The 72,089-nt window shown below is 44.1% G+C and overlaps 1 protein-coding gene across 3 annotated transcripts; it reads right to left on the bottom strand.

The window, feature by feature from the left end:
- Positions 1-26,048: 26,048 nt before the first annotated feature.
- On the bottom strand, positions 26,049-61,084 carry LOC142652397 (fibrous sheath-interacting protein 2-like). Of its 3 annotated transcripts, none has more exons than XM_075828029.1 (9): positions 61,037-61,084; positions 58,862-58,940; positions 49,626-49,787; positions 49,194-49,283; positions 47,766-47,803; positions 46,108-46,177; positions 44,752-44,817; positions 43,168-43,213; positions 26,049-26,783 (listed from the first exon to the last, which is right to left on the bottom strand). In XM_075828029.1, exons 2-8 carry the CDS (start codon positions 58,928-58,930, stop codon positions 43,172-43,174), a joined length of 537 nt encoding a protein of 178 aa, XP_075684144.1. In that variant the 5' UTR covers positions 58,931-58,940; positions 61,037-61,084; the 3' UTR covers positions 26,049-26,783; positions 43,168-43,171. The 3 variants fall into 3 exon arrangements, with proteins under 3 accessions (XP_075684144.1, XP_075684143.1, XP_075684146.1); XM_075828028.1 differs by lacking the exon at positions 26,049-26,783 and adding an exon at positions 33,535-33,615; XM_075828031.1 differs by lacking the exons at positions 26,049-26,783; positions 49,626-49,787 and adding an exon at positions 33,535-33,615.
- Between the last annotated feature and the right edge of the window lie 11,005 nt (positions 61,085-72,089).

Here is a 72,089-nt window from a genome sequence, read left to right as displayed (position 1 = left end):
TCAATGAAGAACGGCTCAAATTACGTTGCAAAGAAGTGCCCTGCACTTCTTTGCCGAGGCAGTCAATTTACGCGTCGTCGTTTGACAGCTGTCAAACGACGACGCGTAAATGACAGGTCGTCTGCACAGTACGTCGGCAAACCCATTCAAATGAATGGGCAGATGTTTGCCGACGTATTGTAGCCCTATTTTCAGGCGTAAAACGAGGCATAATACGCCTCGTTTACGCCTGAAAATAGGTAGTGTGAACCCAGCCTTAATCCAGCTCTAATTTTTAATAGTTCGTTTGAAAAATGAAATCAGCTTCACTTTTCTGTTGCACCATTTTAAATACAATATTTGGTTACAAGTATGTAGACCTCTAAACATCACACCTATATGAGCTTGTTGGACATCCCATAATCATGGGCATTAATATGGAGTTGGACCCCCTTTTGCAGCTAGAACATCCTCCACACTTCTGGGAAGGCTTTCTACGAGATTTTGGAGTGTGTCTGTGGGAATTTCAGCTCATTCAGCCAAATGATTATTTGTGAGGTTAGACACTGATGTTGGGGAGTGGGCCTGGCTCACAATCTCTATTCTCGTTTATCCCAAAGGTGTTGAATGGGGTTTAGGTCAGGGCTCTGTGTGGCCATTCAAGTTCTTCCACACCAAACTCCCCAACTATGTCTTTATGGACCATGCTTTATAGAAAGGGGCAAAGGAATAGAAAAGGGCATTCCCCAAACTGTTCCCACAAAGTTGGAAGCTACAATTGTCTCAAATGTCTTTATATGCTGAAGCATTAACATTACCCTTCACTGGAAATAAGGGGCCCATACCCTGAAAAACAGCCCCAGAGCATAATCCCCTCCGCCACCAAACTTTACAGTAGGACCCAAGCATTGCGGTAAGTAACATTCTGCTCCAAAAATTGCCACCAGATCTCCAGTAAAATATTGGCTTTATTCAATCAACGATTTCACATGCAGTGAAGGTGAAGGTTTCGGCAATACATTGATCTTTCTCAAGCCCATATCATTTTATGGCCGAAATGCTTCAGGGTTCAGAATTGTCAAACAATGGATTTTACTCTCTCAAATTTAACTGTTGTCGTCAATGAATGTCAAGAAATAGGATCAGATGTTGTAGAGGTAACTGGATGTGTTCCATTCACGCCATGTAGGTATTTAAATCGGCCAATGAAGAAAAGGCCACGCATAAAAAATGTCTAAATCTAGCCTGGTTCCTCCTTATGAAGATGATATTTTACAAAGTTTTGCTCCACTATCTTCAGTTGAGGATAATTCTATTTCAGTGATGGAACTAACAGAAAATAACTGAGGAAAACACGGAGGAAACCAATATATAATATAAAAAATGTATATACATGAACATGCAGTTTACATTTTGATCACTGTATAAGCCCACTTGACATTTTACGTCAATGTCTTTTAAGTGGGTCACCACTTTATAAGGTGCAGTATCGCATGGCAACCAATGCCGCTGCAATATAGTACCCACAGAGGGAGCAACCCAGGAGACCAACTGCACTCCTGCTGCCAGGCTCAGCCACCTTGGCTCTGGGTCACATTCTACCACAGGCACCTCACCACAACAACAGATGTTTTATTGTTTTGCCTTGGTACCAGCACTTTACTTATTTGGCTCAGGAGTTTTTAACTAGTAGGAGACTGTATAATGGTATGTTCAATGCAGAGTCAAAAACGTCTCAAAATACGGAGCTGTTTTCAAGAGAAAACAGCTCCTGATTTTCAGACGTTTTTGTGCCACTCGCATTTTTCGCAGCGTTTTTTACGGCTGTTTTTAAGGAGCTTTTTTCAATAGTCTATGGGAAACGGCTCCAAAAACGTCCCAAGAAGCGTCCTGCACTTCTTTTTCGCGGCCGTTTTTTTACGCATAAAAAAACGCTGTGAAAAAACGCTTCGTCGGAACAGAACACCGTTTTCCCATTGAAATCAATGGGCAGATGTTTGGAGTAGTTCTGCTTCCGATTTTTCTGCCGTTTTTGGCCCGAAAAGCGGCCAAAAATAGGTGTGAACATACCCTAAGGGTTTCTACCTATTTGCTCTTAGTTCGTCCACTGAGAACACATGGAGAGGTAAGCTTTTTTGATCTGTTCACTTGGTTGTGGTGTTGTGTGGCAATCTTTGTTGATGTGGTGCTATGCTTGTGGGGGGACGTAGCCTAGAGCCAAGGTGGCATAGCCTGGCAGCAGGGGTCCTGTTGGGCCCCTGAATTACTCCCTCTGCAGGTGCTGGGTTGCAGCAGCATTGGTTGCCATGCGATTCTGCACAGGGGCGTAGCTAAAGGCTCATGGACCCTGGTGCAAGAATTCAGCTTGAGTCTCCTACCCTTCCCCAACACCACCAGACCCCAGCGCACACTTCTGCCCAGCCGCTTTGCCTAACAGCCGTCATGGATGCCCCCACAGTATAATGCCCCCCATAGCTGCCTCCACAGTATAATGGCCCCACACAGTATAATGCTCCCCATAGCTGCCTCCCACACAGCATAATGCCCCCCAGAGCTGCCCCCCAAACAGTGTCTCCAATAGCTGCCCCCACACAATATAATGTCCCCCATAGTGCCCCCCACACAGTATAATGCCTCCATAGCTGCCCCCACACAGTATAATGCCCCCAAAGCTGCCCCACAGTATAATGCCCCCATAGCTGCCCCCACACAGTTTAATGCCCCCCATAGCTGCCCCCCAAACAGTATGTCTCCCATAGCTGCCCCCACACAGTACAATGTCCCCCATAGCTGCCCCCACACAGTATAATGCCCCCCATAGCTGCCCCCACACAGTATAATGCCCCACAAAGCTGCCCACAGTATAATGCTCCCCATAGCTGCCCCCACAGTATAATGCCCCTCATAGCTGCCCCATATTATATTGCCACCTATAGCTGCCCCCACAGTATAATGCCCCCATAGCTTCCCCCACAGTATAATGCCGCTCATAGCTGCCCCATAGTATATTGCCACACATAGCTGCCCCCACAGTATAATGCCACCACACAGTATAATGCCCCCCATAGCTGCTCCATACAGTATAATGCTCTCCATAGCTGCCCAACACAGTATAATGCCCCCCATAGTTGCCCTCAAACATTATAATGCCCCCATAGCTAGCCCCACCGTATAATGCTCCCCATAGCTGCCCCCACAGTATATTGCCCCCATAGCTGCCCCATACAATATAATGGCCCATACAGTATAATGCCCCCATAGCTGTCCCATACAGCATAATGCCCCCCTTAGCTGCCCCATACAGTATAATACCTCCCATACAGTATGATGCCCCCCATACAGTATAATGCCCCCATACAGTATAATGCTCCCTCAGCAGCCTCTATATCAGCCCCCTCTCATACCCATTATAATGCCCCCATATGTGCCTTATAGAAAAATAATAACATAATTACTTGCCTATCCCCGTTCTCACAACGGGTGGAGGAGATCCCTCTCCTCCTCTGTAGTGTGCTATCAGTGACTCGGCGCAGACAGGCGCGATGACGTCACTGCATTGTGCCTGCCTGCCCCGAGCCGCTCGCGGTACAGTGAATGCAAGAGCAAGACTCCAGCATTGAATTCAACTGTATCTGCGTCCCGAGGACGCAGATTAAGTTGGAAGCGGGACCAGCGCGCTCAGCGCTGTGTGGCAACGGGGGCCCTCAGGGCCCCCCAGGCTTAGGGACCCGGTCACAATTGCGACCATTGCGACTCCTGTAGCTACGCTACTGATTCTGCACCTTACAGAATAGGAGTCCACTAAAAAGAGGTCACCATGAAGAGGCAAGTGGAGTTACGTAGTTTGATCAAAATGTTAACAAAGAACCTCATGTTTATAAATTTTGCTATGCAACAATAGATGAATGTATAAAAAGTTGATGTGTGGTCCATGGGGAGAACTTACCAACCTTTTTACGCCTAACATCCGTCATGGATGCATAACTTATTGGTTTACTTTGGAAGTATGTATCTATTCATTAACACATCAGAACCAACCTTTCACATTAAAGAATTCAGGTATTGCCCCAATAAGATTCATTGATGCCATCCTCAGCCTCTATAAATTGTTCTAATTGCTCCTAGCGACCCCTCAAATCAACATCCAACATTAAACAAACCACCAAATATAACAGTGTATCATGCCAATTAAAGCACTATGTTTAGCTTTACTACTCGTATTTCATGTATACTTACCTTCTTCTTTCGGCAAACACGTTCTCTTTTCATCTCTCATTGTTCCTGCTGCATAGCCCAGCGACCCTCGGCGTTTTGCGGGTCATCGTGCGTTCCATCTTGTTTTGGACCACGTCAGCCACCGTAGTATAGGTGGTCTCCTTGGCAACAAGCGACAAGTCATAACAGTACAACCCTTACACGTAATCACTTATGTACCAAACATACAAACATTTTACGTCCCAAACAAATAAATAAAAATAAATAAAATTAGACACCACTTGTTCAACACTTGTTCCTTCCCGTCGATCAAGCAACAAAATGTTGCCGTCTCCCATACATAACTCTTTTAGCTACCCCTCTACATTGCCACAAAAAAGGAGTGTTTTATCGTGACAATTCATATTTGACTGATTTTACTGTGTTCACACGTTTTATTGATTAAATACTATTAAATGTCATTGCAATAGACTGTACCCTTTGAACTTTGACCCGCCCGAGTTTTTGGCGGTTTTTTAGCCTAATTAATCATTCTGAACTGGCCCGAACCAGATGACCTCTTTTCTGTATATATACATGTCTTTTTTTCTGTGTTCACCATGCCTGACGAAAACGCCAGTCCGGCGTTGAAACGCGTTGCAAATTAGCAATAAAAACACTTTACGATTACCTGGCTTCTGGATCTGAATCCCCTCTACACCACGCAGCAGCGCCAATATAGATCCCAATTATTTTCACTTGCGTTCATCAGTTATTTTATTGGGATGGAATTATCCTTAATTGGAGACAGTGGAGCAAATCCTTGGGGGAAAAAAAGCATCTTCATAAGGCAGAACCAGGCTACATTTTATCATTTTTTTTATTTGTGGTCTTTTCTTCATTGTCGATTTAAAATGGTTGTATTGAACTGCATTGTTGTGCACCGTTGGATCTCAAGGAGTAGACGAGCTGTATTTGTTGATACCTACATGGCGTGAATGGAACACATCCAGTTACCTCTACAACATCTGATCCTATTTCTTGTCTTTCATTGAAGACAACAGTTAAATTTGAGAGAGTAAAATCCATTGTTTGACAATTCTGAACCCTGAAGCGGTTCTTCTTCTGCCGACATTTGTTCATTCCTGGAGATGGACAGAGCATATGGACCAAAGAGCATTTTCCGTTCTTTCTTTAGCCTTTCTTCTATTACACATCCTTCTTTAATAATAGGAAAAATTGAAAGTATGGAATCAGCTTTCAAAGATCTACCTTCGATGCTGACATTGTATGATTCGGGAATGAAGTGGTACGTAGGAGCACAGACAATATCTGTTATGTTTGTTTTTATCAAACATATTCTGTTCAAAACTGTGTATCTTCAAGGACTTCACCCATCTGTTGCAGCCATCATTTAATTCTAGAGGCATGCTTAGGAAAAGGTTGTAAAAATATGTTTAGACTGTGGCCCTTTCTTTCAGTTTTGCTAACACAGTTATTAACTGTACCACCAGGCGTAGTTAAAGAACAAATATTTTCAAATTGACCTTTATTAGATTGTATTGGCTGATAATATAAGAAAATGAGAATTCTTCAAAAATCTGTCTGCAGGTTTTGTATGATATTGCCGGTACCTCCACCGATCTTGATATTGAAAGGGCAGCAGCCCTGGCTACTTCAATATCAGGATCACTGGGGGTCCCGACAATAGCACACAAAATTAGAAAACTGTTGTCCCCGTCAAAGTTTTTTCCTGCACAGCGGCACTCCTGGACACCGGCTGTGCAGGGACTGCAGCACGACCTCGTTCACTGGAATGGAGATGTGCCGCGGCCTCCTGTGGCCGGGAGTGTTACGAGGGGTGTAGCTATAGGGGATGCAGAGGTAGCAGTCACACCCGGGCACTGGATCCTAAGATGGCCCAAAAGCTTCGTAGCCGCGTAACAAGACACAAGTATTATAAATGATACATGGTAAGTGGGGACCAGGAAAAACAGTAAAGGAGATGCAACTCTAAAGCAATGCTGCAGAACCTTTACTCTCACGGTCACCACTAAACTAGCACTGTGGCCCCTTTATTCTAAAAATCACTGGGGTCCCATCAGTCAAACCCCACTGATCAGTACGTGAGGTCATTTAAAATAATATACTATGGCGAAAGCCTATGAGACATTTTTCTGTGTGTTCTTTTTCTAACATTATTTGTTTTCGGTTGTCTCCTTCCTAATAAAATGACAACTGAACTGACATCTTAGGGTATGTTCACACGTAGTTAACAAAAACGTCTGAAAATCCAGAGCTGTTTTCAAGGAAAAACAGACCCTGCTTTTCAGACGTTTTTTTACCAACTCGCATTTTTCGCTGCGTTTTCACGCCGTTTTCGCGGCGTTTTTTACGTCCGTTTTTGGAGCTGTTTTCATTGGAGTCTATGAGAAAACAGCTCCAAAAACGTCCAAAGAAGTGTCCTGCACTTCTTTTGACGAGGCTGTATTTTTACGCGTCGTCGTTTGACAGCTGTCAAACGACGACGCGTAAATAACAGGTCGTCTGCACAGTACGTCGGCAAACCCATTCAAATGAATGGGCAGATGTTTGCCGACGTATTGTAGCCCTATTTTCAGACGTAAAACGAGGCAAAATACGCCTCATATACGTCTGAAATTTGGCCGTGTGAACATACCCTTAGTCTACGTGACTGAAGTCCAATGAATCTTTAGATAAATAGATTTTAAATGGCAGACACTATATCCAGTGCCCACAGTATCAGCGACTATTTCTATGGTTTTCCTTTTTTGTAAAACAGGCAAAGCAAATAAAAAGAAGAACTCAGATTACTACAAGGCCTAGTGTACATGTGACAACAATGAAATGCCAATATATAGGAGCAGTGAGTGTTTTCATGGGAACACAGACTGACCAAATAAAATAACATACATTACAGACCATGTATTCTACATAAAATAATAAGAGACTTAAAACAAATTAACTTTTAATTGTGGGTGACTCGGGGTCGGCCAAAGATATTTATGAACATATAAAATTGTTTAACATAAAACATACCAAATAACCTCAGTCTTTAAGTACCCGTATGGCGAGCATTTCTTTGCGGAGCATGTAGGTAGACTGTTTATTATATAACCCACCAACTGTGACAAGTGAAACATACAGGAAGAAATATATACAACATGAAGCAAAATTTCTGGAAGCAAGTGAGACCTTTAAACAGGGGCGTAACTAGGAAAGACTGGGCCCCATAGCAAACTTTTGACTGGGGCCCCCCTCCCCTGGGTGTCACACAACCCCCCCCCCTTGTAGATAGTGCCTTTTGTACAGCCCCCCCCCTGTAGATAACGCTATACAGCCCCCCCTCTGTAGATAGCGCCATACATCCCCCTGTAGAGAACGCCATACAGCCCCCTGTAGATTACCCCATACAGCCCCCTGCAGAGAACGCCATACAGCCCCCCCTGTAGAGAACGCCATACAGCCCCCCTGTAGGGAACGCCATACAGCTCCCCCCCTGTAGGGAACGCCATACAGCCACCCCCCCCTGTAGGGAACGCCATACAGCCACCCCCCTGTAGGGAACGCCATACAGCGTTCCCCCCCCCCTGTAGGGAACGCCATACAGCGTCCCCCCTCCCAAAAAAATGCGACCTACAGTGTGTCCTACAAAATACATGTATCCCCTCTCCACAGGATCTCCACAGGATAGGGGATACATGTGTGATCGCTGGCAGTGATAGGGAGAACGGAGGACTGAAAGTCCCCCTGAACTTCTCCATGACAAACCTCTGACTTCCGGCGTCTGCGCAGCTCAATAAAAATGAAAGGAGCGCTGGTCACGCATGTGCACAAGCACGACCGGCGCTCCATTCATTTCTCCGGAGCTGCCGACACAGACCCCGGAAGTCCAAGGTTTGTGATGGAGAAGTTCAGGGGAGTTTCAGTCCCCCGTTCTCCCTATCGCTGCCAGCGATCACACATGTATCCCCTATCCTGTGGAGATCCTGTGGAGAGGGGATACATGTCCTGTGGAGATCCTGTGGAGAGGGGATACATGTCCTGTGGAGAGGGGATACATGTCCTGTGGAGAGGGGGCGGGGGGATACATGTCCTGTGGAGAGGGGGCGGGGGGATACATGTCCTGTGGAGAGGGGGCGGGGGGATACATGTCCTGTGGAGATCCTGTGGAGAGGGGATACATGTCCTGTGGAGAGGGGGGGGGGGGGATACATGTCCTGTGGAGAGGGGGGGGGGGGATACATGTCTTTTGCTCTATTTTGCGCCTTCAGGACCAGACACCGTTTAGCCATTTTTAGCACGTGTTAGTTAAATGGCTATAACTTTTTTATTTGTTGGGCTAACGATGTGATTTTTGCAACGTTTTTTTCCGTAGACAATGCAGGTTTCTTTTTTTATCGTTTTTATACACATCCTTTTTTGCTATTTTAGAATTTTTATTCATAAAGTTTGAAAATAATAGTAAAAAAATAAGCTTTTTTTACTTTTCAGCTATTTTTTTTGGTAATAACATAGTTTTACCCTAAAATAGACCTTTTATTTGTGATCTTCATTGTCTACCGTAAATTTTTATATATTACATGTCTATATTAGGGTAATTGGGTCAGCGCTAGCGTTACAACAATGATTGGCGGGGGGGAACGTTTTTTTCTGGGGTGGGTATTTTATGTGTATTTATTATTTACATTTTTTTTTCACTTTACTTTATTATTTTTTTATTACTATGGTCTGTCCCCCAAAGGTCAAAAAAGACCTTTGGGGAACTTTATATTTTTTTTTTCTTTCTTTTACACCATGTTTTTCCACTGTAACTGGAGCTGCACAGCAGCCCCAGTTACAGTGGAAATCAGCCCTCTCATAGTGACGATTGTCACTAATAGGGCTGTGCTGGGTCTAGTAAGACCCAGCAGCAGCCTGCCACTAACGGCACCCGGCGATCATGTGACCAGTCACATGATCACCGGGAGGAATAGAGACAGCGCCGCTGCTGCTGCCTCTCTTCCTGTACACTGCGCGCATTCAGCGCTGTGTACAAGTCATCAGAGAAGACAGAAGCAGCGAAAGCTGCTCCTATCCTCTCCTCAGGGTCCCCGGCAGTCACTGACAGCCGGAGACCCGACATTCAGCTGCCCGATCGCGCGGGCAGCAAGTTAAAACCCGAGCCGTAGAAAGTCTATGGCTCGGGTTTTAAGGACCCTGACCGCTGGCCGTAAAAATACAGCCAGCTGTCGGGAACCAGTTAATGGCAGAGCGGGGAGATACCTCCCTGCTCTGCCGTAGTGTTCAGTGGCGTCCCGCTGTAGCAGCCATAGCGGCTGCTAGCGGAGCCTCCGGCCATGGTGGGGGCCCGTGCCGGCGGGCGACACGGGCCCCCTCATGCCGCGGGCCCCGTAGCAGCCGCTACTGCTGCTACGGCGGTAGTTACGCCACTGCCTTTAAAATACATATTTTATTTTTGCTTATTTACTGTCTTTTTTTTAAATTATTACTTATCTTTTACTCTTCTTTAGTCTCATCTTTTTTTTTTTTGGTTAAGAAAAAAAAATTAACAATATTCCAAAAACAACCAAACGAAGGGAGGGAGGGTACCAAAATTTCTCCTGACAGTGAGAGGAGCAAAGGAGGGGAAGAACTTATAACCTCTTAATTTCCATAGAAAACACCCCCTCTAGCTGCACTGCAACCAATTCTATCCAATGGCTGCAAAACAGTAATGACTTACTAACCCTTTCCACCTTTACTCAGTCAAAGGCCCTGAGTCTAAACGCCTACTAGAAGAACTATACCTCTGTTAAGGTGACACATGAATAATATTAATATTCTACAGTTTGGAAACAAACTAAAGGGGAATTTAGCCTCTTAATCCTTATGACGAACATATACTCCATGAAATGTGGCTACTTTATGCATCATGACGTTCATGAATATTTAGGTTTGGGATTGGCAGGTTCTTGAGAATGCACTGTGCGCCGCTCAAAGTCAACTATCAGTTATGTGTTATCTTCCTGTGTAAATCTGGTAACCTCCACCATTTACAGTGAGAAAACACCACAGCCAGTACTGACCGCAGCTTTCAACAAAAAAGAACCCCCTTCGTTCCTTCAACTGCTGATCGTATCGTTTCTGCAGCCTAAAATATTATCATTGTCGGCAGCACATCTCTTGTGTAAACAGGGAGACGCGCTGCTGACATGATAGAAATGTATGGGGACGAGTGACCATAGTAATGAGCACTCGTCCCCATACATACTGTAGCTCCTTGTGAAAGGAGCAAACTCGTGTCGATCAATGAGGTGTCTCATTGATCGGCGCTCTTTCACACGGCTTACGTCGGGCCGTGTAAGATTACCTTAAGAATAGGTAAAGGAGTATTCTGCTTTTGACTACCCCTATTAGGGCAAAAAATTTTATAATCAGGGGTTGTCCCATATCGCTGCAGGGGAAAGGAGGACTTGCTAATGGCTTTACCCAACATTAATAGCTGATTATGGCAGCCACAATTTTGTTTTTAAGGATTCTTACAAAATTTGTGAGTAAAAACCCTTGTGTGCCTCCATAAGAAGTCATAGTACAGATCTGTACAACGTGCACTTGTAATATGGCTATTTGCATGAAGGCAAAGGCTGGCGCTACACAGTGACTTGAAGTTGCATGAAAGTCATGGTGGTAATTTGTAATTCCGTTTAGCAAAAAAAAAAAAAAATGCATGCAGCATTGCAACTATTACCAAATTTAGGACCATGATAGAATTTCTGTAAAAGTTATGAAGCTCCCCCCCCCATAGACTCTCTGGCTGCCTGCAGTCACCACTAGAGGAGCTGTGGAGATTATGTATAACAGTATGCAGTAAGCTGCTAGGCTCCCCCTAGTGGTGGCAGCAAGCAACCAGAATGGTATATTTTAATTCGATATCTATGCTGGGAAATTAGAGCTCTATATCATTAAGGATACATTAAGAAATTAATCAGTGCAGAATGTTGGACCTAGAAATGACATGATGATACAAGGTGGACAGTCATTTAGGTGCCGTATAAACCCAGCCTAAGGGGGGCTGTCTAATGGATCAGAAGTTTCTGCCAGACATATAGCATGCATTATTATATGCGATTTCTTTGTGCACATGTACCAGGTGTAATGTAGATAACAGATGCTGTACAGGTAATACCATGCCATACAAAAAGTTTGACAAACTAAAATTTAAAATAATTCACTTCATTATCAGCGACCTGTCATAATGATACATACTGTATATCAGTCTAAGCTTGTCACCTTCATAGAACAAATTTCCAGCTGCAAGCTGTTTCCTGTGCTCAGGTAAGACCAGCTGTTCACTGAATGATAAAAAAAACAAAGGAGGAAGACGGCACAGCATCAGGTCTACGCAGATTGAGCAGAGCTGGCATCGCAGGACAGGGAACAAGAATAGCTTCGAGCAGTGAATGTTTGTAAACATAATAACAATTTTAGTTTTCATACAAGAGTAATGCTTAATAATTCATCTCTAAAGGCTTAAAGGAAATGAACAAGTTTGATCACATGACATGTATTAGTTACTGCTTTCCCGAGAGTATTCATGCGAGTGCATTAACATTGAGGTAAGTGTAGACCAGGTACAACAAATTAACTGCTGCAGTAGCCGAGAAATTGCAAGATTGAACTCTTTCACGAATTAGCCATTTTTCAATTTTCCTTTTTGTTTTTTCCCCTCAACATAGCAGTATGGGCATAGGGGCTTTCTTTTCAGGGACAAGTTGTTGTTTTTAATGGCACCATTTAATTTACCATATAGAGTCAGTTCACAAATCCGCAGCAAATAAAGTAGCAGCAAAGTGGATGAGATAAAACAAATCTCATCCACACGCTGCATAAATACTGAGCGGAAAAACCAGCATAATCCCCCACCTCCTCCTTGTAGACAGTGCCATAGAGCCCCCCACATCCCCCTTGTAGACAGTGCCATACAGACACCCAAATCCCCCTTTTAAACAGTGCCATACAGCCCCCACCTCCCCCTTGAAAAAAGTGCCATACAGTTGTAGTGTCCCAGTACACTCCCTAATTCCATAATAGGAGTAGTTGTCGTATGGTAGTAGGTTTGTCACAATGTAATAATACTGTGTGTCAGTATGCCTCTGTTTTGTCATGTATTTCCTGTGCATACACTGTGTATATTATCATTTGCTGCCATCTATGGTTGACCCACTGTAAGTGCATGTGAGTGTAGGATTTCAATTACTGCTGAGTCATAAGCAGTTTTCCCTCCAGAAACTTCTAGTATTCTGTGGGTGGAGACTTTAGCCCAGCCTTCCTCCTAGCAGAGGGCAGGAAAACCAGTGCAGACGAGTTCTGGGGAGTCTAGTGTGAGGTGCCAGCAACCCATGCTGTGCAAGAGATGGCAGGGAATCTACATCTATCTACCTGCCACGCCTAGGAGCGGCATGGTGAATCTCACGGCCCATGCAAAGCACAGATATTCCTAGGACCCTTCACCAGTCCATACAGAGGGGATAACATATACATTTCTACCGCCTCCGAGAAGGAGAGAATCTATCTGCCAGAAAGGAGCAGTTTCAAGAGGAGCCTTTCTGCAATCCTGGACCTTCAAGTAGGCCTCCGGTCAAGTCCAGTGCTCCATGGTTTCCAAGCCACGTGTCTTAGGTCCGCGTCCGGCTGTCGGATGTCGCGGCCCAGTAACCGTGAGTAACTACATTTCCCTCAAGTTAGTCACCCGCCGGGAACCAACAGGTGCAGATCCTTTCTGTAGCCACAATAAGGACTGTGTCTCCCCCAAAACCATAAACTGGATAATCTGAGGAAAGTACTGTGTCAGCATCACTCCTCACAAGTATATCCCTGACAGTCAGCTAACAAGGGGTCCTCCTCACATGCACACTCCACTATACTTGTAATGAGAGACTGCATTGCTGTGAATTATTGCTGCACTTTATGGAAGTTCTCCTCAGTAAAGAGACTTTTGGTTAGCAGAGGACTGTGTCTGATTTTGCTTTCCATTTTTGACAATTGATTTGCTGCGTGTCCTAAGAGAGGTGCCCAGGGTAGGACCCCACTGCCGCGACCGTGACATCACTAATAAACCAGCTATTAGGGGGACTACTACCCCCATCAGGTCCACTCATAACATCTGCATCCTCTGGGATACCATACAGTCCCCCACCTCTTCCTTGTAGACAGTGCCATACAGCCCCCACCTCCCCCTTGTAGACAGTGGCATACAGCCCTCACCTCACCCTTGTAGACAGTGCCATACAGCCCCCCACCTTCCCCTTGTAGACAGTGCCCCTAAACAAAAAAAAATTGTACTCACCTAGGCACCGTTCCCACAATGAACGGAGCTGCTCCACCAGGCCGACGATGGGATCCTTGCGTAGGTCAGACTGATCCAGTGACATCATCACGCCGGCCTGTTGCCTAGTAGATAACAGAGTAGTGAGATACCTCCCTGCTCTCCTATAGTGTTCAATAGTATCTGCGTCCTAAGGATGCAGATATTATTGAATGTGGCATCGCTACCGGGCACCCTCATGCCTGGTGTCGCTGCTAGCAGTAGCGACGCCACTGAGAGAAGCGCTCGGTTAGAAAGGCAGCTGCAGAGTTGACGGACCCGTGCACTTCTGAAACACAAGCAGGGGAAGGGAGCCAGCGTTGCGCCCCCTTCCACCTGCTGGAGTGATGCGCCCTGTACAATGGCACAGGTCGCACACCGCTAAGGCCGGCCCTGAGTGGGGGCCTGTCATTTCCTTCCTGACCAGTACAGAATTTTTCTGTTGCTCAGGTGATGCAGTTCAACTCATCAATGAGCTATAAAACGTCTTCACTCTGTGCATTTGGTGAGGCGATGTGGAAAAAAACAGAACCTGTCCCTCATTCTGGAGTCAATAATACTGAGGTATGATAGCCTCCTGCTGGACGTATGCCTGTTGTCAGGGCCGGCGTTAGGAGGGCAAAAAGGGCAATTGCCCAGGGCCCCCCAACCTCTAAGGCCGCCTGGACCATAATATTTATGAGCCGGGTGGCACTGGCCACCTTATGCCCGTTGGCGTCGCTAGCCCCGGAGGGGTCCCTGGTGCATGCAACAGCCTCATTCACTTCTATCCACGTCCTCAGGCTATAAGGCACTGGGAAGACATCACGCTGGTCTGCGCAAGTGTCCCGCTTGGAGGCTGTGGAGCGCTTCGCCCGTTGCGGGAATGGGACAAGGTAAGTATAATATTTTTTTTGCGGGGGAGGGGGGGGCTGTGTGGCAATATACAGGGGTATTGCTGTGTGACACTATATTCAAAGGAGGGTGCTGTGTGGCACTATATACAAGGGGGGGCTGTGTGGCATTATATACAAGGTGGGGCTGTGTGGCATGATATACAAGCGAGGGGGGCTGTTTGGCACTATATACAAGGGGAGGGCTGTGTGGCACTATATACAAGGGGAGGGCTGTGTGGCACTGTATACAAGGGAGGGGTGCTGTGTGGCAGTATATACAAGGGAGGGGTTCTGTGTGGCACTATATACAAGGGGTGCTGTGTGGCATTATATACAAGGGAAGGGGGAGCTGTGTGGCACTATATGCAAGGGAAGGGGGAGCTGTGTCGCACTATATGCAAGGGAAGGGGAGCTGTGTGGCATTATATGCAATGGAATGGGGGTTGTGTGGCACTATATGCAAGGGGGCTGTGTGGCACTATACTAAGGGGGGCTGTGTGGCACTGTATACAAGGGGGGCTGTGTGGCACTATGTACAAGGGTAGGCTGTGTGGCGCTATATACAAGGGGGTTGTGTGTCACTGTACAAGGGGGGCTATGTGGCACTATATACAAGGGAGCTTTGTGGCACTATATACAAGGGGGGCTGAGTGGCACTTTATACAAGGGGGCTGTGTGGCACTATATACAAGGGGAGGCTGTGTGGCACTGTATACAAGGGGAGGCTGTGTGGCACTGATATAAGGGCGGCTGTGTGGCACTATATACAAGGGGGTTGAGTGGCACTATATACAAGGGACTGTGTGGCACTATAAACAAAGGGGGCTGTGTCACACTATATACAAAGGGGGCTGTGTGGCACTTGTAGCAGCGTGGGGAATGTTGTTAGGCAAAGAGACACTCTCAGCACAGTATTCTGGTTTAAACAGGACTTTAGAAGCTTTATTTCTCTTTCAAGCAGGGAAATACAGTAAACACAATGGTAACATGTCTCATCAGAATGTACAAAGGTTAGAACAGAAAGGAACATTTCACATAACAAAAGTCCAGGTATAACCCACACAGTCACACTTTGCAGGGATTAGCTCTCACCCCTCTGTAAATGGCAGATCTGTTCAGCAGCAAACCAGTCTTCACCTTCCTGCTTACACACACACACACACACACACACACACACACACACACACACACACACACACGCGCGCGCGCGCGCGCACACACACACACACACACACACACCCCCCCCCCCCCCAGCAGTGCTTTTCTCATAGTTAATCACCATGCACCTGTGTGGAGGGAAGACCCTATGTTAAGCTCTTAATAGGCGTCTAGGAATATATCTCCCTTGGCAGACTAACCCTCTCAACTTGTTACACACTATATACAAGAGGGTTGTGTGGGGATCTGTGTGTCACGCAACACACGAGGGGGGCTGAGTCGCACTATACACAAGGGAGGAGCTGTGTGGCACTATATACATGGGGGGCTGTGCGGCACTATCTACTGGGGGGCTGTATGCCACTATTTACAAGGGGTAGGGCTGTGTGGTGCTATCTACAGGGGGCTGTGTGTGGCGCTATCTAAGGGGGCTGTGTGTGGCGCAATCTACATGGGGCTGTGTGGCACTATAAACTAAGGGGGGCTATGTGGCACTATATACAAGGGGGGTTGTGTGGCACTATCTACTAAGGGGGGGGGGTTGTGTGGAACTATCTGCTAAGGGGAGCTGTGCAGCACTATCTACTAGACGGCTGTGTGGCACTATATACAAGGGGGGAGGACAAGAGGTGGATTAAGTAGAGCATTGGCCCTGGGCTGTTGCCCAAACTTGGGCCACCCTTCTCCACGGCGGCCGCCGTGCCGCGCGGTATCTATTGTTAACACTACCTTTTTGTGCAAGTATTAACAAATGGGTGTTACAATACCCCTGCGTCCCTACATAATGAGAGTCTCCAACCATTGCTGACAGTATCACACTGCAGGGACACATCCTCCTGACAAGGGGAATGGTAACAATATAATAAACATGTCAGGAGAGGTGACAGATTCTCTATAAATCTAGTGATTCACAGGTAATAACTTCTCAGATTCTAGTAGTTTTTCCCCCTTTTTTCTTCTCCCTCTGTTCCAGACTTCATGATGACTTTTACCGGCCATGACCCACTTCTGCAGAGTTTGCCACTCAGGTGTCTTCGGCTCTTCACTTTTCCAACATTTCCACACCTATAAACGAAGATAAAATTATCATGGTGCCACACACTATGCCCCTAAATATAATAGCACCATGCACTGCACCCCTGAATGAAATAGTACCAAACACTGTGCCCCTGAATATAATTGTTACACACACTGTAAAGTAAAGCACTACATACACTATGACCTGTGTAGATAGTGCCACCCCCCTACGTAGACAGCGCCCCACACACCCCCCTGTAGATGGTGCCACACACATCCCCCTGTAGTTAGCATCACACCCACTATGTAGATAGCACCCCACACTCCCCTCTGTAGATAGCGCCTCACACACACTCTGTAGATACTATCACACGCAACCCCCCTATAGATAGCGCCACACAGACAACCTGTAGATAGCGCCACACATATCCCCTGTAGATAGCATCACATACATCCCCGTTGACCACACCACACAGCGCTCCCCTTTGTATATAGTGCCACACAGTGCCTCCCCCTTGTATATGGTGCCACAAAGTGTTCCCCCCTTGTATATAGTGCCCCACAGTGCTTCCCCCTTGAATATAGTGCTACACAGCGCTCCCCCTTGTAAATAGTACTACACAACGTCCCCCCCATTGTATATAGTGTCACACAGCGCTTCTACCCCTTGTATATAGTGCCACACAGCGTTCCCCTCTTGTATATAGTGCCACACAGCGCCCCCCTTGTATATAGTGCTACACAGTACTTCCCCTTGTATATATTGCTACACAGCGCTCCCTCCCCTTGTATATAGTGTTACACTGCACTCACCCCTTGTATATAGTGCTACACAGCACTCCCCCCTTGTATATAGTGCTACACAGCTCTCCCCCCTTGTATATAGTGCTACACAGTGCCCCCCCCCCCAAAAAAAAACCAAATAAAATAAAAAATATTTTACTTACCTTGACCTGTTCCCGCAACGGACAGATAGCTACACATCCTCCGGGTGGGACCCATGTGCAGACCAGCGTGATGCAGTGACGTCATCACGCCGGCCTGCGCAGGGAGTCTTTCCAGCGCCTTATAGGCTGCAGGCCTAATGTGGCCTGCAGCCTATAGTATTCATTTGTATCTGCATCCTGAGGGCACAATTGTGAGTGAATGTGGGTGTCGTAACGGTGCTAGCGACGCCACCGGGCATAAGGGGGCCTGTGCGGTCACGTGTGAACCGCCCTAATGATAATCCGCCACTGGGGAGGACTATGTCGCTATCTACAGGGGCCCTGTCCGTGGCGCTATCTACAGCGGGCTGTGTGTGGCGCTATCTACAGGGGGCTGTGTGTGGCGCTATATACTGGAGGCATTATTACTGTGGGGTTACTAATGGGGAACTTTTATTGTGTCGACCACTAAGGGATCAATATTACTATCGTGGACACTGTGGATTACGAGTTTGTTTAGAGGATGGGGTAGAGGTGGGACGAGTGCTGGAAAAGCGAGAAACCAACATGTCTGTGTGTCAAATTCTGCAGAGACGAGTCGTGGCCGGATGGAGATAAAAAGGGAAAGTGAATGACTCTAATCAGAGAAAATATCACCTGTGAATCATTAGATATAAATGTGCTATAATCACTTATATCGTCTGCAGAGCTCCTGTGTATAACTGGCATCTACCACTATATGGTGGTAATATTGGTCTTTGAATAATGGTTTTTATTCAGTAACAGTACGGGGTATTATACATTCACTGTGGTTATGGTGTGGACGTATTATTCAGGAACAGGAACAGTATGGCGGTGTTATTCAGTCACTATGTAGTTATGATGTGGAGGAATTATTCAGTCTATGTGGTTATGGTGTGGCGGTATTATTCAGTAACAGTATGGGGGTATTATTCAGTCACTATGTGGTTGTGGTTATAGTGTGGCAGTATTATTTAGTAATAGTATGTGGGTATTGTTCAGTCACTGTGTGGTTATGGTGTGGTGGTATTATTCAGTATCAGTATGGGGGTATTATTCAGTCACTATGTGGTTATAGTGTGGAGGTATTATTCAGTATTAGTATTGGTGTATTATTCAGTCACTATGTTGCTATAGTGTGGCGGTCTTATTCAGTAACAGTATGGAGGGGTTATTCAGTCATTATGTGGTTATGGTGTGGTAGTATTATTCAGTAACAGTATGGGGTTTTAGTCAGTCACTATGTGGTTATGGTGTGGAGGTATTATTCAGTATCAGCATGAGTGTATTATTCAGTCACTATGTTGCTATGGTGTGGTAGTATTATTCAGTAACAGAATGGAGGGGTTATGCAGTCATTATGTGGTTATGGTGTGGTGGTATTATTCAGTATCAGTATGGGTGTATTATTCAGTCACTATGTTGCTATAGTGTGGCGGTCTTATTCAGTAACAGAATGGAGGGGTTATGCAGTCATTATGTGGTTATGGTGTGGTGGTATTATTCAATAACAATATGGGGTATTAGTCAGCCACTATGTGGTTATAGTGTGGAGGTATTATTCAGCATCAGTATGGGTGTATTATTGAGTCACTATGTGGTTATCGTGTGGTATTATTTGGACCATATAATGTATTATAATTGGTAATATTGGTCTTATAATAGTGAGTTGTGTTCAGTAACAGTACGGAGGTAATATTTCATCTGGTATAGTGGTATGATTTAGTAACTGTATATGTATATAGATAATTGTTTTGTGTGAGAGGGGGGACATATGCTCTTGGGCTTGCCAAACTCCTGGACGTGCTAGAAATCAGCGAAACAGTTCAATACACATCGCCTTCTGAATTGACTGCATTATTGATACAGTAAGGGTGTGTTCACATCAGCGTAAGGTTCCGTTGATGGGTTCCGTCAGACCTTTCCGTCGGAGGAAGCCATCAAAGGAAAGGCAAACGGAAACCATAGTGTAAAGGATCTGCCAGACACAGCTTCTGTGTCGACCCCCGTGGTTAATCAGTCTGCACCTGCTCCTAGGTCTGATAGAATGACTCGATCTGCTACCACTCAGGCTGGTAGGCTCAGGAGTGGGAGAACCTATCACAGCCTGGCCAGACGGTTCTAGCTCCCGCCCTCGGTCTATTTATACCTTCATTTCCTGCTTGTCTTTGCCTGTGATTCTGTCCTGTTTCCTGGCTCTGCTGCTCCTGCTATTATTATTGACCTTGCTTCATTTTGACCCTGGCTTTACTGACTACGCTCCTGCTCTGCGTTTGGTACCTCGTACACTCCTGGTTTGACTCGGCTCGTTCACTACGCCTGTTGCTCACGGTGTTGCCGTGGGCAACTGGCCCTTTTCCCTTAGCTTCTGTGTACCCTTGTCTGTTTGTCTGTCATGCACATATTGAGCATAGGGACCGTCGCCCAGTTGTACGCCGTCGCCTAGGACGGGCCGTGCAAGAAGGCAGGGACTGAGTGGCGAGTAGATTAGGGCTCACCTGTCTGTCTCCCTACCCCGTCATTACACATAGCTTCCGTTTGCATTACCATTGACTTCAATGCTAATGCTTCCATTTCAAATGGTTTCCGTTTGTCTCTGTTCTGTAAGGTTTCCGTTTTTTGGGGCGGAATCGACTGCGCTATTGTTACCGCCAAAGAAACGGAAACCTTACGGAATGGAGACAAACGGAAACCATTTGCAACGAAAACATTACCACATTAATTGTATTGCAAACGGAAGCTATGGTTTCCGTTTGCCTTTCCTTTGATGGGTTCCTCTGACAGAAAGGTCTGATGGAAGCCATCAACGAAACCCCGACGCAGATGTGAAAAGGCCCTAATTCAGCATTTGAGGCCCCACTTTTAATTTTGACCAGAGCCACACTTTGTTTAAAACCTGCCCTGTGTAGCGTCCATGGCCGCTGGCCATCCGGTTTACTTACCTCCTGACGCCCGCAGCCATGGATCTGTTAGCGCTGGTCCTCATCTCCTTCCTAGGAGACTCCAGCGCTCACTTCCGCTCCAGTTCGCTGTGTCCCGTAGGGCCAGCGTGCGCACTTGAAAACAATCATCATCATCAACTCACATGATTTCCTTGATTATAAGAAGGCCTCTGCCCTTCTGATACTTGCCTGAGCGTTGTTTGTCATATCCTAGTTTGTCTAAGAAAATGGTCTCCTAGTGTTTTCCAGGTTCAGTGTTCCCTTTTCCTGTATCCTGTATCCCGTGCTATCTTGGTCAAGTGCCGTGCTATGCTGTAGTCGTGCTGTGCTGTATTCTACGCCTGTCCTGCTGCTCCACACTTGACGTCTACCCGCTGCCTAGTCCCAGCCGAGCCTGCCGTGCTACTGTCCGAGCTGCCACAGGTACCCTATACGAACTACAGACTGTGACCTGCGCCCTGTTGGCCAGCTGCCATACCGCCAAGGCGGTACGGCCCAGTGGGTCCACAAACCCAACGTCACACCCTGCCTGTTGTTTGAAACAGACAGAGTGTGGTTTTGTATTGTTGTTTGTGTGTGTGTACTGATGTTAGTGATTGTAACTATGTGCACTATTGAGCTGATGGCGTGGGATGCTGTGTTTCTAAGGCATGCACCTCTATTGGTCTCTTGATCATCATAACAACTTCCATTCGATCTGTGGACTTATTGTAAGCAAGATTCTATGAATAATTTTGTATTTTGTTGATTTTTTTTATTGATGATTTTGTATATTTGCTCCATTTCTTCCACCTTTGCTATAACAAATAGCCCCCTTCCTTTTCCCTCTCCCTCCCTTTCCGTCACATTCGTTTTTATTATTTTTTCATACCCTATGGTCATATCTATTCCCACTGTCCTTTGCTCTTGTTGTTTTTTTTTATAGATTACTGATTTTTCTTCCTTTTTTTCACTTTTGTTTTTTGACCATCGAGTCATACTTGTGTGTTTTTTTTTTACTTCATTTATACGTGTTTGGAACTATGGTATGTGTATAGAGTTGGCATTTTTCGCCAGTTGCTCCCAGCATACCCTCCAAAGCACCAATATTGTCTATGACATTGCATGGGGGTATACCTTATGCTCATGTTTGCACTTTTACACGTTGCATCTATCTGCATTGTTTATGTTTTTTGCTCTACTAATCTAGTAGTCATAAATTTAATTTATGTTCACTGTATTTGATATTGTTATCACCATGCTCATGTTTTTCCATGATATTGTCAATGATTAGTATTTTCACTTTTAATCACAGTTTTTGTGTCAGAATAACATGTTTATGGAAGAAGGGATAAGTCTTTTTTGGGGGGCTGCTCTTGGGGGGCATTTACTCATATGATGTATATCACTTACCTTTTGTGTCTTCGGTATATCCACCTTTCTCCCTAGTGGTGCGCATGCGCTGTGAATCGATTGGCGAAGTTTCCGCTCTGGGCTGTCTCCTTGATGCTCTGCGCCTGCTCCGTCTCCCTGGTGACGTGTCCCGGGAACAGCGCAAGCGCGAAAGCTCTTGATGGTCTGGGACGGTTCTCGTATGATGTCGTTAAATCACGCGCATGCGCTGTTGACCCAGGCTATGATTGGCTCCGTAATATCACATGCCTCCACACAGCCTCCTATTCAAAGTTCGATCTGAACACACTGCTATCACCCCTTTATAAAGCTACACGCGAAAGGCACGTCGGGTCGCTTCCTTGAGCCATCCGGACCACACTTCATTCATGGGTAAGGCACTTGGCCTCTGACTTCCTGATGGGATTCTGTGTTGTACATTCTACAAATTACTGCTCATCCCCTTTTTGTGTGAACATGTTGTGCATTTATTTATCGTGTTCTTGATGTACTTTTTACCTATACAGGTACTGTGTGTCCTCATTGTTGTTATTGCGCATTTTTTGCATCCACTGAGTATTCTCCAGAAAAGTGCATTGCACTATTACATGACAATTTTTGGACCATACCTATTTTATGTACTAGTCCCATAATAACTTACAAATCATACTGGTCATAGTGGCTCTTATACAGTCCAATATTATGTTGGATCCTCTACAGTTTTTGTACTAATAAAGATTGAGATTTTCTATTTTCATATTACTGATAGTCTATGACTCCTTGTGTTCTCTTGTTTTGTTTATGATACTTGAGTTTCTATCTCTTCGACACTTTGGAGGTGGTATGCCATACATGGGAACCACCTAACCTTTGACCCACTGTCCTGTGAGACTAATGTTTATCTGATTGTAACTATTGTGGTGGCGGCATTATATGGGTACTGTATGGGAGCATCAAGTGAGTACTGTATATGAGTCGCACGCGTAAATACAGTTGTAAAAATCAGAACACTATTGCACAATCAGTTGATGATAAGGTAAAAAGGAATATTTTTCATTTAATTACCTAAAACTTTTATTTATTTATTCTAAAACTTTTTTTGTACTTTTGTTTTTTAATCCCACTAGTGGACTTGAAGGGCTGATCTTCTGATCGCAGGTATAATACATTGCACTTATGTAGTGCAATGTATAATAACTGTCAGTTTTACACTGGCCGGCAGCCTAATAGACTTCCATACATGGCAGACAAGGAGGCCATTGTTACCCAGGATTGCTCGCAAGAGACCAATGGGGTATAGAGGGAGCCCCCTCCCTCAGTCAACTGCTATTGACTGCAGTATCTAAGGTGTTTAACCCCGGGAAACGGAGGTAACTGCGATCTTGGTCGTTACAGCAGGATTTCAGCTCTATATTTCAACCGGAACCTGGTGTGGATGTTATATAACGCTAAAATGGATGTACGGTTACTGTACCTACCTCTTCAATCCCTCCAGCAGCTGCAGTAAATAGTTTAACCGTTTCCTGACATCTGCCGTATATATACGGCGGAGGCCGAGAGGGAAAGTTTGAAGTAGCTCATGGCCTAAGCCCGTTCTATAAGTTGCGCATATTAGCTGTATGTTACAACTGACACTTCACTGCATTGAGCCGGATACCGCTGGTTTAAACGCTTTAATGCTGCAGTCAAAAGTGACTGCGGCATCTAAGCTGTTAGAATGAAGTGGTGGGCTCCTCCGACGGTCCATTGCCCTCCTCCTCCAGAGGCAGGGCTTAACAGGAGCCTGTAAAAATCACGATATACTGCAATACGTGTACATTAGTATCGCACTATATCCTGCAAGCAATCGAACAATATTAAAAGTTCAAAAACACCTCCTATTCCCATTTTCCCTCAAAAGCTATGCAAACACAAAATATTTACATATTTGGTATTACCGCATCCATAACATCCAAACTATTACAATATAACATTATTTAGACTGCACAGTGAACACAGTAAAAAAAAAGGTTTTTTATAACCTCATCTGCCACATGATCATAAAGTCTTATGTACCCCAAAATGGTACCAACAGGAACGACAGCCCTCACACGCTCAATTGACAAAAAAATAAAAAAAAGTTATGGCTCTGAGAATATGGCGACACAAAATAAATTTTACTTTTAACAATTCGATTTTTCCTTGAAAAAATAGATAAACATAAAAAACGTTATAAATTTGGTATCGCCATAATCGTATTGACCTGCAGAATAAACATGTCATTATTGCCGGACGGTGAACAAATGGTGAACGAACGTAAAAACAAAACCCAACAAATAATTGAAGAATCAGGTTTTTCCCATTCCACCCCACAAATATATATTTTCCTGTTTCCAGTGCATTATATGGTACAATAAATGGTGCTTTGAAAAACTAAAAAACTCGTCCTGTAAATACAAGCCCTCATACAGCGATATCGACCCCAAAGGAAAAAGATTATGGCTCTTGGAAGGTGGGGAGGAAAAAGCGAAAATGAAAAAACAAGAAAAGGGGAAGGGGTTAAATTCCTTTGACTAGTGGATGTAGAAATTTTGAGAAACAGTGAAAATGTATGGGATATATATTTACCTAATAAAAAGATTTCTGTGGAGTTCCTATCGATATCTGGTATATTCAGAGCATTTGTTTCATTTAATGTGGTAGAGCAGGGACAATTTGCCAAGAACCCAACTATATCACCCACCGCAAAAATGGCTATGTTGCCCATGTAGGATACCTGTTGTTAAAAATAGCGCCGAAATTCACTTTGAATGGAAGAGTAGCTAACGATAGAGTTGCTAATGGTATGGTTTTTCTTTCTTTGCCAAGCAAAGCTACATGTTTTATGGTTGGATCACCTTTATTACTGCTAAAGAGCTGGTGGTGTGAATTAAAGGGGTTGTCCTGGAATAGAAAAACAAAAAAGGATCTAATTTTTTCCTCGACACAGCGCCACTCCTGTCTATGGGCTGTGTATTGTATTGCAGCTAATAGTCTTTTAAATAAAGGCAGCTAAGTTGCAATACCAGACGCAGCCCATAGACAGGAGTGGTTATGGGCTGTTTCAGGAAAAAAAGCAGAGATTCATAAGAAACATATTATTATATGCCCAGCTGATAAAAGAGGAGGGAAGAGAATTACTGGGCATCTAAGTGTCCTCAATGGAGAGAGGAATAAGCCGCTTCTAGGCACCTTGAGAACGAAGGATAGGGCATATTGAAATTCAAAAGTGTCGGGATCATCCTACTTTCTGTAATTTTATCTGTATGGCCACCTTAAGAAACCTAAGAAGTGCTGCATATCCCTCACTGGTTAAAAATTTTTTTTATTATTTTTCTACCAATTTTAACTGGTTCGTAGAATTTTTCCTGAATAAAATAACGTTTTCTGAAAGCTGAGTTTTAATGTTTTATGAGACCATCTTAGCTTAGTCATCATGTCATCTATAAATAACGCTACACAGGCATCACTGAACAGCGCTCTCACCCTACAGCCCGCGTCGCTCCCAGCATATTATGTAATGGGCAAGAAGAGGAATCTCCAAAACACTGCAACATTATATAATCTTTCTTCAACCAATATCCTCTGACATTTAAGGTAACTCACATACTCCTTTGTATTAAAAAGAATAGTCAAAATTGCTTTTCGATATATTGAAAAAAGCAACATCTGCCAATGCAAACCAACCAGACATAATCCCACAAGACACTCTATTAGCATACATGAGGCACAGGGTAGGACACACCATTGGGGCAACTTGTACAGAGGCCCAGTAGGTAAAGCGGCCCATTGCCACCTTAGTAGGAAGCTGCTAGCTGTTTATGGCTAGAGCTCACAATTATTGGTGGATTGTTAGAGAAACATGAGGAGGGGGGTCTTTCAGGAGCTATTATAGAGCAAAGATGTTCCAGGGCAGTATGTTATATTAACATGTTCATATGGCTATTTCTTTTATTTATGGTTATTAATAAAGCTGTGGCCACTCCATTGTTTGTTTTTTTTAATCACAATAAGGTTTAATGTTTTTATTTAAAAATTATGGTGAAGGACAGCGGAGACAGATGGTCATTTCTACAACACGTACCTGGAGTCATGAAATATGTGCAAAGAATCTTACTAGAGACAGCCGTCTCCAATAATAAACCAAATCTGACTCCTAATAAGGTGCAATAAGTGTGACTATAAAGACCTCACTAGCATTCAAAGACTCTCATATATGAAGACTTAAACAATAGACCTTGTCGGCCATTCTAGAAGTTAGGCCTGTGTCAAGAAAGTCACTACGGACCCTTCTAATTCTCTACTGCCCTCTACTGTTTGGAAGATTTGTGGCAGGAATTCTACAGAGGGAATGCTAGGCAACAAGTTCAATTAATACCTCAGAGATTCAAAATGGGTCAAGCTCAAATAAAAGTCTAAGGTATTCTGTTGGTCGTAGATAAAGTAGGAAGCAAATGCTTCTTTTTCCTGACAGAAGAACATAAATAATGCCGGCTTCTGCCTATCCCCCTCGTTTGCTGACTGAAGCAAGGATCTGAGGAGTCTGTCGCACCTGATATACACCCGCTTCGTCAGAAGCAGGGTGGGGGGAATAATAAGCGCGGCCCTTTCCAGGCATCAGGCGCTGTCTTTTCCCAGGCATCATCTTGCACAGGGAGACATTGCATTCTGGGGGAGTTCCCTACAGAGAATGACGCTGCTGCGGAGCACACAGTATGTCTTCCTTCTTGGTCGCCACTGAGGCATTTCAATGCTGTAAACGAGTAGTTGTTGCCATAAAGAAAGTGTTCTTGGGGTGTTCAAACAAACTCAGTCCATGTTATAAGAAATCTTCTAGTCTTCAATGGTGCGGGGTCTGTCTCATCAGCAGCAGTCGAGTATAGTTTGTATCAGGAGATAGTTCACAGGTCTATGACTAGGAGACAACAATTAAGAGAAAATGTTATAAATTCAAGTAGAGTATGTCATTGGGAATGGCAAAAAAAAGCGCATGTTGGGTGGGGGGAGTATGGAGCGGGCTCACAGGCTGAACCCGCTCCATAGAATGAGCATGGCGGCGGTATCTTACAGCCGACACTTCAGTGTAACAAGCGGGATCCCACTCAAGCCGATCCTGCTCGTTTAACTCCTTAGATGCCACGGTTAATAGCAACTGTGGCATTTAAGTAGTTAGAAAGAGGGCTGCGGCCCCCTGTAACATTGCAAAGCCCCCGACACAACGAGATTGCGGGGTGCTGATGGTTAGTTAGCATGGCAGCCTGGGGGCTTGATGAAGGCCCCTGGTCTGCCATCTTTTTAGTCCTATGAACCCCTGCTTCCGGCAGGGCTTCATAGGAGACTGTCAGTATAACGATATACTGCAATACATTAGTATTGCAGTGTATCATGCAAGCGATCCAGCGATCGCTGGTTCAAGTCCCCTAGGGGAACTAGTAAAAAAGTTAAATACAGTCAAATGTTTTTTTTTTATATATATACAGTGAAGGAAATAAGTATTTGATCCCTTGCTGATTTTGTAAGTTTGCCCACTGTCAAAGACATGAACAGTCTAGAATTTTTAGGCTAGGTTAATTTTACCAGTGAGAGATAGATTATATAAAAAAAGAAAAAGAAAATCACATAGTCAAAATGATATATATTTATTTGCATTGTGCACAGAGAAATAAGTATTTGATCCCTTTGGCAAACAAGACTTAATACTTGGTGGCAAAACCGTTGTTGGCAAGCACAACAGTCAGACGTTTTTTGTAGTTGATGATGAGGTTTGCACACATGTTAGATGGAATTTTGGCCCACTCCTCTTTGCAGATCATCTGTAAATCATTAAGATTTCGAGGCTGTCGCTTGGCAACTCGGATCTTCAGCTCCCTCCATAAGTTTTCGATGGGATTAAGGTCTGGAGACTGGCTAGGCCAGTCCATGACCTTAATGTGCTTCTTTTTGAGCCACTCCTTTGTTGCCTTGGCTGTATATTTCGGGTCATTGTCCTGCTGGAAGACCCAGCCACGAGCCATTTTTAATGTCCTGGTGGAGGGAAGGAGGTTGTCACTCAGGATTTGACGGTACATGGCTCCATCCATTCTCCCATTGATGCGGTGAAGTAGTCCTGTGCCCTTAGCAGAGAAACACCCCCAAAACATAATGTTTCCACCTCCATGCTTGACAGTGGGGACAGTGTTTTTTGGGTCATAGGCAGCATTTCTCTTCCTCCAAACACGGCGAGTTGAGTTAATGCCAAAGAGCTCAATTTTAGTCTCATCTGACCACAGCACCCTCTCCCAATCACTCTCAGAATCATCCAGATGTTCATTTGCAAACTTCAGACAGGCCTGTACATGTGCCTTCTTGAGCAGGGGGACCTTGCGGGCACTGCAGGATATTAATCCATTACGGCGTAATGTGTTACCAATGGTTTTCTTGGTGACTGTGGTCCCAGCTGCCTTGAGATCATTAACAAGTTCTCCCCGTGTAGTTTTCGGCTGAGCTCTCACCTTCCTCAGGATCAAGGATACCCCACGAGGTGAGATTTTGCATGGAGCCCCAGATCGATGTCGATTGACAGTCATTTTGTATGTCTTCCATTTTCTTACTATTGCACCAACAGTTATCTCCTTCTCACCTAGCGTCTTACTTATGGTTTTGTAGTCCGTTCCAGCCTTGTGCAAGTCTATGATCTTGTCCCTGACATCCTTAGAAAGCTCTTTGGTTTTGCCCATGTTGTAGAGGTTAGAGTCAGACTGATTAATTGAGTCTGTGGACAGGAGTCTTTTATACAGGTGACCATTTAAGACAGCTGTCTTTAATGCAGGCACCAAGTTGATTTGGAGCGTGTAACTGGTCTGGAGGAGGCTGAACTCTTAATGGTTGGTAGGGGATCAAATACTTATTTCTCTGTGCACAATGCAAATAAATATATATAATTTTGACAATGTGATTTTCTGTTTTTTTAAAAAAATATAATCTATCTCTCACTGGTAAAATTAACCTAGCCTAAAAATTCTAGACTGTTCATGACTTTGACAGTGGGCAAACTTACAAAATCAGCAAGGGATCAAATACTTATTTCCTTCACTGTATATACAAATGAAGAAATGGACGCAGCACTCCAGGAGTAATTTCAAAAATAGATATTGGTTTATTTAACACATGTGCAAAAATAGTTACGTTTCAGTCCTCTCAGCAGGACCTTTGTCAAGCAATGGCGATGTGTTGGTCTGGGTTTTATACCCTCCACTTGTAGTTACATCATTAATGATCATTAATCAAAAACATTGAAAACATGCAAAGCAATACATTTAAAATACAATAAAATTGTACATACATTATATACATGTATTATACATATATCAATTAAAGTGCACAGTGAAAATACATCACATAAACCTTTAAAAAATCGTTAATTGTCAAAAAGCTCATGAATATTCATAGGAAGGAGGAAACAGGAGCCACTCACCAATCCCGTAGTGCTGGACACATATTGGGAATAATATCCCTATCAAAAAAGCTAATTAGAAGGCGTCTATCAGAGGCAGCAGCGCTAGCCAATAAAACCAAAGCATCGTCCGTTGTCATGGCATCTATGCTCATCAGCCAATCATCACTTAGCATGAGCCGGTGCTTAGGCAACGCTGTCAAAACATTCTATTTGTATACAAAGCATGTGCAGACCTTCAATAGAGACGAAAACCACAGTTTTACTTTGGTTTTTTGTTTATTAAAGCCCAACAATAATTGAGACCGGGTCATTGCCATCTTCTCCATCGTGGCATATCAAGCAAGCTCCATGAGAGCTACAGGTATATAGTCCCCACCTCGGTGCGGAAGCAACCATGAGCAAACATAACGGTCTACTACATATCATATAAAGGGCATATGTCAGTATTTTTTCATATATTCTTAACCCCTTGCGTACCTTCGACGTAATAGTACGTCGCTGGCCGCTTATTCCAGCGTACCTTCGACGTACTATTACGGCGCAGGAATAAACTGTCACTATGTGAAATCACATAGTGACAGAACAGCGGCGGCAGCTGTCATTGACAGCTAACCGTCTCTGCTACCGGCCTGGGGACCAATTAGCAGTCCCCAATGCCGGCGATTGCTGTGATTGGTCAGTCTCTGAAGACTGACCAATCACAGCCGTCTGTGACGTCGTCTGCAGGAGAAAGCTCCTGTCACTTTCTCTGATCTCCTCACTTCTGTGAGATACGTGAGGAGATCAGAGAAAGCGGTGTAAAAAAAAAACCCACTATTTTTATTAACCCCTTCCCGAAAATGGGCGTATAGTAACGCCCTGAGGATGAAGCGGGCACAGGAGCTGTGCTCGCTCCATCTTCATCGGATGTCGGCTGTAATATACAGCCGACATCTCACTGCAACTACAGCGATCACTGTCCTCTCCGATCGCTGTAGTTTAACCCCTTAAATGCCGCTGTCAATAGCGACAGCGGCATTTAAGTGATTGATACAGAGGGAGGGGGCTCCGTCTGCACCCCATTGCCCCCCCCCCGCGAAAAATCGCGGGGTTCTGATGGTTGCGATGGCAACCAGGAAGCCTAGCAACGGCTTCCTGGTTGCCAGGTACGGGAGCCTATTAGGTCCTGCCCAAGGCAGGACGTAATAGGCTCAACTGTCAGTTGTAAAGTGACAGTTACAATACACTGCACTACATCAGTACATACAGAAGTAGTGCAGTGTATTGTGCAGGGGATCAGAAGATCAGATCTTCCAGTCCCCTAGTATGTGTAAAATAAAAAGTGAAAAAAAAGTAAAAAAAAGTTTTAGATAAATAAATAAATACAAGTTTACCGTAATAAAAACAATAATCGCCTTGTTTCCCTGATCAAGCCCTTTATAATTAGAAAAAAAATGAAAAAAAAGACAAAAACTAGACATAATAGGTATCGCCGCGTTCGTATCGGCCTGACCTAAAAAAATATCATATTATTTATCCCGCACGGTGAACACCGTAAAAAAAATACCATAAAAAACAATGGCAGAATTTCCTTTTTTGGTCACGTTGTTTCCAAAAAAATTGAATAAAAAGTGATCAAAAAGTCGCGCGTAGCCAAACATGGTACCAATAAAAACGACAGTGTGTCACGCAAAAAATTTATATACTCCGCACAGATTACATATGCCCCCACATTATAAACTGAAACACCAGTAAAACACTAAACAAAACTACTACCAAGCAAAATCTGTGCTCCAAAAGCCAAATGGCGCTCCTTCTGGGCCTGGCAGTGTGCCCAAACAGCGGTTTATGACCACATATGGGGTATTACTGTACTCTGGAGAACCGCTTAACAATTTATGGGGCGTATGTCTCCAGTGGTACAAGCTGGGCCCAACGCATTGGGCACTGAAATAGCATATATGTGGAAAATGTCAATTTTTAATCTGCAACATCCACTGTGCACTAATTTCTGCAAAACCTTTGGGGGTCAAAATGCTCACTACACTTCTAGATGAATTCCTTGAGGGGTGTAGTTTCCTAAATGGGGTCACTTCTCGGGAGTTTTCACTGTACTGGTACCTCAGCGCAATGCAACATGGCACCAAAAACCAATTTTGTAAAATCTCCACTCCAAAAACGAAATTGCACTTTTTCAGTTTAGACCCTTGCCGTATGTCCAAATAGCCGTTTACAACCACATATGGGGTATTTCCGTAATCAGGAGAAATTGTGTAACACATTTTGGGGTGTCTTTTCTCCTGTATTCCTTGTGGAAATGAAAAATTCTGAGCTAAAGCTACAGGTTATTGGAAAAAAAAATGTTTTCATTTTCACGGACCAATTCTAATAAAATCTATAAAACACCTGAGGGCTCAAAATGCTCACTACACCCCTAATTTAATTCTTTCAGGGGTATAGTCTCCAAATTGGGATCACATCTGGGGAATTTCTACTGTACTGGTACTTCAGGGACTCTGCAAATGCGACATGGCCCCCAGAAACCAATTCAGCAAAATCTGAGCTGCAAAATCCAAATGGTGCTCCGTCCCTTCTGAGCCCTGCCGTGGGTCCAAACAGCAGTTTATTACCACATAATGGGGTATTTCCGTAATCAGGAGAAATTGCTTTACAAATGTTGAGGTGCTTTTTCTCCTTTATTCCTTATAAAAATTAGAAAATTCTGTGTTTTTTCCAAAAAAAAGTCTCTTTTCATCTTCACAGACTAATTCCAATAAATTCAGCAAAAAACCTGTGGGGTCAAAATGATAACTATACCACTAGAAAAATTCCTTGAGGGGTATAGTTTCCAAAATGGGGTCACTTTTGGGGGGATTCCACTGTTTAGGTCCCTCCAGGGCGTTGCAAACGTGGCACGGCACTGAAAACCATTCCAGTAAAATCAGAGCTCCAAAATCCAAATGGGGGTTATTCCCTCCTGAGCCCTGCTGTGGGTCCAAACAGCAGTTTATTACCACATATGGGGTATTTCCGTAATCGCGAGAAATTGCTTTACAAATGTTGGGGTGCTTTCTCTCCTTTATTTCTTGCAAAAATTAGAAATTTTTACGTTTTTCTAGAAAAAAAGTAGATTTTCATTTTCACAGACTAACTCCAGAAAATATAGCAAAATACCTGTGGGGTCAAAATGCTAACTATACCCCTAGATAAATTCCCTGAGGGGTGTAGTTTAAAAAATGGGGGTCACTTTTGGGGGTTTCCACTGTTTTGGCACCACAAGACCTCTTCAAACCTGACATGGTGCCTAAAATATATTCTGAAAAAAGGAGGCCCCAAAATCCAAGAGGTGCTCCTTTGCTTCTGAGGCCTGTGTTTCAGTCCATTAGCGCACTAGGGCCACATGTGGGATATTTCTAAAAACTGCAGAATCTGGGCAATAAATATTGAGTTGCGTTTCTCAGGTAAAACCTTCTGTGGTACAGAAAAAAATGTATTACATATGAATTTTGTAAAAAAAAATGAAATTTGAAAATTTCAGCTCTACTTTCCTTCAATTCCTGTAAAACGCCTAAAGGGTTGAAACACTTTCTGAATGCTGTTTTGGATACTTTGAGGGGTGCAGTTTTCAAAATGGGGTGTTTTATGGGGGTTTCTAATATATAGGGCACTCAAAACCACTTCAGAACTGAACTGGTCCCTGAAAAAATCGCTTTTTGAAATTTTCTTAAAAATATGAGGTTGCTGCTAAAGTTCTAAGCCTTGTAACGTCCTAGAAAAATAAAAGGATGTTCAAAAAACGATGCAAACATAAAGTAGACATATGGTAGATGTTAATTGGTGACTATTTTGTGTGGTATTACCATCTGTTTTACAAGCAGATGCATTTAAAATTGGAAAAATAATAATTTCTTCATATTTTCGCTAAATGTTGGTGTTTTTCACAAACAAGCAATGAATTTATCGACCAAATTTTTGCACTAAACTAAAGTACAATATGTCACGAGAAAACAATCTCAGAATCAATTGGATAGGTAAAAGCATTCCGGAGTTATTACCACATAAAGTGATACATGTCAGATTTGAAAAAATGGGTCTGGTCCTCAAGGCCAAAATGAGCTGGGTACTCAAGGGGTTAACCTAGTGGGACGTCAATATGGGAGTCACAACCAATAAACAATATCATTATATTAAAGCGTAAAGCCGCTGCTGTCAATGGTAGACACCAAAATAAATATTTTATTATTCAAAGACAGTTGTTATTATATATAAGAGTATATTGTCCAATTATCTTGAATGGTGGGTGGCTTCTCCTGTATTCACTCATATTCAAATTCTATATCAAAAGATGACAAAAAAATGACAAAGAGTTAAAAATGATTATCAATCATATGACATCCTTTACGAGAGAAAAAAATGACAGAATTCAGAGGGGAATACCGAGGCAAGCTAACCCAATTTCATTATATAAATCCTAAAGAATATCCTTTTAAACATATGTCTGGATATTTGGAAATCTACATTGAGTCCCTTGGGTCTCAAAGTGTCCAAATTGAAAATCCATTGTAGCTCACGTTTTTTTTAACAACATGAGTCTATCCCCCACCTCGTTTCGGTATTGGAACATGGTCTAAGATTATAAATCGTAAATCACGTTCATTATGACCTTTTTCCACAAAATGTTTTGAAACCGGCAAGTCAAGTCTGCCCTTTCGAATTGTATACCTGTAAAGGATCTGCCAGGCACAGCTTCTGTGTCAACGCCCATAGGTAATCAGTCTGCACCTGCTTCTATGTCTGTGAGACTGACTCAATCTTCCACCACTCAGCATGGCAGGCTTAGGAGTGGGAGAGCCTATCACAGCCTGGCCAGACGGAGGTAGCTCCCGCCCTCTGTCTATTTATACCTGCCTTTTCTGTTCCTCCTTGCTTGTGATTCTTCTCGTTTGGTTTCCTGGCCCTGCTGCAGCTTCTGAACTATTTGACCCTGCTTCATATTGACCCTGGCTTACTGACTACTCTCCTGCTCTGCGTTTGGTACCTCGTACACTCCTGGTTTGACTCGGCTTGTTCACTACTCTCCTGCTCTGCGTTTGGTACCTCGTAAACTCCTGGTTTAACTCGACTCATTCACCACTCTTGTTGCTCACAGTGTTTCCGTGGGCAACTGCCCCATTTCCCTTAGCTTCTGTGTACCCTTGTCTGTTTGTCTGTCGTGCACTTACTGATTAGGGCTCACTTGTCTGTTTCCCTGTAGCGCCCATGGCCGCGGGCCGTCGGGTTCACTCACCTCCCGACGCCCGCAGCCATGGATCTGTGAGCGCTGGCCTCCGTCTCCCTCCTAGGAGATGTCAGTGCTCACTTCCGCTCCGTCCGGCTGGGTCCCGTATGGTGCGCGCGCATGCTCGCGCCCGCTCTTAAAGGGCCAGCGCGCGCACATGAAAACAATGATCATTAACCCACATGATTTCCTGCTCTATAAGAATGCCCCAGCCCACGTCAAGTGCCATCTGCCACGTCAAGTGTCTTCTGCCACGTCAAGTGGCATCTGCTCATCGGATACTGCCCGCCACGTCTGGCGCCACTTTCCGCACCTGCCTCCATCCGTGCTGAAGCCACCGCCCGGACTATTTTAGGTACCTAAGCATTACTGTCTGCCATCTTACTTTCACATAGACTGTGACCTGGTCAGCTGCCTCCCCGCTACGGCGGAGCGGCCTAGTGGGTCCACAAACCCAGTGTCTGTGACAGTACGCTCAGGCCATGGAACCCGCTGGCCAGCCCAAGACCCCAGTGCAGAAGATTCAGACAGAGATGCATGACCTACGCACTCGTCAGGATCAACTCCTTGAGGCGGTGAATTCTATTCTGGTCCGCCTGGATCTACTCGCTGTTCCACCCTCGGTTCTTCCTCCAGAGGCTGTTGCCGTGCCACTGCCTGTTGCTCCCCCTGTTTGTTCTGGATCCTCAGTTCCTCTGCCTCTTCCTCCTCGCTACGACGGTGACCCCAGAGCATGCAGAGGATTTCTTAATCAATGCACGGTGCATTTTAGGCTACGGCCTCATCTCTTCCCCTCCGAGGAGGCTAAAGTAGCGTTCATTATCTCCCTACTCGCTGGCAAGGCCCTCGCATGGGCGAACCCAATCTTGGAGCAACAGGGACCTGTGTCCTCGGACCTAGCCTTGTTCCTGCAGTCCTTTCGTGCCGTGTTTGAGGAGCCGGGTTGAACATCCTCTGCCGCAGCCACTCTGTGTTGACCCTCAAGCAAGAAGGCTCCACAGTAGGGGAGTATGCGATCTCCTTCCGTACCCTAGCAGCCGAGCTGGCATGGAACAATGAGGCACTGGTGGCGACCTTCTGGCAGGGACTGTCCTCTCACATCAAGGACAAACTGGCAGCCCGCGACCTTCCTTCTTCCTTGGATGCCCTCATCCTGTTAGCCACCCGGGTTGATATGAGAATCCGGGAGCGCTCTCAAGAGGTTCGTCAGGAGAGCCGGGCCTACAGACCAGCACCCCCTGCCCAGAGACCACTATTGTCCACTCCTAGTGCGCTACCTGAGGAACCCATGCAGGTAGACAGAGTCTGGTTATCTGAACAGGAGAAGCAGCGCAGACGCTCCTCTGGACTTTGCATGTATTGCGGCCTCAAGGGTCATTTTGTGCGTCAATGCCCACAGAAACCGGGAAACTCCAGTACCTAGGGTTGGTTGGAGAGGCAACTCTAGGTGGTACGTCTCCAAATGTTAAAACCTCTTCCAAATTATCGATACCTGTGGCCATCGTCACCGGACAGACTTCACATCCTTCCTCCGCCTATCTTGACTCTGGAGCGGCTGCTAATTTTATCCACCAAGATCTAGTGGATCGGTTTCAACTACCCACAGTCCGTCTGGAGAGACCCCTGGCAGTTGCCTCTTTGAATGGTCTACCGCTGCCTGATCCAATCATGCTCATCACTGAGCCGGTGACATTACGGGTCGGAGCTCTTCACTCAGAACAGATCTCCTTCCTGGTACTACCCAAGGCTATCAATCCTATCCTGCTGGGTCTGCCATGGCTCCGTCTACACGCCCCGACACTCGACTGGAGTTCTGGAGAGGTTCTTCAATGGGGCTCCAGATGCCATAGCCATTGCCTGTCACAAGTCCGTCCTGTTGTGCCCCCTCTGCCTCAGTCACTCTCCGATCTACCTTCTCAGTATGCCAGTTTTGCGGATGTCTTCTGCAAACGAGAAGCTGAGACGTTGCCTCCACATCGGAATTATGACTGTCCCATTGAACTGGTTCCCAATGCTTCTCTTCCCCGTGGACGAGTATATCCTCTCTCCTTGCCAGAGACTTTATCGATGTCAGCCTATATCAAGGAGAACTTGGAGAGGGTTTTTATTCGAAAATCTTCCTCCCCGGCCGGGGCAGGATTCTTCTTCGTTAAAAAGAAAGATGGATCTCTCCGACCCTGCATTGACTACCGTGGTCTCAATCAGATCACGGTCAAGAACAAATACCCGTTGCCACTCATTTCCGAGCTGTTTGATCGCATACGAGGAGCCAAAATTTTTTCCAAGCTAGATCTGCGGGGAGCCTATAATCTAATCCGGATTCACCGGGGTGACGAATGGAAGACGGCATTTAACACCCGCGATGGGAACTACGAATACCGAGTGATGCCCTTCGGACTGTGTAACGCTCCCGCAGTATTTCAGGAGTTCGTTAATGACATCTTCCGAGATCTCCTCTATACGTGTGTTGTAGTTTATCTCGATGATATTCTAATCTTCTCCCCAGATCTGATGACCCATCGGAGGCACGTTCGTCAAGTTCTTCTGTGACTAAGAGAGAATCGCTTGTATGCCAAGTTAGAGAAATGCACCTTTGAAAAGAGGTCTCTGCCCTTCCTGGGCTATGTCATCTCGGATCAAGGCCTTAAGATGGACCCTGAGAAGTTAAAGTCTGTCCTGGAATGGCCACGTCCTCAAGGCCTAAGGGCCATACAGCGGTTCCTGGGTTTCGCCAATTTCTACCGGCAGTTTATTCCGAACTTTTCTTCTCTGACGGCCCCCATCTCTACCCTTACCAATAAGGGTGTGAACGCCAAGGTGTGGACTCCGGAGGCAGAGTCCGCATTCATTAGCATCAAGAAAGCCTTCACTTCAGCTTCGATCCTCCATCACCCTGACATATCTCGGCAGTTCTCACTGGAAGTGGACGCTTCCTCTGTTGGTGCAGGCGCACTTCTGTTCCAGAGGAGCTCCAAAGGAGAGGCAGTAGTGTGTGGCTACTACTCAAGACTGTTTTCCTCTGCTGAGCGCAATTATTCCATTGGAGATCGGGAGCTACTGGCTATCAAATTGGCCCTGGAGGAGTGGAGACATCTTCTGGAGGGCGCTGCTCACCCCATCCTGATCTTCACCGACCACAAGAATCTCACTTACCTTCAGTCCGCTCAAAGACTGAATCCTCGTCAAGCCAGGTGGTCACTGTTCTTCACCAGTTTCCAATTTCTGCTCCACTACCGTCCCGCTGACAAGAACGTGAGGGCCGATGCCCTGTCCAGATCATTAGAAATGGAAGACACGGTGGAGTCCCTTCAGACGATCATAGACCCATCCTGCATTGTCACCGCCAATCCTCTGCAGCTCAGAAATATCCCTCCTGGGAGAACTTTTGTTCGGTTGGCAGACAGAAAAAGAATTCTCTGCTGGGGACACAGTTCTAAACTAGCTGGGCACGCCGGTGTCCGTTAGACCCAAGACCTGATCGCTCGTCACTTCTGGTGGCCCACGCTACCTAAGGATGTTCTGGACTTTGTCTCTGCTTGCACGGTGTGTGCCTCTAACAAGGTGGCTCACAGCAAGCCTGCCGGCCTGCTTCAACCCCTGACTGTACCAAGTGCCCCCTGGCAGCACATCGCTATGGACTTCGTCACGGACCTTCCTCTCTCAGCAGGATGCAACACCATCTGGGTGGTGGTGGACCGGTTCTCTAAGATGGCACATTTTATCCCGCTGACCGGCCTACCCTCTGCTCCTCGACTGGCAAGCTTCTTCATTCAGCACATCTTCCGCTTGCATGGCTTGCCTCTTCACATTGTGTCCGACCGGGGGGTTCAGTTTACCTCCAAGTTCTGGAGAGCCCTCTGTAAACTCCTGGATGTGAGTTTGGACTTTTCCTCTGCCTATCACCCCCAGTCCAATGGGCAAGTTGAGAGGATCAACCAGATCATGGAAAATTATCTCCGCCACTTCATCTCTTCACAGCACGATAACTGGGTACAGCTTCTACCATGGGCGGAGTTTTCATATAATAACCACACAAGTGAGTCCACCACCTCCACTCCGTTTCACATCGTGTACAGTCAACATCCCAGAGTTCCTCTTCCAGTGTCGACTTTATCTCAGGTACCCGCTGCTGACTCTGCATATGGGGACTTCCTGCAAATCTGGCAACAGACCCGGTCCTCTATTTTGCTGGCGGTAGATCGCATGAAGCGTAAGGCAGATACCAAAAGAAGAGAGCCGCCTCAGTATCTTCCTGGGACTAAAGTCTGGCTGTCCTCTCGAAACATTCGCTTGAGGGTGCCTTCATACAAGTTTGCTCCCAGGTTCCTTGGTCCCTTCGAGATCCTGCAACAAATTAACCCTGTTTCCTATAAGCTGCAGCTGCCCCCTACCCTCAGAATCCCTAACTCCTTCCATGTGTCCCTCCTGAAACCAGTGGTCCTGAACCGCTACAGCAAGACCTCTAGTTCCACAGTTGCTTCCAGCGGTCCTTCTGATGTATTCGAGGTAAAGGAGATCCTGGACCGCAAGAGGGTAGGAGGAAGGACTTTCTATCTGGTGGACTGGAGAGGGTTTGGTCCTGAGGAGAGGTCCTGGGAGCCAGAAGAGAACCTCAGTGCCCCTACTCTTATTAAAAAATTCCTCTCTCACTCTGGTCCCAAGAAGAGGGGGCGTAAGAGGGGGATACTGTAGCGCCCATGGCCGCGGGCCGTCGGGTTCACTCACCTCCCGACGCCCGCAGCCATGGATCTGTGAGCGCTGGCCTCCGTCTCCCTCCTAGGAGATGCCAGCGCTCACTTCCGCTCCGTCCGGCTGGGTCCCGTAGGGTGCGCACGCACGCTCGCGCCCGCTCTTAAAGGGCCAGCTCGCGCACATGAAAACAATGATCATTAACCCACATGATTTCCTGCTCTATAAGAATGCCCCAGCCCTTCTGATCCTTGCCTGAGCGTTGTTAGTCTTTCCCAGTCTGTCTCGCAAATGGTCCCTTAGTGTCTCCCGTTCCAGCTGTTACACGTGCCCTGTTACCGTTCCTGTATTCCGCATTGTTCCTGTGCCTACCCGTGTTCAAGTGTCATCTGCCACGTCAAGTGCCATCTGCCATGTCAAGTGCCATCTGCCACGTCAAGTGCCACCTGCCACGTCAAGTGTCATCTGCCACGTCAAGTGCCATCTGCCACGTCAAGTGCCATCTGCCACGTCAAGTGTCTTCTGCCACGTCAAGTGCCATCTGCTCATCGGATACTGCCCGCCACGTCTGGCGTCACTTTCCGCACCTGCCTCCATCCGTGCTGAAGCCACCGCCTGGACTATTTCAGGTACCTAAACATTACTGTCTGCCATCTTACTTTCACATAGACTGTGACCTGGTCAGCTGCCTCCCCGCTACGGCAGAGCGGCCTAGTGGGTCCACAAACCCAGTGTCCGTGACATTCCCTACCCCCATCATTACAATACCTATGATTATTGAGGCGTGTTTTCATATCACACATGGTTTCACCCACGTATAATAAATTGCACGGGCACCAAATGACATAAACTACCGAATCAGTGTTGCATGTTAAAAAATATCTAATTTTATATTTTTGTTTGGTATGGGGATGTATAAACTCATCTCCTTTCTTCATTAGAGAGCAATTGATACATCCCAAACATGGGAAACTACCCATCTTAGGAGGCTTTCAGAATGTCTGTCGAATTTTAATAGTAGATTTAATGTCCGTTTTTACCAGTCTGTCTTTCAGATTGGTTGGACGTCTATATGACATAAGGGGACTTACATCAAATTATCCAATCCCTCTATGACCATCCCTGACTATAGACCAATGTTTCCTAATAATATTCCTTATCTGGTGGCTTAAATTGTTATATGTTGTTACAAATGGCATTCTTTCAAGATTATTTTTTACACGATTACTAAATAGTGCATCATGTCTTGTATATTTTTGGATCCTAGACCTATGCTTATTAACCACACATTGTGGATAGCCCTTTGATAGAAAATTGTTGATCATGATGTTAAGAGCAGGGTCTAACTTCTCATCCTGATCAACAATTCGTCTTACATGTAGCATTTGGCTAAATGGCAATGAATTTATAATTCTCCTGGGATGGCAACTGTCATATCGCAGCAATGTATTACGATCAGTAGATTTTATAAACAATTCTGTGTAGTCTATTATCTTGAACTATGACCCTAGTGTCAAAGAATTGTATAATTTCCCTCGAAAAAACTAGAGTGAATTTAATTCTTGGGACTATATTATCGAGAAAGTGGTGAAAATCCAATAATTGGGTTTCTGTACCCAGCCAAATGAGGAAGATGTCATCGATGTATCTCCACCACCTCAGCACTTGGCTGAAGTGGTGGGATACAAAGATCGACACCTCCTCCATATTGTCAATAAAAATATTAGCGTAAGTGGGTGCAACGTTAGATCCCATTGCAGTTCCAACCTTTTGCATATACAGGGTGGGCCATTTATATGGATACACCTAAATAAAATCGGAATGGTTGGTGATATTAACTTTCTGTTTGTGGCACATTAGTATATGGGAGGGGGAAACTTTTCAAGCTGGGTGTTGACCATGGCGGCCATTTTGAAGTCGGCCATTTTGTATCCAACTTTAGTTTTTTCAATGGGAAGAGGGTCATGTGACACATCAAACTTATCGAGAATTTCACAAGAAAAACAATGGTGTGCTTGGTTTTAACGTTACTTTATTCTTTCATGAGTTATTTATGTCATTATGGGTGTCAGATCCGAGCATTCCTAGATGAACAGTTTCCTGGAAAGTGGATTAGTCGTCGTGGGCCAGTTGAATGGCCCCCTGGGTCTCCCGATCTGATCCCCTTAGACTTTTATCTTTGGGGTCATCTGAAGGCAATTGTCTATGCTGTGAAGATACGAGATGTGCAGCAACTGAAACTACGGATACTGGAAGCCTGTGCTAGCATTTCTTCTGCAGTGTTGCTATCAGTGTGTGAAGAGTGGGAGAAAAGGGTTGCATTGACAATCCAACACAATGGGCAGCACTTTGAACACATTTTATAAGTGGTCAGAAACTTGTAAATAACTCATGTGCTATAAACAGGAAGTTAATATCACCAACCATTCCCATTTTATTTTGGTGTATCCATATAAATGGCCCACCCTGTATATTAAAACTCAAGGATCGCTGCTTTTTGGTCACTTCATTACCCACAAAAAATGGAGTAAAAACTGATGAAACAACCTCATGTATCCCAAAATGGTACCAATGGAATAAACAGCATGCCCGCAAAAAATAAGCCCCCATACTGCTCAATCGGCGTAAAAAAAAAGTTATAGCTCTCAGAATATAGCGACCAAAAAAATTTCGTTTTTTTAACAATCATTTTTTTCCTTGTAAAAGTAGTAAAACATAAAAAAAACTATATAGTTTTGTAGTTTTGGTATTGCCATAGTCATATTAACCCGCAGAATAAGGCAATTTTTACCGCACGGTGAACGTTTTAAAAACAAGATACCCCAAAAGATTGAGGAATCGCTGTTTTTTTCCTATTCCCCCACAAATAATTTTTCCCAGGCTCCTAATACATTATATGGTACAATAAATGGTTTTCAAGAAAATCTACAACTCGTCCTGCAAAAAACAAGCCCTTATAATATAGACGGAAAAATAAAAAAGTTATGGATTTTGGAAGGCGGGGAGGAAAAAACTAAAGTAAAAATCCGAAAAATGACTGCAGCGGGAAAGGGTTAAACAACAATTTAATGATTAAAAAAAGGGAATTTTTTAAGGGGAGTATTTTTTGTAAAATAAAATTTTATTAAACCTAAAAAGGATCTGTCACCTTTCCTGAAATGTTTAATTTAGTAAATACTTTTATTCCCCATGAAAAAATAATTCTGGAACATATTTTTGACAACTGGGTGTTATTATTTTCCTTGTCAAAACGGTGTGTCCCTCCAATCTCTCTCTGTCAGCACTGATGGGACATTGTCAGTCTGTGTAGAGACACATGGTTTCCCACTGTAACCACATCCTGGTTCTACCTGATGCCTTTTACCGGACCCCCGGTACCTTAACTATGTTTATGTCTTTTCCATTAAACCACATACCGGATTCGGCCTGGTGTGGCCTGTTTGACTATACTAGAAGCTTATCCAGGGGATCAAACATTAGACTTTCTTATGGCCGTTGCACATGACCGAGTGCCACTCGGGCCTTTTTTCATGGCATCCGAGTGTCACCCAATAGCTTTCACTGATCCCTTCACTATAGCAGGTGAATCGGGTCCGTAAAAATGGACCCTACTTTCCGATCCATGACCTATCTTTCCACGGATCACGGACGGGACCTAGCCGGCGCACACTGTTGTGTGCATGAGGCATTAGTGCGCCAATCCCTTGGCCAGCTGAGTTTCTCAACCCAAATGGCAGTTGTGGTAAAGGGGGATCCTGTAGGTGAATTGTGCCATCCAGTTGGTTCTTTCCCTGCGTATTGCAGGAACCAGATCATTACAGTTTTCTATAGCTTACCCCCTTCCAACAACTCTCTGTCCCTTGTATCTTTTGCTCCTCCCTCTCATCTTTATATTTTTAATAAATCTGTTAATATTACCTGCTCACTGTTTGGATGACCCCTTCTTCTTTTTCGGTTTTGGCTTCTATAAGAAAAAATATAAAATAATAATAAGACCCCATAACTAGGATTTCACATTTGTTAATATTTTGATGCACATTCTCCACATCGCTTTAAATTCGCATAAGAGGCATTGGAGTAACATACAAATATAATGAAAACAAAAGTTCCATATATTCAGATTCTGTTATTGTGGAACCAAAACTTCTTCTATGGGGTATTCATTTTTATGCAGTTTTGTCAAAGTTAGTATTTTATATAATGGTATAACAAGACTTCTCTAAAGCACTACTGGGATGTGATCATATTTGGCTTGGAATGATGCCTCAGGGTCGGAACACACAGGACGGATACGCTGCGTAAAAGTACACCGCGTATCTCTCCTGGAAGCTGCAGGGAATTTCGCCCAAAATACGGTACGAAATTGTGGTGCAGTTTTTCGGACGGCGTGTCTGCTGTGGAAATCCTGCAGGAATTAAAAAGAAAAAAGAGTTTTATACTTACCCCGGCCTCATGGCGACACATCCCTCTCTTCTGAGAACATCCGGGCCTCCTGGGATGACGCTGTAGTCCATGTGACCGCTGTAGCCTTTGATTGGCTGCAGCAGTCACATGGGATGAAACGTGACTGTGCTCAGAACAGGGAATCACATCGCTAAGGCTACGGCCGGGGTAAGTATAAGCTTTTTTTTTATTACTTTCAAATAAAAATATGTGTTTTCTTATTTACTTTCACTTGCGATTTTTGTGGCGGAATCGCAGCGTTTCCACCACAAAAGTCGCAAAACACGCCTCTTTGTTGCGGGTTATACCTCCCCATTGAATTCAATGGGAAAAACCCGCAACAGAAGAGCAGCAATTCCGCAGCATAAATTGACATTCTGCGGATTTAAAAAACGCACCGCAGGTCAATTTATGAATGTTTTTTCAGCTGCTTTTTTCCCCTGTGTGCGGATGAGATTTGTTTAAATCTCATACACGCTGCTGCTGTAATACGCTGGGGATTTCCACAATGATATCTGTTGCAAAAAATCAGCAGTGTTTATGCCCAGTGTGTTCCTACCCTCCCTGTAAAGGCCTGCTCACATCTGCGTTGGGGGCTCCGTTAGGTTCCACCGTCACAGTTCTGGCCGACCAGAAACAATAGCGCAGTCGAACATTGGAAACAGACGCAGATGTGAACAGGACCGAGCAGCCATCGGTATAAAAAAAAACCATGCACATAAAGATGTTTATAATATATGTAAGGACAAATGAGGCCAGAGTAGGACTGACAAGAAATTGTGGGTCTCAGATCACTGAACTTCTGTGTGACACGGGAGCATTATCACATTAGCGCGTAATGACCATCATAAATGCGTCCTTGTCTTTAGATTTTTGGTAGTTTTACTTTATAGTATTTATTTTGTTATAATTTATGTTTGGTTATTTTAATTTTAAAGTGATTATTATATTATAGCTATTAGAAAAACAAGAAAAAAAAAAAAATCTGTAGAAAAAAAATGTATATTAACTACTGACTGAAGACTTGTACAAAAAAAAACAACAACATATTGAATCTACCTTGGTGTCTTGCTGAGTCATTTCATTCATGTGGGAAAGCATTTGTAGGTTATTCTCTTGCCAGTTCTAAAGAAAAATAGAAAACTAATAAAAATATATTTTTTTATTTGATAAGATTGTGAATTATATAATAACCCAGTATACAGCTGATCATTATACAAACATCACATATTCTACCATATTGTTAAAGGGTAACTAAACTTTCCAAAAACTTCTGACATGTCATAGTGACATGTGAGAAGTTTTGATCGGTGGGGGTCTGAGCACTGAGACCCCCACCAATTGCTAAAACAAGTGGTGAGCGCTGAGCGTTTCTTTATAGATCGGCTTTTCTCGGAAAGCCGAGCACTTGGTGTATAGACTCATAGACTTTCTATTGAGCCTGAACAACAATTGCTCATCTTTCTTAGAAAAGCCGATCAGAAACAAAGCGGCTCAGTGCTCACCGCTTCATTTTAGCAATCGGTGGGGGTCTCAGTGCTCGGACCCCCATCGATCAAAACTTCTGATATGTCACCATGACATGTCAGACGTTTTTGGAAAGTTTAGTTACCATTAAAACATTGCATGTAACTTGGAAATCCTCTTTTACATGCAATACACATAAACACGTCCAAGTTCCCTGCATCTTCTCATAGAGCCATAGGGCATATCTCCTGTGGGAGGCTCCGTATGGAAATTAAGTGGTCAGACACAGGTTCCTCTTGGTAACAGCTGATCACCACGGGGTAGAGAAGCCGTACACACGATGATCATCTGATCCCACTTCTCGCTTCATTCTAAATGGAGTTGTCTTGGTGAGTCAGCCCTTTTAGGGAATGTTCACACAGTTTGGGTGCGCTGCAGAACAGTATGCAGCGCATACAACCTGAATTACATGAAGGGAACTCTGGTCAAACGACTGCAAGTAATTGTAGTGAAGATTTTTGGACAAAATCGCTGCAGCTAAAAGCAGAACCGAGAAAAAAAACAAAAAAACAAAACGTATCAGCATTGCCACAATGTATCCCTGCTCCCCACGTCTGGCCTCCGTGCTACCTGCTTACAGGAAAGACGCTGCAAGCCATGTGATGGTTACAGCCTATGATTGGCTACAACAGTCACATGGGATGAAACGTCATTTTAGGAGCCCGGGCTGCATGGAGAACAGCCAGGGGAACAAGGAGCCGTCGCTATGGCAACACCAGGGAGGTAAGTATGGGCTTTTTAATTAAATTTATACAAGGAAAAGGTTTATGGGTTTTAAGATTTGTGAATTTTCTGGCGGTTTTGCATCTTTTCAGACGCAAAAATCGCGACAAAAATGCAACGATTCCGTAGCGGAAAATGCAAAGCTGATCCGCCCCGTGTTCTTACCATCTCCATTCTCTCCAACAGATGTTGTTTATATTGTTCCCTCTCACGGATCTTTTTCATTGTTTGAGCGCTGTTAAATTTAATGGAAAGGATTGTAAAGAGTGAAATACATAGAAGACAACAGACTGTATACATGTTCTTGTACTTTATCATCAAAACTGGTCCTCCTAAATGTCACTATAAATGATAACATTCCCTAATCTGACTCCTTTCCATGGCCCTCCTTTTAGATTAGTCATCAGAATAAGATTCCCTCACACTCCTTCTCTTCATGTCGTCATACACGGACACTGGCTGGTGACCGGCTCATGCAGCTTTATGTTACCACCGCATGTGTATAAAAATGGCCGGACCATTGTACAGAACAAACACTATTAGGCTGGGTTCACACGTGGCGGAATTTCACTTAAATTCCGCTGCGGACACTCCGCAGCGTTAATCCGCAGCGGAGCCGTTTCTCCATTGCCTTCCACTTCTATTTAGAAGTGTTCGTTTAGACGAGGCGTAAAATTCCGCTGCGGAGCATAGGCTGTGGAGCGGAATTTGGTGTCCGCAGCATGCTCTGTCTGTTGCGGAGCAGTGGCGGACTCATGGCGGAATTTCTCCATTTACTTCAATGGAGATTCTAAATTCCGCAATGAAGTCCGCAGCTGTCATGCACATGTTATGTGTGCTGCGGATGCGTCTTGCTTTTTTGCCATGACATTTCTTCATTCTGGCTGGACCCATGTATTTCTAGGTCTACAGCCAGACTGAGGAAGTCAATGGGGCTCCCGTAATTACGGGAGCGTTGCTAGGAGACGTCAGTAAATAGTCACTGTCCAGGGTGCTGAAAGAGTTAAGCGATCGGCAGTAACTGTTTCTGCACCCTGGACAGTGACTACGATCTCAATATACAGCAACCTGTAAAAAAAATTGAAGTTCATACTTACCGAGAACTCCCTGCTTCTGTCTCCAGTCCGGCCTCCCAGGATGACGTTTCAGTCTAAGTGACGGCTGCAGCCAATCACAGGCCAATAACAGGCTGCAGCGGTCACATGGACTGCCGCGTCATCCAGGGAGGTCGGGCTGGATGCCGAAGGAGGGACGCGTCACCAAGACAACGGCCGGTAAGTATGAATTTCTTTGACTTTCACAAGGGAAAGTGCTGTCCCTTCTCTCTATCCTGCACTGATAGGGAGAAGGGAAGTACTTTTACCGCAGTCCGCAGCAGCTAGTCCGCATCAATTTACTGCACATTTTGTGCAGATCCGCAGCAGAATCTGCAACGCAGATTCTGTGCGGCATTGATGCGGACAGTTGCGGAGGAAATCCGCCACGTGTGGCCATGCCCTTACACTTTGTGTCTCCCTTATTTCCTCATAGATTGTAAGCTCTTGCGAGCAGGGTCCTCACTCCTCTGGTTTGAATTGAAAATGAACTTTGTCACTATGTAATGTCTGATATTGTTGTTTCATGTTCCCTCTAAATTGTAAAGTGCTGCGTAATATGTTGGCGCTATATAAATAAAGATTATTAGTATTATTATTATTATTATTATTATTATTAATAATGAAAAGAGGCAGCAATCACAGACCCCCCACAAACAGTGCCATACATAGAAGAGAGGGGGCACAATAGCAAAATGGACATTGTATATATTATGTATTGAAACTCACTTGTTTCTATTTATGACTTCAATCCGCTTCTTTACATTCTGCAACAAAGCAGGACATAAAAGGTTAAGTTTAGTTTGAAATGTATAACATAGAGATCATTTATTAAAGTGCAACTCCAAAAATTCAGCTTATGTCTGAAGCTCAATAACTTTACAGTATGTTCCTCCGACAGACGGACATTGATCCCAAACGGCATTGTCCTGAGCAGTCCAGTAGTCCGTATAGGAGATATCTATCTGTGGCCTCCAGCAGGGGGTATATCCCATACAGTCGCTCATGACAATGCAGCTCTGCAGCCCGGGGACCTTGCTGCGGCTTGGCTGGAGAGTGGCGGACATCGCTGGAACTTCCGCATTAAAGGGGTTATCCGGGCTATTAAAATTGATGGCCTATCTTTAGGATAGGCCATGAATATTATATTGGTGGGGGTCTGACTGTCGGCACCCCCGCTGATCAGCAGTTTGAAGGGGCAGCGTCGCTGTTGTTTACATGGTTATCTGTTTCTTTTTTACTTGCTCGCGCTGTTACATTTGTAGACTGTACAAGGTATTGTACTCGTGTCCCATTCACTTGAATCCTAAGAATAGGCCATCAATTTTAATAACCCGGGTAAGCTTTTTTTTTTTTCTTGGTGGGGAGTTTGTGTGTGTCGGGGAAGGCTAACTTCAGGACAAATTGCATTTTTTACCATTATAAGGTAAGGGTTTGTGCACACACACTAATTACGTCCGTAATTGACGGACGTATTTCGGCCGCAAGTACCGGACCGAACACAGTGCAGGGAGCCGGGCTCCTAGCATCATAGTTATGTACGACGCTAGGAGTCCCTGCCTCGCTGCAGGACAACTGTCCCGTACTGTAATCATGTTTTCAGTACGGGACAGTTGTCCTGCAGCGAGGCAGGGACTCCTAGCATCGTACATAAGTATGATGCTAGGAGCCCGGCTCCCTGCACTGTGTTCGGTCCGGTACTTGCGGCCGAAATACGTCCGTCAATTACGGACGTAATTAGTGTGTGTGCACATACCCTAAGGCTACATTCACACGAGCGTATCAAAATCGCATGAAAAACACGCAAGAATCTGGTCCGTTATGCATCAGAGTGCTTTGCTTGTGCTTTATTCACGCACTCGCAAAGCACATCTTTTTTTTTTTTATTATTTTCAATTGAATTGATGCGCAAATCACACACAGCACACGGATGTGGTTTTCACGCACACATTGACTTCAATGGGTGATAGGTGGGTGAAAAACGTACCAATATAGGACATGCAGTGAGTTTCACGCAACGGACACGCTGCGTGAAAACTCCTGCATGTGTGAACGGCCCCATTGAAATCAATGGGTCCGAATGCTGTGCTGATTTTCACGCACAGCACACGGATGAGTTTTACGCTCGTCTGAATGAGCCCTAAGAGGTTTCCTCACCTGTTCATCCATAGTTTGCCTTTCCAGCTGAGCCATTTTCCTGTCTATGTAGTCGTTATACTGGTTGTACTGTTGCAATGAACATTTGACCTAAAAAAATATAAGAATAAATGATAAAAGTCTTATATTCTTGCACCTGATAGTCTGGTACTAGGACATGGAAAGTTCCAGACCATCCCAGATTTTGACTATGAAGAAATGTTATTGAGGGTGAGGGGCACTTTTATTACAAGATATTATTTATTGGTGTGTGCATGTGTTTGTGATGTATTTTTTTTTTATTAGACTGTGGTAATTTTTCTTTACTGTACTTTATTTTCTAAAATGGAGTAATCTTAAGGTCCTTTTACATGGGCCAATAATCGGGCAAATGAGCATTCATATAAACTCGCCTTCCTGATCATTGCCCTGGGACATCAGTAGAAGACCTACCTTATTTTCCTTTGTTATGTATCCCTCTGATACAAGGCGCTTGTGCATGGTCTTGCTTTGAAAATAGTTTTTCAGATGTGGATCATGTAAACTATTATATTCCGACTTGAAGGAATGGCAGTGTGGGTCTGTGAGATCAAACCCCAGGTTAGGTAGGTGAAGCTGAAGCGGTAAATGCAAAAGTCAACTTAGGGAAACTTTCTATTATTTGCTATATCCTATAAAATGTTTATCCATAAAAGCAATACAGCGAAGTTACACGGCTCCCTAAAAATCCTAATAATGGCTTATCAGCACAGTACATGTAGATTTACATCCTTCATTGCGCTAAACATATTACTGACCCATAGTATAGTCTATGTGGCTTCACACCTCACGGGCATGAGTCCTCAGTAATAAATTAGACACATCTTACTTTTTTAGATCATGTTGTATGGAACGCCAGTCTTAATAAATTGCCCCCCTTGTGTTTAGCATTAGAATTATACACTATAAATTGACTTTATATGTAGGATCCCCCCTCCACTTGGTTTTAGTAAAGAAATAGTTATATGGAACAACGGCCATATATAAAAAAGCAGCCCATGTGGGTGCTATGGGCCCTTGGACACATGGGGCCCAGCACTAGTTGTGCAGGATTCCACTGCAATTGGCCCAGATGTCAATGAAAGGACATGGAGGAAGGAAATATGCCCCATGGCCTTCTGTCCTGGGTGGCAAAATTCGGTGGCAAAACAGAGTACCATAATAGGAAGCCCACATTTATCTTTGCCATGGGGCCCTCTCTCTTTGACCTATGGAACTCTCTTTATATAAAACCGCAATTACAGATTTTCAGATGCTATTTCCAAAGAGCTTCAATGGGAAAACCACAGCCTAAGTGCCACAAAACCACCATCAATAGTACATGGCATATCCTGAAACTGCATAAATTACCATTAACTACAGTGTAACATCTGCAGTATCAAAACGCCATGTGTGAACACCACCTAAATCAGGCTTTATCATAATGATCAATGGAAAATGACTCTTTAACCACCGTGCCATTCCTGTGTCATACGTTTTTTGGCGCTGTGTAGTAAGTACATGCCACCAGAACCATAAATGTGCGGTGCGGGAAGGGGATAATATCTAAGCAAAAACTAATTTCTACAAAATCTTTTTTATAGATAAATTCCCAATTAAAGCTGTGACTGCTGATAATCTGGGGAACAGTTGTACAGTCTTGTCATCCTGAGCCACAAAGTTTCCCTTTTATTTAGCGACCTGCACTTTTCCTAGTATCCATTCCCTGACTGGTAATTCACAAGACTCTTATCAATGAATTGTTTGGACTGATCTTATATCGTCCCAGTGTCGTTGTTGTCAGTACTTGGACCTTCCAGGTAGAGGGACAGATGAAACCTGTCACTGCACAATGCTCTTTCCATGATGATTTAGCGGTGTCATGGTATTGGGGATGAATAGTTACTATGTGTTCAATGATTGTGATGGATATAGATCACTTTGTCAAGATTTATTGTCACTTTCACATTAATTAGTATTCTTTATTGTCAGCTTAACCCATTAGTGACCGCCAATACGCCTTTTCACGGCGGCCACTAATGGGCTTTATTCTGATGCATAAGCCTTTTTACGCCGCTGTATCAGAATAAGTAAACAGAGCAGGGAGCTGTCAAATCTCCCTGCTCTCAGCTGCCAGAGGTAGCTGAGGGCTGGAGGCGTCCCTGCTCGAACGTGTGAGATCGATATCTGTATCGATCTCACCCGTTTAACCCCTCAGATGCGGCGCTCAATAGCATGCGCCGCATCTGAGTGGTTTTGGAGAGAGGGAGCTCCCTCTCCTCCCACCGACATCCGGTGATAAGATCACTGAGTGTCTGTGTTTTCGATGGCAGCCGGGGGCCTAATAAAGGCCCCCAGGTCTGCCTGTAGTGAATGCCTGCTAGGTAATGCCGGAGGCATGTCCTAGCAGATGCCTGTCCGTTTTAAAGGACAGGCAGTAAGTAATACACTGCAATACAAAAGTATTGCAGTGTATCATAATAGCGATCGGACGATCACATATTAAAGTCCCCTCGTGGGACTAGTAAAAAAGTAAAAAAAAGTTTAATAAAGTTAATAAAAAAAAAAGTGAAAAAAAAAATGAAAAACCCACTTTTTCCCCTTACTAACTCCTTTACTATGAAAAAAACAAAATAAAGTAAAAAAAGTTACGCATATTGGATATCGCCGCGTCCGTAACGACCCGAACTATAAAGCTATTACATTTCTAACCCGCACGGTGAATGCCGTAAAAAAATAAATAAAAAACTATGAAAAAATTGCTGTTTTCTGTGAATCTTGACAAAAAAAAATGTGACAAAAAATGATCAAAAAGTCGCATCTACTCCAAAATGGTACCAATAAAAACTACAAGTCTTCCCGCAGAAAAATAGCCCTCATACAACTGCATCGGCGGAACAATAAAAAAGTTATGGCTCTTCAAATATGGAGACACAAAAACAAATCATTTTGAAAAAAAAGTGTTTTTACTGTGTAAAAGTAGTAAAACATACAAAATCTATACAAATTTGGTATCGTTGCAATCGTAACAACCCGCTGAATAAAGTTATTGTGTTATTTATACCACATTGTAAAGATTTAGGACTCGAAAAAGTGTGGTGAAATTTCTGGGTTTTTTTCTATTCCCCCCCCAAAAAAAGTTAATAATACTTAATCAACAAACAATATGTACCTCAAAATGGTGCTATTAAAAAAAAAACTTGTCCCGCAAAAAACATAGCTCTTATAGCTCTTGGAATGCGACGATGGAAAAACGTAAACAATACTTTGGTCATTAAGGTTTAACCCCTTAAGGATGCAGCCTAGTTTTGGCCTTAAGGCTCAGAGCCCATTTTTCTAATCTGACATATTTCAATTTATGTGGTAATAACGTCGAAATGCTTAAACCTATCCAAGCGATTCTGAGATTGTTTTCTTGTGACACATTGAGCTTCATGTTCATGGTAAAATTTGGTCGATATATTCAGTGTTTATTGGTGAAAAATTGCAAAATGTAGAGAAAATTTTGAAAAAATAGCATTTTTCCGAATTTAAATGCATCTGCTTGTAAAACAGACGGTTATACCACCCAAAATAGTTACTAGTTCACATTTCCCATATGTCTACTTTAGATTGGCATCGTTTTTTGAACATTCTTTTATTTTTCTTGGACGTTACAAGGCTTAGAACATAAACAGCAATTTCTCATATTTTTTATAACATTTCAAAAGCCTTTTTTTTAAGGTACCTCTTCAGTTCTGAAGTGGTTTTGAGGGGCCTATGTATTAGAAACCCTTATAAAACACCCCATTTTAAAAACTAGACCCCTCAAAGTATTCAAAACAGCATTTAGAAAGTTTTTTAACCCTTCATGCATTTCACAGGAATTAAAGCAAAGTGGAGGTGAAATTTGCAAATTTCTTTTTTCTTGCTGAATTTAAATTTTATTCAATTTTTTTTCTGTAACACAGAAGGTTTTACCAGAGAAACACTACTAAATATGTATTGTCCAGATTCTGCAGTTTTTAGAAATGTCCCACATGTGGCCCTACTGCGCTCGTGGAATAAAACACAAGCCCTAGAAGCAAAGAAGCACCTAGTGCATTTTGAGGCTTCTTTTTTTATTAGAATATATTTTAGGCAGCATGCCAGGTTTGAAAAGGTGTTGAGGTGCCAAAACAATAGGAATCCCCCAATAGTGACCCCATTTTGGAAACTACACCCCTCAAGGAATTCATTTATGGTTGTTGTTACCATTTTGACCACACAGTTTTTTCACAGCACGTATTTGAATTGGGCTGTGAAATTAAAAAAATTTAATTTTTTCCAATAAGATGTCATTTGTGATCAAAATTTCTTATTTTCACAGGGAACAAAATACCCCATTTTGTTGCCCAATTTGTCCTTAGTGCGGCAATACCCCATTTGTGGTGATAAACTGCCCTTTGGGCCCATGGGATGGCTCAGAAGGAAAGGAGCGCTATGTGTTTGTTGGAGTCCAGATTTTGCTGGATTGCTTTTCGGGTGCCATGTCCCATTTGCAGAGCCCCAGAGGTATCAAAGCAATGGAAACCCACCAGAAGTGACCCCATTTTGGAAACTACACCCCTCAAGGAATTCAAATATGGTTGTTGTTACAATTTTGACCGCACAGTTTTTTCACAGCACCTATTTGAATTGGGCTGTGAAATGAAATAAATTTCATTTTTTCCAATATGATGTCTTTTTTTTATCAGAATTTCTTATTTTCACAGGGAACAAAATACCCCATTTTGTTGCCCAATTTCTCCTGAGTGCAGCAATACCCCATTTGTGGCGATAAACTGCCGTTTGGGCCCATGGGAAGCCTCAGAAGGGAAGGAGCGGTGTGTGTTCTTTGGGGTGCAGATTTTGCTGGTTTGGTTTTCGGGTGCCATGTCGCATTTGCAGAGCCCCAGAGGTATCAAAGCAATGGAAACCCACCAGAAGTGACCCCATTTTGGAAACTACACCCCTCAAGGAATTCATTTATGGGTAATGTGACCATTTAGACTCCATAGTTTCTTCACAGAACTTATTTGAATTGGGCTGGGAAATAAAAAAAAAATATTTTTTCCAATAATATGTCGTTTTAGCTCAAAAATTCTTATTTTCACAAGAAATAAAATACTCCATTTTGTTGCCCAATTTGTCCTGAGTGCGGCAATACCCCATTTGTGGTGATAAACTGCCGTTTGGGCCCATGGGAGGGCTCAGAAGGAAAGGAGCGCTATTTGTACTTTGGAGTCCAGATTTTGCTGGATTGGTTTTCGGGTGCCATGTCGCATTTGCAGAGGCCCGAGGTATCAAAGCAATCAAAACCAACCAGAAATGACCCCATTTTGGAAACTACGCGCCTCAAGGAATTTATGGGTGTTGTGACCATTTTGACCCCATAGTTTTTTCACAAATCTTATTTGAATTGGACTGGGAATTAAAACAAGCTTAATTTTTTCCAATAATATGTAGTTTTGGCTGAAAATTTCTTATTTTCACAAGAAACAAAATACCCCATTCTGTTGCGCAATTTGTTCTGAGTGCCGCAATACCCCATGTGTGGTGATAAACTGCCGTTTGGGCCCATGGGAGGGCTCAGAAGGAAAGGACCACCATTTGGCCTACTGGGGATTTTCTGGTGGGAAGTCATGTATGCAGAAGCCCCTGAGGTACCAGTACAGTTGAAACCCGCAAGAAGTGACCCCGTTTTAAAAACTACACCCTTAAGGCATTCATCTAGAGGTGTAGTGAGCATTTTGACCGGAGAGATACACCCCATAAACTGTAATGTGGGTTCTCCTGGGTACGACAATACCCTACATGTGGCTGTTATCAGCTGCCTGGGCACACAGCAGGGCTCAGAGGGGAAAGATGAGGGGGGATAAGCTGTGCCGAGTACATCAGGGTAAGTAAAATTGGGGTAAATTATAAACCAAGGGATGTATGATAAATTTTAAAACACTCTTTCATACAGAGCTCTGGTTTTTCGTGTCACGTGTCACATTGATATATTGTGTCCTCCCTTATCCCCCTTTTATAGCAGACTTTGCACCTCTTTTGACTTTTTCCCTTCTTGCCAGTTTGGGGAACTTCTTCTGGAAAGTGTTGCCCTGGTACGATGTGTGTGGCCTCGCTTCCAGAAGTACTGGGTGCCCCCCCCCCCTTCTTGGTCCCTAAAGATTAGATTCTTGATAATCACCTCTTGAAATTCCAGGAAAGTTCCCGTCTGGCCTGTACATCGACGTAGCAGGTACACATTGTACAATGCCATCTGTATGATGTGCACGGCCGGCTTCTTATACCACACCGCATGGCGCTGTAGGGCGTCAGGACTTGATCTGACAAGTCCACCCCTCCCATGTACCTATTGTAGTCCAGGATGCAGTCTGGTTTGGGGGTCTCTGTACTGGTACCTCGTACAGGTACATGGGTACTGGTGTGGCCATGTATTGTTGTCAATACAAGGACATCTCTCTTGTACTTGACACACAATATGTTGCTGCTAGATTGTGCCCTGCTCTCACCCCTTCTGAGTGTTTGCCCAAGCAGTGTCTTAGGGAGGCCTCTCAGGTTTCTTCTAGCAGTGCCGCATGCCGCAGGACTGGAAGCGAGGCAGTTGAGGAGTCGGACACTGGTATAAAAATTATCCAGGTAGAGGTGGTGACCCTGGTCCAGCAGTGGGTGCACCAAATCCCACACAATTTTTGCATTAACTCCCAGTAAGGGGGGGGCATTCTGGGGGCTGAATACTGCTGTCCTTCCCTTCATATATCCTAAATTTGTAGGTATACCCTGATTCACTCTCACACAGCTTATACATCTTCACGCCATACCTTGCCCTCTTACCCGGCAGGTACTCGCGGAATTGAACCCTCCCTTTAAAATGTACCAAGGTCTCATCAATAGAAATACACTTCTCGGGGGTGTATGCTTGGGAAAACCGGGCACTGAAACGGTCTAATAGGGGTCTCTGTTTATACAAACGGTCAAAACTGGGGTTATCTCGGGGTGGGCACGGCTCATTATCAGTATAATGTAAGAAGCGAAGTATTGCCTCATTTATTTATTTTTTTAGGTTACAGTTCAGTTCTGAAGTTGCTTTGAGGGGCCCATATATTAGAAACCCCTATCAAACACCCCATTTTAGAAACTAGACCCCTCAAAGTATTCACAACAGCATTTAGAAAGTTTATGAATCCTTTTTATACCATTTTTTTTATAACACAAAAGGTTTTATCAGAAAAACGCAACATAATATTTATTACCCAGATTCTGCAGTTTAGAGAAATATCCCACATGTGGCCCTAGTGCGGTAATGGACTGAAGCCCCGGCCTCCGAAGCAAAGGACCACCTAGTGGATTTGAGGCCCTCTTTTTTATTAGGCACCATGTCAGGTTTGAATAGGTCTTGTGATGCCAAAACAGTGGAAACCCCCCAAAAGTGACCCCATTTTGGAAACTAGACCCCTTGAGGAATTCATTGTAGTTTTCTTGGGGTGCATGCGGCTTTTTGATCAGTTTTTCTTCTATTTTTAGGTGGCGTGGTGACTAAAAAACAGCAATTCTACTATTGTTTTTTTATTCTATTTTTTTTTACACCGTTCACCGTGCGCTATAAATGACATATTTACTTTATTCTGCGGGGCGATACGATTACGGCGATACCAGATGTTTATAGTTTTTTATGTCTTATGGTGTTTGCACAATAAAATAAGTTTTGTATTTTTTGCGTAACGAACTGTAGTTTCGATCAGTACCATTTTTAGGTACGTGCGACTTTTTGATCTCTTTTTATTCCATTTTTTGGGAGGTGAAGTGACCAAACAATTGTGATTGTGGTACGGTTTATTATTATTTTCTTTTACGGCGTTCACCGTGCGGGATAAATTACGAAATAATTTTGTAGTTCAGGCCGTTACGGACACGGCGATACCAATTATGTATAGTTTATTTGTTTGTTTATATATTTTTATTAATAATAAAGGACTGATAAGGTAAAAAGGGGGATTTTTACTTTTATTACTTTTAAAACTTTTATTTTCTTATTTTTACACATCTTTTTTCTTCTTTTTTTTTTTACTTTATTACTTTGTCCCACTAGGGGACTTGAGGGCAGGAGGCCCTGATCGATATTGTAATACACTGCACTACATGCGTAGTGCAGTGTATTAGAACTATCAGCTACTCACTGACAGCAAGCATAGTGGGTCCTGACTTTGTCAGGACCCACTAGGCTTCCGTCGATTGCATAGCCGGGCGCCATTGTTTGGTGTCCGGCTGCCATAGTCACCATCTCTATTGAACGCGGCTTTTAAGGGGTTAATCAGCGGGGACACAGCAATCGGTTCCCGCTGTAGGAGCTGCGGCAGCTGCTGTACTAGACACAGCTCCTGCGTGTGTCGGGAGGACGGCCGAAACGGCCGTTACTCCCGAGACGTATTATTAGGTCATGGAGCGCGAACGATACAGTTACCATGACCTAATAGTACGTCCAGGAGCGGGAAGGGGTTAAAATAGGCTGGTCACTAAACGGAACCTGTCACCAGCATTTCACCTATTAAACCAGCAATACCTGGTGGTAGTGGGTGAATAATATTTTCTATATAACCTATAATTGTCTTCTTAGTCGGCTCTGTAGCTTTAGTATTTAGTTTTTTAGGGTTCCCATGCCGTATGCTAATGAGCATAAAAGGGTCATATCTTCATTCCTAAAGTCTTTCCGAGTTTTTCCCGCCTCCTTAGTTTTGATTGACAGCTCCTCACCTTCCTCCAGCGCACAAAATCCTGCACTTGTGCATTGATGTCCTCTTCTGGTGTGTGCGCACAAAAGGACACCGGATTATTACGCTAAAAAGTGCAAAATGTTTGCAGACCGTTATTTACAGGAGGAGGAGGAGTTTTGGAGCGGGGATAACGGCAATTAACTTTTGATAGCAGCGGCCAGTGAGGGATAAGTAAAGTTCAATAGGTGAAATGCTGGTGACAGGTTCCCTTTAAGGGGTTAAAGAGGACCTGTCACCTCTCCTGACATGTCTGTTTTAGTAAATACTTGTGTTCCCCATGAAAAAAACATTTTCTTCGAACTCTATGTTGTGCTGTTCCTCTTATTCCTCCTATAAATTTATGAATATATTGACAACTGGGTGTTACGAGTTGGGGGTGAGTCCCTACACAGTCTGATACTGTCCAATCAGTGCTGAAAGAGTGAGACTGTGGAGGAACACGCACCTTTGACAAGGGGAATCGTAACACCCAGTTGTTTATTTATTCATAGATTTCTATGAAGAATAACAGAGGAATGGCGCAAAGCAGAGTTCTAAGAAAATATGTTCCAGAATCGTTATGCATGAGGAATACAAGTCTATACTAAACTAGACATATACTAAACTAGACATATACTAAACTAGACATATACTAAACTAGACATATACTAAACTAGACATATACTAAACTAGACATATACTAAACTAGACAGATCCTCTTTAATTAACTCCCTGTGATTCAATGTTACGTTACAATAAAAAAACTCCACAGGGGTAAATATTTTTTCCTAATATTCATATCATAATCTGGAACACCTCAAGGTTAAGATTGAGGAGAATAGTTTGGTCATTAGGTTGAAATACTCGTTAAACAGAAAAAGTCTGAAGGAATAATGTAATATTATGAATAATTACCGGTTGTCCTAGTTCCCGCCTCTGGAACATATATTTACATCGCGGTTTTACCGGATGCTTAGACGACATGTCTATCTATCTGTAAGAAAATAAGAACACAGCAGAAACATTTAGTCAGAAGTCTTTACACTGGTTTGTGGGGCTGTATAGGGGGAGCTCTTACCATCCACTATGTAAAAGGAGTTGTCCGGTTTCAGTAAATTAATGGTATTCTTTGTATAATTAAAAGTTATACAATTTTCCAATATACTTTCTGTATTAATTCCTCACGGTATTCAAGATCTCTGCTTGTTGTCATCTATTGTTTACTTTCAGTGTAAACAATTCTGTCCATGGTCATGTGATGGACAGGTGCTGGGGTCGTTACAAGACATCTCTGATACACATACTGTAACTGTAACGATCCCAACACCTGTGAGTCCATCACATGACCATGGACAGAATTTTTTTCAATTGGAAGTAAACAATGAATGTTCCTACTGAAGGACAACAAACAGAGTTCTTGAAAACTGTGAGGAATTAATTAAGAAAGTATATTAAAAAATGTCAGAACTTTTAATTGTACAAAAAAATAACATTAATTTGCTGAATTTGGACAACCCCTTAAATCCTTTATGAGCATCTTAGGCTTCGTTCACATCTGTGTCAGGGCTCCATTCATGGGTTCCGTTGGACCTTTCCGTCAGGGGAACCCATAACCGGAATCCAATCTGAATCAAATGGAAACCATAGGTTTCCGTTTACATCACCATTGATTTCATTGGTGACGGATCTGGTGCAGATGGTTTCCGTTTGTAACCGTTGTTTAAGGGTTCCGTAGTTTTGACGGAATGAACAGCGCAGTCGACTACGGTATTGATTCCGTCAAAACGACAAAATCTTAAACAACGGTGACATAACGGAAACCATTTGCACCGGATCCGTCACCATTGAAATCAATGGTGATGCAAACGGAAACCTATGGATTTTGTTTGTTTCAGTTTGGATTCCGTTGATGGGTTCCCCTGACGGAAAGATCTGACGGAACCCATGAACGGAGCCCTGACACAGATGTGAACGGAGCCTTATAGATGGTCCTGTTTATAGTGAAACAGAAAGGAGTATTCTAAATAGCACTTTTCCAAAATACTTATAAATGTATCTGTGTTCTAGGTTATAAGTAAATAACATACAGTAAATATAGAGGTTATCTATTAGGCTATGTTCACACGGAGTATTTTGGGGGAGGAATATCTGCCTCAAAGCTCCAAACGGAATTTTGAGGCAGATATTCCTCCCCCAAAATACTCCGTGTGAACAGCAATTATCGCGCCGTTTTTCGCCCGCGGCCATTGAGCGCCGCGGGCAGAAAACACGCTTTCTTCTGCCTCCCATTGAAGTCAATGGCAGGTCGGACGCGGAAGCGCCCGAAGATAGAGCATGTCGCTTCTTTTTCCCGCGAGGCAGTTTTACTGCTCGCGGGAAAAAGACGCCGACGCCTCCCATTGAAATCAATGGGAGGCGTTCTGGGGCCGTTTCTGCCGAGTTTTGCGACGCGGTTTCCGCGTCAAAAAACTCGGCAAAAGACCCCGTGTGAACATAGCCTTACAGTCCAAAAAAATCTGTATTTAAGATCTTGTCTCTGTGTCAGAATATGTGAATGGCGGAGACAGCGAGCTGTGACCCCCACCGGTATCTAGAATAAGGGGCTACGCAGTTCTGTCTTTGCGAGTGAATGTGATGGGGCATTACAGTGTCCGGGATTTCCTCCTCTGCTACTCCTTACAATCCTGTCTAGAAACAAATTCTAAACTATAGGCTGTTATAAAACGCATGACGTTAATGATGTCTGGTAGATATTAGTTCTCATAACTGACCAATATTATCATGACTGTCTCAAGCAAGTTTCTGAGGCCTCCTCAAGTTCTATATGTGTTTTCACCCCAGGACATTTCTATATTACGCAATTGTATCCCACAATTCTCACCAATGTCTAATATGTGAACCGTAAATATTATTTCTCTCCAGCTATACACATGGTTGATTATTTCATACTCTCTATTAGTTATTATTAGTGGTTATTAATATAACATAACCCACACAATTATATTTTACATTTTCATAACTGTTCCCAAAACTGCAAAGAAAAGTGTGCTGTGATATGATGTGTATATTCTATAGATAATAATAACTTACCGGTGCCGCAAAATGCTGAAACTATTTCTAATAAATCTGGTAAAGACTTCGAGAAATACAAATTTGTATGATATCAGACAGGAGTGACATCACTATGGGAAGGTTGCTAAGTGACAATCATGCCATATATGGGCAGATGTATTTATTTACTTATTTATCTATTTATAAATGTATTTATTTATCTTTTTATTTACTTATTTATTTATTTATTTATCTATTTACTTATTTATTTATTTATTTAGTTGTCAACATAGAAATAGTTTTTCTAATGTTCACAGAGTATTTTGCAGGCAGAAAATAATCTGCCTCAAAATTCCTCCAGATTTTAACCTGCCTGCAGTTTCTTGCCGGAATTTTTGAGTGTTTTTTTGGTCTCGCCACCGCGAAAAATGCTTTCTTTGCCTCCTATTGACAAGTCAATGGGAGGTCAGAGTCGGAAACACGGGAAGAAAGAGCATCATATTTTTTTTCCCCGCAAGCGTTTCTTTACGCTCGCGGGAAAAAACTGCCTTGGAATCAATGGGAGATTACTTCAGCCATTTTTTGAGGGCTGTTTCCGACGCATTTTCCGCGTCCCAAAAATAGCGCCAAAAAACTGTGTGAACTAGCCCTAGGGCCGTGAGAGAAAATCTGCCTCAGAGTTCCTTCAGGAGTTGTGAGGCAGGTTTTGAACTGCCTGCACATATTTTTCTGCGTTCTTTTGTGGCGTTTTTCGCCCGTGGACATTGAAGCTAATTCAAGGTTCTCGGGCAAAAAGCGCAGCGAAAAATGCTCAGAAACTAGCGCCACAGTTTTTTTCTGCCTCTCATTGATTTAATAGGAGGTCAAAGGTGGAAACCGCAGCAAGAATGGACATGCTGCTTTTTTTTCCCTGCAAGCGGCCAAAAGCCGCACGGGATGAAAACGGCTCTGCCTCCCATTGAAATCAGTGGACGTTTTTTGGTGCTAATTCCGATGCGGTTTCCGCGTCAAAATCAGCGGCAAAAAAACTTTGTGTGAACTGACCCTAACACCTAATAGCCTAGAGCACTCCTGTCACCAACTTAACCAGGCAGAAAAAAAAAGCTCCTTTTGGCAACATTTCCCATATGTTTCAAATATTCATATCTTGGTCCCAGGCAGTGGCGTAACTACCGCCGTAGCAGCAGTAGCGGCTGCTACGGGGCCTGCGGGATGAGGGGGCCCGTGTCGCCCGCCGGCACGGGCCCCCACCATGGCCGCAGGCTCCGCTAGCAGCCGCTATGGCTGCTACAGCGGGACGCCACTGAACAGTACGGCAGAGCAGGGAGGTATCTCCCCGCTCTGCCATTAAACAAAAGACATGTATCCCCTATCCACAGGATCTCCACAGGATAGGGGATAGATGTGTGATCCCTGGCAGCGATAAGGAGAACAGGGGACTTTGAAAGTCCCCTGACGTTCTCCATCACAAACCTCGGACTTCCGGGGTCTGTGTCGGCAGCTCCGGAGAAATGAATGGAGCGCTGGTCCCGCTTATGCGCATGCGTGACCAGCGCTACTTTCATTTTGAGTGAGCTGTGCAGACGCCGGAAGTCAGAGGTTAGTCATGGAGAACTTCAGGGGACTTTCAGTCCCCTGTTCGCCTTATCGCTGCCAGCGATTACACATGTATCCCCTATCCTGTGGATAGGGGATACATGTCTTTTATTAGGACACACTGTAGGTCGCATTTTTTTGGGAGGGGGGACGCTGTATAGCGTTCCCTACTTGGGGGGATGCTGTATGGCGTTCCCTACAGGGGGGGACGCTGTATGGCGTTCCCTACAGGGGGGGGCGCTGTATGGCGTTCCCTACAGGGGGGGCGCTGTATGGCGTTCCCTACAGGGGGGGAGACGCTGTATGGCGTTCCCTACAGGGGGGGGGCTGTATGGCGTTCCCTACAGGGGGGGCGGTATGGCGTTCCCTACAGACTCCCTGTAGGTAACGCCATACAGTCCCCCCTGTAGATAACGCCAGACAGCCCCCTCTGGAGGGAACGCCATACAGCCCCCCCCCCGTAGATAACGCCATACAGCCCCCTCTGTAGATAGCGCCATACAGTCCCCCATGTAGATAGCGCCATACAGTCCCCATGTAGATAACGCCATACTGCCCCCCTGTAGATAGCGCCATACAGCCCGCCCCTGTAGATAGTGCCATACAGCCCCCTCTGTAGGGAACGCCATACAGTCCCCCCTTTAGGGAACGCCATACACCCCCCCTGTAGGGAACGCCATAAAGCCCCCCCATAGATAACGCCATACAGCCCCCTCTGTAGATATCTACAAAGGGGGCTGTATGGCGTTATCTACAGGGGGGCTGTATGGCGTTATCAAAAGGGGGGGTTTGTAAAAAAGGCACTATCTACAAGGGGGGGGGGGTTGTGTGACACCCGGGGGAGGGGGGGGGCCCAGTCAAAAGTTTGCTATGGGGCCCAGTCTTTCCTAGTTACGCCCCTGGTCCCAGGAATAATGGATAGTCACATACTCGAGTCCAGGATAAAGAGATAAGGGGTGAAACTTGGCAGGGTCCCCACATTGGATAGATGGTGGTCCCCAATACCTTTTTCCTCATGACTGGTAAAAATTTTGTACCCTTAGCCCTGTGAGACGTTATTTTGGGGAAAAAGGTCACTAGTTGCCAGCTCTATGGGATGATGTCTGACCTATATTTTATAATTGCATAACTCTTATATACCTATTCTCATTTGTAATAAATTTACGTGAGCGCATGATAAATACTACATGATATTGTGATAATGGTACCAGTTAGGCTAAATGCACACGTTGCAGAATTTGGTGCAGAAAATCTGCATCAAAACCGCAGGTAAAATTCGCACCTAACAGTATGCTTGTTGATGCGTTAGGTGCGGTTTTTACATTTTGATAGGTGTATTTTTATGCTGCGAATTTTGTGAGTTTTTTTAAAAAAATCTGCATGTAATACGCATCATGACCATTGGGCCTTACGGTTTCATAAAGCAGATAGATTAAAACCAAAGGATAATAAAATCAGCCAGTGACTCTAAAAAACCTTAAAAAAGGAGAAGCAAGGCAGCACATCCAGACAAATAGCAGCTTTATTCACCCAATGCGCCGTTTAGTCAAGCATAAAAAAACACATACAATGATAGGTATATATATATATATATATATATATATATATATATATAGGACTTACAGAGTCATAATTTATTACAAAGTGATTCATACAAAAGTGCAAAAAGTACAGATATGAGATACAAATAAACATATCGATTGACATTGAAAATCAATAATAAGTGACATAATACAGCTTTAAGCCACAGATGTCATAATAAACTGTCCAACACACATATAAAAGTTACAATTGTCTTAACCCCTTAAGGACACGGCCAATTTTGGCACTTAAGGACAAAACAATTTTTTTATATTTCCCTCTTTGAATCCCGACGCTCATAACTTTTTTTATTGTTTGTACGACGTAGTTGTATGAGACTTTGTTTTTTGCGGGACGAGTTGTACTTTATGTAGGTACCATTTTTTGGTACAAATACATTATTGTTTAATTTATATAAATTTTTATTTTAGTTCCGCTGCAGTTTTAATATTTTTTATTACACCATATGCCGATTATCATAAATAATGTTATACACTTAATGATATGCATTGTGTCAAAAATCGAAACGCATCTGTTCCTATTCCCCCTACCTCTGGCCGGCTGGAAGTTCTGCTTTTCATTCTTGTGTTTTTTTTATATGACACACGCTCATGCACAAGCGATATTATGCAGACAGACCTGTGTCGATACCTCTCCGAGTATCGACACAGGCAGGGGCGTAACTAGGAAAGACTGGGCCCCATAGCAAACTTTTGACTGGGGCCCCCCCTCCCCTGGGTGTCACACAACCCCCCCCTTGTAGATAGTGCCTTTTTTACAGCCCCCCCTGTAGATAACGCCATACAGCCCCCCCTCTGTAGATAGCGCCATACATCCCCCTGTAGAGTACGCCATACAGCCCCCCTGTAGATAACGCCATACAGCCCCCCCTGTAGATAACGCCATACAGCCCCCCTGCAGAGAACGCCATACATCCCCCCCCTGTAGAGAACACCATACAGCCCCCCCTGTAGATAACGCCATACAGCCCCCCCTGTAGATAACGCCATACAGCCCCCCTGTAGATAACGCCATACAGCCCCACTGTAGATAACGCCATACAGCCCCCCCTGTAGAGAACGCCATACAGCCCCCCCTGTAGAGAACGCCATACAGCCCCCCCTGTAGGGAACGCCATACAGCCCCCCCCCCTGTAGAGAACGCCATACAGCTCCCCCCCTGTAGGGAACGCCATACAGCCACCCCCCCTGTAGGGAATGCCATACAGCCACCCCCCCCTGTAGGGAACGCCATACAGCGTCCCCCCTCCCAAAAAAATTCGACCTACAGTGTGTCTTACAAAATACATGTATCCCCTCTCCACAGGATCTCCACAGGATAGGGGATACATGAGTGATCGCTGGCAGCGATAGGGAGAACGGGGGACTGAAAGTCCCCTGAACTTCTCCATGACTAACCTCTGACTTCCGGCGTCTGCGCAGCTCAATAAAAATGAAAGGAGCGCTGGTCACGCATGCGCACAAGCACGACCGGCGCTCCATTCATTTCTACGGAGCTGCCGACACAGACCCCGGAAGTCCGAGGTGGAGAACTTCAGGGGACTTTCAGTCCCCCGTTCTCCCTATCGCTGCCAGCGATCACACATGTATCCCCTGTCCTGTGGAGATCCTGTGGAGAGGGGATACATGTCCTGTGGAGAGGGGATACATGTCCTGTGGAGAGGGGATACGTGTCCTGTGGAGAGGGGATACATGTCCTGTGGAGAGGGGATACATGTCCTGTGGAGAGGGGATACATGTCCTGTGGATATCCTGTGGAGAGGGGATACATGTCCTGTGGAGAGGGGATACATGTCCTGTGGAGAGGGGATACATGTCCTGTGGAGAGGGGATACATGTCCTGTGGAGAGGGGATACATGGGGGATACATGTCCTGTGGAGAGGAGATACATGTCCTGTGGAGAGGGGATACATGTCCTGTGGAGGGGGGATACATGTCCTGTGGAGAGGGGATACATGTCCTGTGGAGAGGGGATACGTGTCCTGTGGAGAGGGGATACGTGTCCTGTGGAGAGGGGATACGTGTCCTGTGGAGAGGGGATACGTGTCCTGTGGAGAGGGGATACGTGTCCTGTGGAGAGGGGATACTGGTCCTGTGGAGAGGAGATACATGTCCTGTGGAGAGGGGATACATGTCCTGTGGAGAGGGGATACATGTCCTGTGGAGGGGGGATACATGTCCTGTGGAGAGGGGATACGTGTCCTGTGGAGAGGGGATACGTGTCCTGTGGAGAGGGGATACATGTCCTGTGGAGAGGGGATACGTGTCCTGTGGAGAGGGGATACATGTCCTGTGGAGAGGGGATACATGTCCTGTGGAGAGGGGATACATGTCCTGTGGAGAGGGGATACATGTCCTGTGGAGAGGGGATACATGTCTTTTGCTCTATTTTGCGCCTTCAGGACCAGACACCGTTTAGCCATTTTTAGCACGTGTTAGTTTAATGGCTATAACTTTTTTATTTGTTGGGCTAACGACGTGATTTTTGCGACGTTTTTTCCGTAGACAATGCAGGTTTCATTTTTTATCGTTTTTATACACACCTTTTTTGCTATTTTAGAATTTTTATTCATAAAGTTTGAAAATAATAGTAAAAAAAGAAGCTTTTTTACATTTCAGCTATTTTTTTTTTGGTAATAGCATAGTTTTACCCTAAAATAGACCTTTTATTTGTGATCGTCATTGTCTACCGTAAATTTTTATATATTACATGTCTATATTAGGGTAATTGGGTCAGCGCTAGCGTTACAACAATGATTGGCAGGGGGAACGTTTTTTTTTGGGGTGGGTATTTTATGTGTATTTATTATTTAAATTTTTTTTGCACTTTACTTTATTATTTTTTTATTACTGTGGTCTGTTCCTCAAAGGTCAAAAAAGACCTTTGGGGAACTTTATATATATTTTTTCTTTCTTTTACACCATGTTTTTCCCCTGTAACTGGAGCTGCACAGCAGCCCCAGTTACAGGGGAAATCAGCCCTCTCATAGTGACGATTGTCACTAATAGGGCTGTGCTGGGTCTAGTAAGACCCAGCAGCAGTCTGTCAGTAACGGCACCCGGCGAGCTTGTGACCAGTCACATGATCACCGGGAGGAATAGACACAGCGCCGCTGCTGCTGTCTCTATTCCTGTACAAAGCGCGCATTGAGCACTGTGTAAAATAGATCGGAGAAGACAGAAGCAGCGAAAGCTGCTTCTATCCTCTCCTCAGGGTCCCCGGCAGTCACTGACAGCCGGAGACCCGACACTCAGCTGCCCGATCGCGCGGGCAGCAAGTTAAAACCCGAGCCGTAGAAAGTCTATGGCTCGGGTTTTAAGGACCCTGACCGCTGGCCGTAAAAATACAGCCAGCGGTCAGGAACCAGTTAATGGCAGAGCGGGGAGATACCTCCCTGCTCTGCCGTAGTGTTCAGTGGTGTCCCGCTGTTGCAGTCATAGCGGCTGCTAGCGGAGCCTCCGGCCATGGTGGGGGCCCGTGCAGGCGGGCGACACGGGCCCCCTCATGCCGCGGGCCCCGTATCAGCCGCTACTGCTGCTACGGCGGTCGTTACGCCACTGGACACAGGTCTGTCATTGAAGCATAAGCAGGGCATGAACAGTGCGGGCATTGAGGAGGCTGTGGACCAATAGGATGCCTCAAGGCATCTTATTGGTCCACAGCCTCCTGAATGCCCGCCCCATTCATTCTTTGATTATGCTTTAACCCCACCCCATTTTCTTTGTGTTCCTTAACCCCTTAACAGCCTATTTTAGGCCTTAATAACCAAGCTATTTTTTGCGTTTTTCCATTGTCGCATTCCAAGAGCTATAACTTTTTTATTTTTGCGTCGACATAGCTGTATAAGGTCTTGTTTTTGCGGCACAAGTTGTATTTTTTAATAGCGCCATTTTGGGTTACATATAATATATTGATTAACTGTTATTAAATTTTTTTGAGGGGTAATAGAAAAAAAACCATAAATTTCGCTACTCTTTTTTGTGTCTTAGATTTACGCCGTTTACCGTGTGGTATAAATAACATAATAACTTTATTCAGAGGGTCATTACGATTGTGACGATACCAAATTTATATAGATTTTTTATGTTTTACTAGTTTTACACAGTAAAAACACTTTTTTTCCAAATTATTTGTTTTTGTGTTGCCATATTTTAAGAGCCATAATTGTTTTACTTTTATGCTGATGCAGCTGTATGAGGGCTTGTTTTTTGCGGGACGGCTTCTAGTTTTTATTGGTACCATTATGGAGTACATGCGACTTTTTGATCAATTTTTATCAATTCTGGCATTGTTTTTTTGTTGTTTTTTTTTACGGCGTTCACCGTGTGGGTTAAATAACGTAATCGCATTATAGGTGGGGTCCTTATGGACGCGGCGATACAAAATATGTGTAATGTTTTAATTTTTTTTTTCAGATTAAAGTATTTTATAAGGGAAAACGTGGGTTTTTCATTTTTTTTATTTGGGATTTTTATTTATTTATTATTAACTTTATTAAACTTTTTGATTACTTCATATTTAGTCCCATTTGGGGACTTCACTATGCGATCATCTGATCGCTTTTATAATAAACTGCAATACTTCTGTATTGCAGCGTATTATTGCCTGTCAGTGTAAAACCGACAGGCATCTGCTAGGTCATGGCTTAGCAAGCATCCACTACAGGCAGATCTGGGGGCCTTTGTTAGGCCCCCGGCTGCCATAGAAGCCATTGGCACCCTGCGATTGCCAGTGCAGGGTGACGGTGGGGTGAGAGAGGGAGCTCCATCCCTCCAAAACCACTTGGATGCGGTACTCGTTATTTAGCGCCGCATCTAACGAGTTAAACAGGCCAAATCGATCCCGCCCGTTAGTGCAGGTGTCCGGCTGTCTTTAGACCGCCCGACATCCACTTTAGCCGGCACAGGACACCCGTGCCGGGCTTATGTCAGAGTGCCGTGAAAAGGCGGTGCTCTGGCATAAGTACCTTTAACGGCCGCCGTGAAAAGGCGTATTGGCGGTCGTTAAGTGGTTAATATAACTCGGCGCTCGTGCACTGCCCGCTGCAAAAATTGTCTCCCTGGAAAACCCATTTAAACTAATCAATAACCCAGGTGTACATATTAATAAGACCATTTACATTTTTAGAATAGAAAATGACTTGCTCCTCGTGGACCTCAGCGTCTCCCCGACACCACTGCGCATGTCAAGACAAAGTCAGGGTAGAAGCGTCAAGAGGGAGATCACTTCCCCAAACTGTGAATGCGTCAGTGCCCTAGACAATAATCGGCGTGTATATCCAGTGTCTGTCCCCATCTAGTCCGACTTGCGCATGCATATAGCGGTTGAGGGGAGCGAGCGCCATTTTAGAAAAAGGGCAAAAGCCCACAATAGTGTAGAATAGTAAATAAATGTATGTACATAGGTGTAAATACATCCAAAGTGTAGCCAACTAGATAGAGAAATAATTGTCAGGCAATCAATACAATATTAACATAAGCTGATGTCAGGGCAGAAAATTGGAAATATCAGGGGGAATAACTATAAGGACGGACCCACTACCTCTGTATAGAGGGAAACCGAAGGTCAATTTATAAATATAAATAATTAAGGCTAAAAAAAACATAGGGCATAATAGTTACATAATCCCTGAACTCCTATACACGGGACCGCCCAAATCAAGTTCTAAACTAGTCCCATATAACGTCACTCAAAATGGCTCGATAAAGGGACTATAATAATAAAAAAAGCTCAAATATAGTGGCTGACACAAATCATCACCACTATGTACATTACAACACATTTACCACAAAATGTACATCCACAGACAGCAAGACTGAGAAGATAAGACGCATTGGTCCAGAGGAAGTAGGCCACAAAGAGAGCTTCATCTGCAGACGAAGATCAAATCACTGTTAGTCAGCACAGTTAAGAAAAAAAATTATTCTATTATTAAGATGTGTATTCAGATTATCATAAACTGAGAAACACAGAATAACAGAAAAAATGCATATCCATCAGAGTGACTCCAAAAATTCCCCTATGTGTATCATCAACCAACAACAGAACCCACTTTAAAATCAATATGCAACCCATAAGGGGATAAAGGGTTCAATTTAAAAATCCACTTAATTCCTTATGTTTGAGTCTGGCTATCCTATCCCTACCTCTCCTATGTAACGGTATATGGTCAATCACACAACATTTTAGGTCATTGACTGAGTGTCCCGCAGTGACAAAATGTTTTGAGACTGTAAATTCCAATCTCTTGATCAGGATCGTAGACTTGTACAGTCAGGTCCAGAATTATTTGGACAGTGACACAATCTTCATTATTTGGGCTCTGCTGCCACCACATTGGATTTGCAAGGAAACAACTGAGATGCAATTGAAGTGTAGACTTTCAGGTTTAATTCAAGGGGTTGAACAACAATATCCTGTGAAACGTTTAGGAATTGCCACCATTTTTCTACACCGCCTCCTCATTTCAAGGGCTCAAAAGTAATTGGACAAATTAAATGACTGCCTGAAGTCTGGAACCCATGGACATCACCACACGCTGGGTTTCCCCCTTTGTGATGCTTTGCCCGGCCTTTACTGCAGCGTCTTCAGTTGTTGCTTGTTTGGGGGTCTTTCTGCCTTAAGTTTTATCTTAAGCAAGTTAAATGCAGCTCGATCGGGTTGAGATCTGGTGATTGACTTGGCCATTGTAGAATATTCCACTTCTTTGCTTAAAAAACTCCTGGGTTGCTTTTGCAGTATTTTTTGGGTCCTCGACCATCTGTATTGTGAAGCGACGTCCAATCAACCTTGCTGCATTTGTTTGAATCTGAGCAGAAAGTAAATCCCTGAACACTTCAGAATTCATCCGGCTGCTTCTGTCTTCAGTCACATCATCAATAAACACTGGTGACCCAGTGCCTTTGGCAGCCATGCATGCCCATGCCATCACACCTCCTCCACCATGTTTTACAGAGGATGTGGTGTGCTTTGGATCATGAGCCGTTCCAAGCCTTCTCCATAGTTTCTTCCTCCCATCATTCTGGCACAGGTTGATCTTAGTTTCATCTGTCCAAATAATGCTGTTCCAGAACTGGGCGGCTTCTTTACATGTTGTTTGGCAAAGTCTAATCTGGTTTTCTATTTTTGAGGCTGATTAATGGTTTGCACCTTCTGGGGAACCCTCTGTATTTGTTCTCATGAAGTCTTCTCTTTATGGTAGACTTAGATACTGATACACCTACTTCCAGGGGAGTGCTCTTCACTTGGGTAGATGTTGTCAAGGGGTTTTTCTTCACCATGGAAAGGATTCTGCGATCATCCACCACTGTTATTCACGAGATCACCAGTACGCTCTTTTTTTATTTCAAGAATGTACCAAACTGTTGATTTGGCCACTAAGATTTTGTGCTAAGTCTCTGATGGATTTCTCCATTGTTTTCAGCCTAATGATGGTCTTTTTCACTTGCATTGAGAGCTCCTTTTCCTCATGTTGTGGGTTCACAGCAACAGCTTCCAAATGCAAATTCTACACCTGGAATCAACGAGGTAATAGCCCATGCAGCCCATTAAATCGCTTTTGAGATAATTGTCCAATCACCTTTGGTCCCTTGTAAAAAAGGCAGCTACATATTAAAGAGCTGTAATTCCTAAACCCTTCCTCAAATTAGGATCTGAATACCCTCAAATTAAAGCTGAAAGTCTGTACTTTAAGTCCATATTGATTATATAACTGTATATTCAATATGTTTTAGTAAACAGCTAAAATGCCAAAACTTGTGTCACTGTCCAAATAATTTTGGACCTAACTAGTTATACAACGTGTACACAATTTAAGGGATGCTTGGGAAGAGTCTTCTTTATCACATCCTAATCTAACCAGTGATGATATGTTAGCCCTTAACCCCTTCCCGC

Source organism: Rhinoderma darwinii, chromosome 5, assembly GCF_050947455.1.
Source record: "Rhinoderma darwinii isolate aRhiDar2 chromosome 5, aRhiDar2.hap1, whole genome shotgun sequence".
In the NCBI taxonomy this organism is placed as follows: domain Eukaryota; kingdom Metazoa; phylum Chordata; class Amphibia; order Anura; family Rhinodermatidae; genus Rhinoderma; species Rhinoderma darwinii.
The sequence above is the reverse complement of the archived record's forward strand: the minus strand, read 5'-3'. Positions and strand labels throughout refer to the sequence as shown.

Excerpts from the sequence above, each read along its gene's own strand:
- LOC142652397 (XM_075828029.1), bottom strand. The coding sequence starts at position 58,930 with ATGTCGTCTAAGCATCCGGTAAAACCGCGATGTAAATATATGTTCCAG. Across the intron at positions 49,788-58,861 it reads GGCGGGAACTAGGACAACCG|CTTCACCTACCTAACCTGGG; the intron begins GTAATTATTCAT and ends TTACCGCTTCAG. Across the intron at positions 44,818-46,107 it reads TGTTGGAGAGAATGGAGATG|AACTGGCAAGAGAATAACCT; the intron begins GTAAGAACACGG and ends ATTTTTCTTTAG.